Consider the following 72,089-nt stretch of genomic DNA (forward strand, 5'->3'; position numbering starts at 1 on the left):
TTCCTACCTGACCCTTCTCAGTTGTTGCTTTGATTTCTAAACCATCAATAACCCTTGCCTTTTTGTTTCACATTGTGTCTCTGTCAACCATCTCACCTGGTGACAGAGATGAGGGTCTTTGTTAGCACACCATCCTACAAACCCTGGCATGCTAGCACCAGACTTATTCATAGCAGGCCCAGTTTCATCCATTCAAATGTAGCTTAAGCCCTATGAATGAGCCCTGCTAACTCCTGCCCAATATCATTTTCCCCCCTCTGGGACAGGTGCATCCCATTTGTTGCCAGCAGGCCTGGTGACTTGTAGAGCAACCCATGATCAAGGATTCCATAGCCTTGCCACAAATAAACTTGTTGCCTCTTCCTGTTGATTCCCTCATCTGTCGCTGCCATTGAAGGGATGGAGGAGAACACAACTTGTGCTCCTGATCCTTTTACCAGTTGCCCCAAGGCCCTGAAATCTCTCTTGATCGATTTTGGGCTTCTTGTTGTCACTTTGTCACTACCCCCTCAAAAGACCAAGAATGGGTAGTAATCTGAAGGTCTCACCAGGGTGGGAAGTTTACCGATGACGTCTTTTATCTGGGCCCCAGGGAGGCAGCAGACTTCCCTATGAAGTGGGTCTGGTCTGCATATTGGGCCCTCTGCACCCCTCAGGAGGGAGTCACCCAAAACAATGACCTATTTTTCTTTTTGGGGTCAGTGTTGATGGTTGGTCTAGGGTAAGTTGGCCTCTGTGGCACTCCTGGCCTTTGAGAGTGATCTTCCTCATTAACTGCCAGTTCACCCTGCAGGGCCCCATACCTGTTCCACAAGGGCAGTGAAGGTGGTCTGGTTCTTAAAGGAACATGTTTACTCTGTTTTGTTGGGCAGGGACCTGTTCCCATTGTCCCTGCTCCAGTAAGTTGGTGCGAGAGGTCTGGGAGGCTTGATGAGAGGATATGGAATCCTCTGCTCCATTAATAAGGCTTATCTCCAATGCCATTTTTGTGGAGCACAGGTTGTGATAACATTGATCTAATTCCCTCTCACTCTAATACTCCTCAATCTGCCCACCTCCTCCCCGAGTTCCATCACTTCATCTTGCAGCTGTGCCACCCAGCAGAGCAGGTCATCAACCTGCTCACACCAGACATAGGAGGAGTCAGAGCTATCCCATTACCAGTGAAAGGCTGTAGCATTCCTGACAGCCTATGACCTGGATAACTGCCTCCCTCTGAGTGCCCACATTCATTTTGGTGGCCTGCAGAGAGATTAGCTTCTTCTCTCAGCACCGCACTACCTTCATTGCACCACTAGAGCTCATCACCGTTAGGGTGAGGCTCTGAGTCTCAAACCCACGGCCTCAGCATTGCTTGGGGTTGTCTGTATAACTGCGTGCTAACCGGCTGCGCCATTCAAGCCTCACCCTAATGGTGATGAGCTCCAGGGGTGCAACGAAGGTAGTGCAGTGCTGAGAGAAGAAGCTAATCTCTCTGCAGGCATGCTCAGGACTGAGCTGAGCCTGTGTCTCAGGCCTCACCTTTTATTGGCCCCCTGATCCTGCTCGTGCGCAGTTAGGTCCCGCCTTAATCAGGCACAGGTGGGCTTAACACAAGCTCATGTCCACTCCCTGGCAATTAGTGGCACCTGGTTGCCTCATTTCACTACATTAGTGGGTGCTGGGAGCAGGGTCTTCATCTACTGGGTAGATACCATTGCACCTGGCAGAGCACTGCCCACACACTGGCTGCAATAACTGCTGTGCTAACTTACATGCTAACCGCCCTTGCCACTCCCTGTTTTCTCAGACCCTGTTTGCTCATGCTCCTCCCCACACGGTCTTCCACACACCCTGCTCACTGCGCTCCTGAGCACTCTCTGTGCCTGCTACTCTTGTGAAGGCTGGCCTCTCAGTCTCACACATGAGAGATGCCGACTCTTGTAGAAGTCAGGTCTCTGTGCTCTCCCTCAGGCTTCACTGTCTCTGAGAACCCCCCTGTCCAACTCAATATGGAGCACAGGCACAGAACTTAGCTGCTGCTGTTGCCATTGCCTTGTTCCTCGTGGTCTCTAGGCCTAGACTTTTCAGAAATTCAGGGTCCTGACTATGTTCCTTGACTGATTTGTGACCCTCAGTACTGTGAATTCTACCAGCACATGGTCAGTGCAGCCCAGGCTGCCTCCAATCTTGAGGTTCCTGATGAGCTTGCCTGCACTGGTGACCAATAGATCCATTATTGCATCCCCTTGGGTAGGGGTGTCTATTTCTTGTCTCAAGAACTTATCGTTGAGGCACTCCAGGAGCCTCCTGGATTGCCTACGGCTTTCTGTATTACTTTTCCAGCAAATGTCAGGATGGCTGAAGTCCCCCAAAAGAATGAGAGCCTGTGAGCATGATGCCTCCTGTAGCTGGAATAGGAATGCTTCACCAATAGTTTCCTCTTGATCAGGAGGCCTGCAGTAGACTCCAACCACAAGGTTCTCCTTGTTGCTTGCTACCCATAAGCTTTTGACTTGCTCATGTCTGTACTTTATAGACATCTGCTTACATTCAATCCATTTCTTAACATAGAGGGCAACACCTCCACCCATCCTTCCCCTCCTGTCCTTTCTGAAAGCTTGTATCTATTGATAGCCACACTACAGTTGTAGGGTTTGTCCCACCAGGTTTCAGCAATGGCCACTATGTCGTAGCCTTCCAGCAGAATAGTAGCTTCCAACTCCTCCTGTGTGTTGCCCATGTTGCATGCATTTGAGTAGAAGCACTTCAGCTGGGCAATAAACCATGTCCCCTTTCCAGAGAAACATTCTTTAATTCCCTTAAGGTGTTTCCCTGTTGCCTGCTACTGGCTCAGAAGCCCCTGTCCCATCTCTGTGAGACTTTGACTGCTGTGTCCCCATCATGCTTCAGGGTAACAGGCTGAAGGCCCTTACTAGCCCCCCAATCCCACCAACCCTAGTGTGTCATCCCACAGCTTGTCACATGAAAGCCTGATGATATTAGCCCCCTCCCCCTTCACATCTAGTTGAAAGCCATGTCGATTAGCTCCAAAGTCTCCTGAGTGAAGACCCTCTTCCCCCTTCAAAAAAAGTGTCTCCTGTTTGGTGTCAACAACCCTGGTGCTGATGTCACGGTCCGTAACTATTAATATTTTATATTTTATTTGCGAGGAAATATTATCCACGGCACATGCACGTACTACAAATTACAAAGTAACCAGGTTTATGGTTTGAACGAATTAAAACATTTTATTTAAGGGAAAAATGACACCACTTTTGAAAGAAGTCATGGGAAGGAGTTAATAGTGGGAGAGAAACAGGGAAAACAGGTTTTTAAACAAATTAAACACCCCAGGGAAAAGGGCTATTAAGGAAAGAAAGAGAACTATTAAAGGTTTTTTTATTCACCCACCCAGGACCTGTCCTCTGTCTCTCTGAAGTCACTGATGCTCTGCTGCTCCTTGGTGCTGTTGGCTTTGGTCAGCTTCCCTTCGCCTCTCTCGCTTCTGATTTTCCCCTTTTTCCTCTGACTTTTTATATAGTAAAAAGTTCCTTCTTTTCATCAATTATTGCCAGAAGTTGCAAATTGGTAAATGCAGGTCTTCCCTTTGTATTCAGGTTTCCTGTAATTCTTGTATTTGCTACCAATTTGCATTAGCTGTCTGGCAGCTTATTAGCATTTTATCTTTACAGACCTGACAAAGGAGGGGAGGTCTGTTGAGATTTTGATGATGGAAATAAGTTTGATACATTTTAAACAATGTAAACAGAAACTGGGTAGCCAGGCTTTTCTTGATTTCAGTTTGACACATTTTAACAGAGTAAACTAAGCTGGGGAGCCAGAGGACTGCTGAATCATGAGGCAATTTTTTTTTCTATTTTCAATGTATCCACATTACAGCTTTGTATGCCATACCATTGTTGAAGAACAAAAATTTGTGATGGTGACACCAGCCACAGAGCCATGTATTAATGGTCTTGATACGGTTGTTCATGCCAATGTCACTGGAAGAAAAGATGACCTGTGTGCCAGAATCTCTCACCACTTGTCCCAAGGCCCTAAAGTGTCTTTTAATTGCTCTAGGACTACCAGTCATTACTTCCTCTCTTCTGCATGGAAGATCAGTAATGGAGAATAGTCTGAGGACCACAACCAGGCTAGGGATTTTCCTAATGATGTCCCTTACCTGGGCTCCAGGTAGACAGCATACCTCTCTATGAGAATCATAGAATAGAATCATAGAATAGAATCATAGAATAGAATTATAGAATCATCTGGGTTGGAAAGGACCTCTGAGATCATCAAGTCCAACCCTTAAGGGTCTGCCTGACATAGTGCTCTTCTGGTCCACTCAGAAGAGAGTCACCTATGTGCACCAATCTCACAATTAGGCTTTTGTTATATACACTGAAGTTTTACATAGTCATTAGATTTTGCAATATGCCTATACATATGCATGACCTACTCCCACTTCATATTAACATTAGTCCCAAGAGGTCATTTTCATAATCTCCTCCATCCTGCGCTTGCGTAGTTTCTCCTGGTGGTGGTCATGGGGGTTGTGGGGATGAAGTAAAAATGAAGCAAAGGTCTTTCTCTGCGTAAACTTTTCATCTCTTCTTCTCTGGTCATGCGCATTTCTTCGGTCTTCAGCCAAGCCAACAACATGTTCTGTTTCTTATCTCAAGGTTGCTATAGTTATCAGTTTAGCACATATATTTCCCTTATAAGGTGATGACTACCTAAACAATTTCTTAGCTTCTATTAAACAAGCATTTTGTGTTAGCTTCTATCAGGTCAATGTGACCCCTAGACAATTACTAGCAGGCATTTTATATTAACCCTTACATCACATGCATTGTGCAATAATCAATGTACACAATCAGTAACTCTGAACAAGTTGTCCTAAATGGTCTGCAAAGCACAGGAATGTGTTGGTTACACCTCTACACAAGAATATTCTTCTTTTCTGTGTTTTACATTTATAAAATTATATAGAGCTCATCCAGTGACCTAGGTCTTTCCAGACTGTTTGGTCTAATAAATAGCTATTTATCAATGATAGAATATTCAAATGCAGAAAGTGTTCCACGTTCCAAATCCTGCACATGAAGCAGTATACTTCATATTCATAAGGACCAATAGACTCATGTAATTACAAATGTTGGAATAATTATAAAAACAGAAATATGATTTGATCAATGTTTTTGGGAAATATTATGTAATGTAGTGCACTGTCTTATGCCAAGGAAAACTTGGAATAAAGCAACAAGTTAAATTTCGTTAACAGATGTGAACTGTTTACATTGAGACAAATATTTAAAGAATAGGAACTTTTGCCAACAATCATCTCTAAGTTTACACAAAGTTTGTAAAGATGTTTGCTTATAGGTTAGTTTCCAGTAGTATTACTGAAGAACAAGATACAATTTCTAAATACTGTAACATACATGTTAGATATCTGTTTACTAGATATTTAACTAAATTGGCAAATTTTTATTTCAGATTATTCAAAAGATGTTGATTCCTTATCAGATGAAATAGCACAATAGCAATGAAAATAACAGTGATTGTTCCTCTCCTTCTCAGATGTAAGATTCTGTTTCCTTAAATGCTAATAGTAGCCAAGATATTTCTCTCTGTTCTCCAAACACATGCTGCTGTTTTATCCAAGATCAGTTTTGTAAAATACTTGTCGTGATCCGCTTATTATTTTATATATTGATTATGAGGATAAATCAGCCACTACCCAGAGATGACGCTTGAATTACAAAATAACCAGACTGTTGTATTTAAAGTTAGTTACAAGGGTTTATTTCTAAAAACAGGGAAAGCCGGTTTACTGGTAACAAGGCCTTTGTATAAAGTAATCACCTTAACTCGAGGGTCGTTAAGAGTAAAAAAGGGAGAAACAAAAGAGAGAAATTATCACCATACGCGCGGGGCCTGGCCTCGGGCTGGGCGCTACTCCTGGTTCTCCACCGTTCGAGCCGCTGCTCTGTCTTTACGTAGATGGAAGCCGAGGTACCAAGAGGGGGGGAGCGTCTGGACGAAGAAGCCCCTGCTTTTCCTTCTTTCCTAGGGTTTTTTATACCTCAAAAAGAAAGAGGGTTCCCTTCATTGAAGATGGCCCTGATACATACAAATCTCCAGGCTTCCTGGGATGAGTCATTTCTTATCTTTGTTTCCTGGAGTCCTGCTAGGTTTGGGCGACCTGATAAATAACCTTATCTCTAGGTGTCTGTTAGGCATACATTAAGGTAAACATATGGTAATTACAAGCCGGATGAACGAAAAAGGAAAAAAAAATGATTCAAGAGACATATTTTATATTTTCGGTTCCACGTGTATACCACAATACTGTATACCACTGAGCAAATAGATAAATATTACTTAATCTTTCATATCACATGTCCATTCCTTTAATTCATTAATTATTCCTTTATAATTCATGAAATAATTTAAACTGTAATGTTTTAAAAGTATGTTAAATAACGGAATAGTTATTTTTAAAACAAACAAACCCAAAAAAACAAACCCCCACCAAACCTGAAACCAACAAAAAAAAGGAAGACAATATTCAGAGACCTTTTTTAGTATATAAGACGATTCTCATCTATTCTATTAATATGGTATAATAATTTCATCCTTAATAATTTTCTGCCTCTGCAAAATGCTTTCAGTACACCATTTTAAAATCTGTGGTTTTATTTGCATTATGTTGGAGATCAAATTGATAACTAATTTAATTATAAAAAGCTTATAAATAATGGACTAACAGGTTGCTTCTCTTATTGTGGTTGGAGTTAAAAGGTGCCTATTTTTCTTAATTTGCCAAGAGAAACACGACATTTGTCCAAAATTTTCATGGAACTTGCAAGAATTTGATTTTTAAAAATGAGTCATTGTCGCTTTTAACTTTTTCACATTTTTTTAAACTGTCTGTAATAATTCCTGTTGAATTTAATTAAAGTTCTGAAATCAAAATATCATCATGTAATTGATGACACAAACCAGAGTTGCCAAAATGAGCCCTTTGTATAATATATATTTGAATGGTAAGAAAGCAAATAATAAACTTGGGTTTACATTGGTCTTTGCTCTGTATTGTTTATACATTATGGCCATGTTGCATGTTAATGAATAATTATTCTAAAACAGTTCTCAAAGGAATATGTTGGTTCCTTTTGGAATTTCTTTTAAGAGATATCCTGTTTTTTCCAGGCAAGAAAATAAAAATTTTAATAATCTTTTGCCAAATTGAACATTACAGTAGAAGTAAAAATAAATGCGCAAGACAAGGTTACAAATTTGTCTGAATATGAATTAAGCATTGAAGAAAGATTAGGCATGATAAGAAAATGTGTTGATCTAAGCACTCCTTTGGAGGAGTCCCACAAATCAGACCAAATAAACATGAATATCAATAAACTGGTTAGTGGAAAGGCAGTATCAGTTCCTGTGGAAAGGTTACAAACACATGAAACAGTTTCAGTAAAGGGCTTTTTGAATAACAATATGAAAGATGAAAGCAAGTACTTGTAAAATGGAAATAAATATCCTATAAATAGAGTAAATTGACATCCTGAGTAAATATGAACTAGTGATGAGCAATACACTTGATAATGATTCATTTGCTGAACTGTCTGTTTTAAGGAGCACTGAAGATTTGTCCCCACAGAGAAGTGGTCCTGTGATGAAATCTTACAGCATCACCAATATGGACACTGGTCTGAAAATCTACAGTACTGTCAATAAGAATGGATCTCAACATCCAAATTCAGTGGTAAAATTAGCATCTGGTAGTGCAGATAGAAAAAACATACTCCAAAGTAAATCTGCCACTCTTCTGTATGATCTGCCTTTGCAGGTGTTATGATCTGAGCTGTTATTTTATATTTTGATTGTGAGGAAAAATCAGCCACTACTCATAGATGTCACACAAATTTACAAAAATAAAAGGCTTTATGATTTAAGCAAATTACAAAGAATTATTTCAGGGAAAGGAGACAATAACACCACCTTTAAAAGAAAAAAAACAAGTTTACATGAGGAGAGATTTTACATAGTCACTCTGGGGAGAGAGTTGTTAAGAAAAGAAAAGAAAAAACAAGAGAGCGATTAAGTTTTATTACCGTCTGCCGGCCCTGGTCTCTGGTTGGGGGGGGGGGGGGCGGTGGCGTAGGATCCGCCGTTCCTGCGTGGCTGCTGTTCTGCTTTTTTTTTCCTGCTGGTGCTGTCCAGTAGCTGAAGCCGAAGTGGTGAGAGAAGAAGGGGGGGAGGGGTGGGGAGAGAGTTCCAGCGTCTTCTCCTTTTCTCTTTGAGTTTTTATACAGCAAAAAGGGTTCTGTCTTTTCATAAATCACTGGCACACACTGGCAAAGATTTGCCATCCCGACTACTTCGCTTTACATAATTGTAACCCTTCAGCTCTTGTTACCTTACTAAATTTATTATCTTTGTCTTGACAGCATACCAGGAGACCTTCTGATTAGCATTCTTATCTTTAGGTACCTGTCAGGCATGAGACAAAACAGAAGCTAGTTAAGTTTGGGGTAAAAATCTATTAATTGAGAATATGTTTGATATATTTTTAAAATAGTAGAAAAAATACTGATTCGAGAGACATATTTCATATTTTCAAAGTTTACATCAGCAGGTTTTTCCCAGGCTGTCATTTTCATCTGATTTAGTATCTTCTACAAAAACTGTGTTCAATTTTGACTCAAATCACAATCCTGAAGGTGTTAATCCACTGAAAGGATCAGTGACAAGTGGTGCATATATATGTTCTATACTCCCCAGTATAATATTCAGTACAGCAGCAGTGTGACAATGAAAGATACCTTGTGGTCCCAGAAACAAAACACCCAAGTAGAACAAGGCAGCTTACCTCCTTCATGTCTGCTTAGGTCTGACAGCACAGAAAGCCCCACCCATATAAAGCATTTTGCCAATATTAATTTATGCAGCCATAACAGTGTCCGAGCCAGTGCTGTGTATAACACTTATGAACAGATGACTGGAAGACACATAAATGTGTGGGCTATGCCACCAAGTGATAGACTGCTCTTGGGAGCAACCAGACACACTCTTCAAAAGCAGAGCAGTATATCCTCTACAGATTCTATAAATGTCAGGGATACTGGACCTTCAAGGCAAGCCTGGGTTCCTGAAGAGGACTATTTAACATACAGAGACTTGCATTCAGTGGGAAGAGCTCCATCAATAATGTCTGGGCAAGAGAGACCTCCTTCTGCCAGGACATATAGCATTGATGGTCCAAATATATCCCAATCACAGAATCCTTGTCCATCAATGAATGAAATACCAGAAAGAACTATGTCAGTTAGTGACTTTAATTACTCATGGACTAGCCCTTCAAAGAGATCAAACCCAAAGTTTAACTCTGACCACTGTTTATTAGACCCTCCAGTAAGAAATTAAGTCCTTCTCGACTGGAGGGAACAGGTCCTGTGACATATTGAGGATAAAAAGCTAAAAAAGGTAAAAAAAAAATTTAAAATTTTTCTACCTTTCTCTTGTCTGGATATGATATAAGTTAAATATTATGTGTTTTGAACTGCTTTTTATTACAAGTGAAAATGTACTTCTGATACTGCCTTAAAAAGGATAAACATGTTTGTGCTAGATATGTGAGAAACAGTGAAATGATGAACTGTGAACTTTTTGCCCCAAAGAAAAAAAAGTCTCTCTTGCTTTTAAATCATACTTGACAGTTTAGTCCAAATACTTTAGAATACATTAAATAATGTCATATTGACAGCAAGGCCAGGTTTCTTAGGCCAGTTAATTTTTATTGTTGTTGTGTTATCCTGAAAGTGGGGTCCCTCATCTGGTGTGCAAGAAGCTTATCCATGCACAGATGAGATATTTGCTTTAATATCCAGTTCAGATTAGTATGTATAGTCAACAGTCAAAAACCTAAATGTATTTATTCATGGAAGAGCTGTTGCAGTATCTTAGTCAAATGATATACATTTTGAACTTTTTTTTACTTGGAAAAATTAGAAACTTAAAGAACCCAAAAAACAACAATTTAGGATTTGCTGGATTTTGATACTTCGTGATATATCTTTTACTATTATTATATTTTTATGCCTCTTTGTCACTGTTTAAGTTAGATTTCTTTCCTTTCTCAGGTGGCACATGGGGGATTTTCCTTTTCTTTTGTGCAGTCTTTTTATTTAGTTTTGCTTATGGTAGCAAGACAGTAATTTCGACTGCTTTCTTTCTATTACCCTTGCCAATATTGCAAAATTCATGTTTGCAAGGTAATGAAGCTCAAAACCAAACCACTATCACTTCTTTCCTTGACCTCACATTATCTGTTTCATTGCCGAGCGTGGCACAGGGTTGGACTCTTAAGGTTTCCAAGGATTATAATTCCTGAATTAATGCATTGTGGATGTTGACAGCTTTGCAATTACAGTAAAATCTTGTCAAACAGTCAAATCTCTAATTTTTTATTCGTACTGTTTCAGTAATGGGGGGGGAATGAAACAAAATAACTGATAATTTGATGGGTTTCCATCCAAGTGTGTATCTTGACTGCCAGCTTCTTTTCCTACAATGTATTTTATATATTGCAAATTTAATGAAAGCCTAGAAATTTTGATAAGCTGTGCACCTTTGTTGTTTTTCAATACAGGAATATATGAATTATTTTATTTACATGTAATTCCATGTGTGAACTGCTGTTTGCATGCTGATTTACAGTAAACAAAGGAAAATAAGGGTCACTGAATTGGTTTTATACAACACACGGGCAGTGTTCTTGCATGTTTGTGTACGTCTTGTGGTTTATACATTCTGCACTAAACTGTTAAATCTGTCCCCTCTATTCAGGGCATGCTGTCTAGGTCTTTTAATTGCAATTATGATGCAGTTAGCAGCTTTCACTATGACAGCTTGTCAAGGTTTAACACTGGCCTGGCAATTAAACCGAATGACAGATGCTCTCTAATAATCCCCCTCCCCTCCCAGATAAAGGAAGCAGAGAGAATAAGGGAGAGACACTTATGGGTTGGAAACTAAACTACACAACTTTAATGAAACAGTAATGATAAAAAGGAAAAAATTACTAAATATATACAAATATACAGAAAAAAATCGATAATTGATACCCCCTTTCCCCCAATAACTCTCACATCACCACCAAGGCTGCAGGGCAGCCCTGGGAAAGTCTAGGCTGGACTCCTGGAGTCAGCAGCAGTTGGGAGCTGGAGGCAGGAACACACAGATTCAGGCTGGCATGGATCAGGACCACAGGCAGACGAACGGACGGAATCCTCCCAGGATGCTGAAGCAGACTGGGACCGGTGAAGAACGGGAAGCAGGAAGGGGTTTGACCCTGGTGATCCCTCAAATTTATACTGAGTATGACATGTATGGGATGGAATATTCTGATCAGTTTTGGCCATCTATCTTGTCCGGTCCTCCCCAAATGAGGGCTGCAGGTGGGACCTCTTTACTCTCTTTCTGGAGGGCAAAATGTTCCTCAGAACTGAGCAGTGTCCTTGGTTCTGCATAACAGTCTCTAGATGTAACTATAAATATCAAGCGTTATCAGTCCTAGAATCTGGAAGGGTGGTTGGCAGAACAAGGTGTAGCGGGAGGAGCCATTCTTGCTCCTGAAGCTCGACGAGCTGCTGGTCTCTTCCAGGACTCCAGCCACCACACAGCGCTTCCAGGGTAGAAGTGTAGCGGGAAGAGCCCTTCTTGCTCCAGAGGCTCGATGAGCTGCTGGCCTCTCCATGCCTCACACCAGAGGGAGCTGAGCTTTCCTCTGTGGGTGTGTGTCCCACCTTTATTGGTCCCCTGATCTTGCTCATGCCCAATAGGGGCCTGTCCTAATCAGGCACAGGTGGACTCACACCCACTCACTGGCAATTCGAGGCACCTGGTTTATCTTATTTCTCTACAACAAGGACATATGCACATGAGCAAAGTTACAAACAAGTTAGCAAGGTTCAGGGTGCAAACTCCCTGAGCTGCAGCTGCATGATCAAAGTAGAAGGAATTCAGCAGTTTCTCATGGTCACGGTGTCCTTGTACATGCCATTGCGGTTAGCAAAGCAGGATATAGAAGCAGCTTTATCAGTAGATAACATTTAATTAGAGCACCAATCATGAGCTTAGCTTTTGTAATATGTATGAGCTAATTAAAAAGAGTATATTAACCTGATCTTGGGATACAATAAACTGAAGCTTGGTGATTCTTACATTAAGTGTCTCCATTCTTCCCTTGTCGCAACACTAGAAGCAGACACTGTCTGAGAAACTTGCTGTTAATTTCAGCAAGTGCAGCTACTTACAAGAGACTCAGCTGAAAGCAAAAGTACAAGACAGAAAATTACTTTTATCCTGGCCCAAACCAGGACACTGGCAAAGGAAGAGGTAAGGATAAAATATAACTTCAGTATATGACATCTGTCTGTCAGTGACAGTGAATTGTTATATTGCTTTTGTTTAATATTGTTTCTCTGTAGATGGTGACAGAAATCATATAGGAATTTATCTCCAGTAGTGTTATCTCAGTGTGGTTCTACTACAGAAATCACATGTTTCTTCTAATTTTGAGATCTTTTTCATAAAATCATAGAATTATAGAATGGTTTGGATTGGAAGGGACCTTAAAGATCATCTAGTTCCAACCCTCTTGCATGGGTAGGGACACCTCCTACTAGACCAGGTTGCTCTTTTTCCATTTAATATGAAGAGTTTTTCAAGAGAAATGCAGTAGTTTCTTAACAGAATGTACCAGAAACATATGCTTACATCTTTATTCTGAGATAGAAATTTTTTTTTGAGTACATTTATTGATCACCAACTAATTATTGATGTAGTAACTGAAAAAAATACAAAGTAGTGTAGTGAAATGAGGCAACCAGGTGCCACTAATTGCCAGGTAGTGGGCGTGAGCTTGTGTCAAGCCCACCTGTGCCTAATTAGGGTGGGCCCCCACTGCGCGTGAGCAGGACCAGGGGGCCAATAAAAGGTGAGTCCTGAAGCACAGGCTCAGCTCAGTCCTTGAGCTCACAATCTTGCTTTAAGTGCTGCTTTCAGCACTGCACTACCTTTATTTCTCCACTAGAGCTCATTGCCGTCAGGGTGAGGCTTTTGAGGAGTCTCAAACCCGTGGCCTACCAGCAAAGTAGCAATACAAATTGGAGTACTTTGCATCTATTTGTTGCTATCCAGAATGGTTCAAAAATCTGCGAAAGTATAAGTGTGAAGACCTAAACAAAAACCAGTATAGAAAAAAAGTGTAATCATATGATACGTGCCTGATAATCATCAGTTTTATTTAAGGTAGACAGATGTGGGTAAGAAATTCATATGCAATTTAATGGCACTTTAATTGTGGGCAACTTACTTTATATTCTTGGACACAAAATGTTTCCTCTGTATTGTTTTTTGAGAAAGTACAGAGAGCTATGTTTTCATTCTGTGTTAGAATGAGAACGTCCACTTTTTGTGTAAAATAATTTTTCTTGTCAATTTTTCTGGCAAGAGAAAGGGGAAACAGTGTTGGCTATGTAGAACTTATATAAAAGTAGGAACTAATTTTAGTTTTCAAAATTCAGATAGAAGTAGCAAAGAATTAGGAAGACCAAGTTATTGTATTTGAACATGTATATTTGCTGAGGACGTTAAATTCATTTACACAATATCAAAAGATATCTGAATTTAAAGCCTACATGGCTTTGATTATAATCATAGTGGTATTGGAGTAAAACTTGTGTACAATGATACAAGATTCTGATGTATTGGAATCTTGTTCTGAATTAATATTATAATCAAAAATACTTATTTAATTGTGATAAATGGGGGCGGTTGAGGTTTTTTTCTTTTTAAAAGCTTTTGTTCAGCTAAATTCCTTAATAATAATTTCATTATGGCAGCTTGGTTGCAAATTTTCAGCTAGTTCTTCTAACTTTGGTTTTAGATTTGGTTTTAGATTCTAGTGAGAATTGACAAGGATCCAGAACTTGGATGTAGTATATCAGGAGGAGCTGGTTGTAGAAGGAATCGATTCAAACCTGAAGCTGATGTATTTTATACTAATGCATCCTAAATAATATAGATTTTTTTTTCTGTTTTTTTACCAAATTAAAAATATTTATAGCCCCCAAACCCAAGACACTAAATTCCAGGGCTTGATGGGAGAAAATGGAAGACAAATTATTAGAGAAAAATAAGATGGTAGGAAACCACTGTGTTTCTTGCACTGTTCTAGATAGCACTCAACAGATTTGAGATAGTGAATTATGGAGTTTACAATCAGAAAGCCCCTTAAAAGACAAAATGTTTTATCATACAGCCTTATTTCTGGTAGTTGATAATTCATCTTGACATGTACATCTACCAAATTAAAGGCAGATCAGAACTTGCCCTTCAATATTCTTTTAAAGGCAATTTGGATTTAACATGAGAAAAGGAAGGCCATTGCAAAAGCCAGTACATCTGTAGAATAATATCACATTCTCTTCTACTTAGGATGGAAAACTGATATGTTTTGCATTACATATGCTTGATGCTATCACAATATTTATGAAATAAGTTGTTAAAATTTTTTCCCACCTCTGTTTTTTAAGGGTGTATTTGTAACCAGAGTGCAACCAGAAGGACCAGCATCTAAGTTGTTGCAGCCTGGAGATGAAATAATTCAGGTGTTGTAGTAATCTAATCGACCAGACTGTGTAATATACCAGTTCATTTTTAGTTTTCACCTTTTTGAAGAGCAGAATGCTTAATTTTTATATATATTGCCAGTATCTTTTCCAGAAGCATTTTTATATTCTGGGATGATGCTTTTAGTTTTCTTTCATCTAATATTAGAATACGTGAGCATTTTCATTAGGCTTTACTGTCACAAATTCATCAAAGTTGGAAGGGACCTCTAGAGATCATCTAGTCCAACTCTTCCACTAAAGCAGGATCACCTAGAGCACATTACACAGGACTATATCCAGGCAGGTTTTGAATATATCCAGAGAAGGGGACTCCACAACCTCCCTGGGCAGCCTGTTCCAGTGCCTTGTCACCCTCATAATAAAAAGGGGTTTTTGATATTTAAATGAAACTTCCTCTCCAGACCTTATCTCTTACCTCCAGGGTCTGGTTTTCAAGAGGGTTGGCTTTCACAGTGAAGACTGAAGCAAAGAAGGCATTCAATAACTCTGCCTTCCCTGTGTCTGTGGCCACTAGGACACCAGTCTCACTCATCAGTGGGCCTACATTTCCCCTATTCTTCCTTTTTTAATTGATGTACTGGAAGAAACCCTTCTTGTCCTTCATACTCCTCTCCAGCTTTAGTTCCAAGTGGGCCTTAGCTTCCTTGTTGCATCCGTACATTCTTTATGTTCCTATATTCCTCCAAAGTGGCCAGTGTTGTTTTCCATATTCCATAGATTTCCTTCTTCTCTTGAATTTTTTCAAGAAGACCCTTACTCATCCACACAGGGCTCCTACCTCCTCTGCTTGATTTCTTCCTCATAGGGATGCACCAGTGTTGAGCCTGGAGCAAGTAGTGTTTGAAAGTTGCCCAGCTCTCATGGGCATCCATACCTTCCAGAGCCCTGACCCATGGTATTCCACCAAGTAAATCTTTGAAGAGGCTTAACTTTGCATTCCTGAAGTCCAGGATTGTAATTTTACTTAATTCTCTACTTTCACACAAAATAGTAAACTCCATCATTTTGTGTTCACTACAGCCAAGGCTGCTCCCAACCTTCACATCCCCAACAAGACCCTCTTTGTTTGTTAATAAAAGATCCAGCAGCACACCTCCCCTTCTAGGTTCCTGTGTGAGTCTGACCTCACTGATTTGCAATTGACTCAAAGGAACAATTTTAAAATTAATAGCCCTGGCTAGGGTGGAGGACCTAGCTGGCCAGAGCTGATCAGGGGGTGACACCTGGGGATGTGATAAGACCTACTGGGTGGAGACTACTCCCCTTTTCTGAGCACCAGTTTTCAATGCTGGGTGGTCCCTCCAGGCATGACTAAGCCACCTTGATTTTACTAGCGTACCTGGCTAAAGTGGCTGGAACAGAGCAGGGAATAGTGCCTGGAAGAAAACTGATGACTGGGTGGAGACTACTCCCCTTTCCTGAGGGCCAATCTTCAATGCTGGGACGCCCCTGGAGGCACAATTATGTACCTGGCTAAAGTGGGTGGAAGAGGAGGAATGGCACCTGGAAGAAGATGAGAATTGATGACTGGGTGGGGGACTACACCCTTCTGGCTCCCCTCCAGGCACCCTGTCTTCCAACAAACCTGGCTGAATGACAGCTGCCCCTTTGGAACAAAAGGTACTCAGGGGTATATATAGCTGTCCATGCTGTGGCTGTTGTTGTCTCTTGACCCACCACCATTTTTGCATCAGACTCTGTCCAGAATCAGAGTGCCATCCTGAAGAAACTTGCTGGACAGCTGGACCCCTGGTGGTGACTCTTTCTCTCTCATTCTTCCCACTTTCTTACCTTTTTTCTTTTCCCCACTTTTCTCTCTCATTCTTTCTTACCACTTTCTTACTACTTTTTCTCTCTCTTTCTTATATCTTCTTTTCCTCTCTCCCTCTTTTGCTTGGCTCTATATTTTTGCCTGCTTGCACCCGACCTTTCTATGGTTGGACTTTGTGTCGTGGATCCAAAACAAAAGTAAATTTTAATGTTACCTCGGACCGTAACAGTTCCTCAACCACCTGTGTCAGAAACTTGTCATCAATGCTCTGCAGGAACCTCCTGGAATATGTGTGCCTGGATGTGTTGCCTTTCCAGCAAATATCTGGGTGACTGAAATCCCCCGTGAATATTATCATTCAGTTATTTAGCTTGTCATTATTCACATACGCTTTTCTGAATAATGTGTTGTCTGAACACCAGCAGTTGACCCTCACAACCACTCTCCCCAGATACAACTCTTACATCCCCCTCCATCCTGCAGTTCTTGCCAGTCTTTGTTGGTTAGCCTTGGCTTGAGGCAGGAGTAACCCAAACTCTTTCCCCCAACACATTCCTCACATGCACTACAGGGACTTAATTCCCTTCTATGGTGCATAGAAGTTCTGACTGAGCAGGGCCAGCTCGATTGACAGATCCCTTAGTCTTGACTAACCAGGTCACTTTCGTTAAGTGTTCATGCCAATCTTTACATGTCCCTGCACCCATTGCTTTGAGTGCAGTCTTTAATAGTCTATTACATTGCTTGACTTTGCCAGTGGCTAGTTCATGATAAGGAATGTGATGTATCCATTCTATACCATGATCCTTAGCCCAGGTATCTATGAGGTTATTCCAAAAATGGGTCCCATTATCTGACTATATTCTTTCTGGCATTCCACATCACCACAATATTTGCTTTTCAAGGTCCAAGATAGTGTTTTGGGTGGTGGCATGGGGCATAGCGTATGTTTTCTGTCCACCTAGTGGTGGATTCCACCACAGTGAGCACATGGCATTTGACTTGGTGTGTTCTCTGAAGTGAGATACAGTCAATCTGCCAGGCCTCTCCATATTTATATTTCAGCCAATACCCTCCATACCACTGAGGTTTTACCATTTGGCTTATTTCACTGTGGTACATATCTCACACTCATGGATGACTTCTGCAATAGTATCCATGGGCAAGTCCACCGCTCATTACAAGCCCATTTATATGTCGCATCTCATCCTTAATCGCCTGAAGTATCATGGGCCCATTGAGCTAAGAATAATTCACCCCTTGTGTTGTCAGTCCAGGTCCACTTGAGATACTTTCACCTTAACAGCCTGATCCACCTGCTCTTTGTTTTGATGTTCCTCATTGGCCCAATTTTTTGGTATGTGGACATCTATGTGGCATACCTTTACAACGAGCTTGTCTAATCCAGCAGCAATATCTCACCACAATGGGGCATGTCATGGTTTAGGCCCAGCCAACAACAAAGAACCACACCACACAGACCCAACACAGGGCAGCACAGATGGGCTTGGCTCTGTGCATCCAGTTGTTTTCTTTGCATTGTTTTAACCATAGATTAACAAGATATTTGAATAGTGGTGTAGCCATCCTTAAAGTTGCAGAGCTTGTTAAAATTATTACTTATTCACCACATTAATAATTTGAGAATGCTTATAGAGTCAACTGCTGCATTTCTGTTTTCTCAAAAAAAACCAAAACACCCACAAAACTCCCTTCACTATTATTTCAATTAAACCACAGCCTTGTGTGAACTTTCTAAAACAAAGCTAAATAAACACACAGGATAATTCTTCCAGTGAAAGAACAAAACAGCATGCACACAAGAAAAACAAAAAACAAAAAGAAAAACCCAAACTCTAAGATCAAGTTGTTCCAACTAAAGATAGCTTGTTTATGATCATGGCAAATAGTTCTGTTCTTGTTCTTCCTCTATGGGGCAAGAGAAAGCTGGCTTTAAGTCCTAGTTCTCTTACTGATGTAGACAACAAGAAGCATGTTAAACCTTTGAAAAGGTTTTTTTGTTACATATTTATACATATCTATTTGTTACATGTTTATAGATATTTATACATATTTATTTATACATAGTTAAACATATTTATATTGTTTATTTGTTACATATTTATAGAGTGGAATATATGTGAAAGGATTACTTCAGTTTTAATGGTTTATTCCTGTATTTATAGAATTTCATTTGTCTGCATGACATTTATAATGAAGTTTTCTTTTGGCATGCTAATGCTCTGCTTGAGTTTTGCTTTTTCTTTAATGAGGAATTCATAGTTTGAAAAATAGCTTTAAAAGTTGCATTTGCATGCTTAGTCAATTAAACACTGCTTCATTTCTCATAACTAAAATTTTTTTTTTGTCTGTAACAGCATGTACTTTATAATCCCAGTAACAATGTAACAACAGTCCTACTATATTGTTGCTTAGACAACATCTGCAGTTTTTGACTGAATATAATTTCTCCCCAAATTACTTTGCTATGCTTGATTTTGAAAAATTCTCTGTAAAACATGTTAGACATGCATATTATACTGCATAGGAAACATGACAGAGAAAAGAGAGACCTGACAGGAGTCCGCAGCTCCCGCATGTGAAGCAGAGAGAGTGACAAGGCCAAGGGCGTGCTAGAGAAACCGCAAGACATTTAAACACGGCAAAACCGGAAGCGGCACTCAGACCGCAAACGACAAGGCAGCGGCATTTGTTGTTTTTTGGAACACTGCCAGCAGGGTTTGTGGGCAAGTGCATGTGAGTGGAACGGCGGCTCAATCTACCTGGAGCGGGGGTTAGGGATGTCATCCGGAAGCTACCTAGCCTGGTGCAGTCCTTGGACTACTGACCCTTACTAATCTTTCATGTGGGAGGAGAGGAAGTAATAACTGTCAATCCTAGAGTGATTAGAAGAGACTTCAGGGCTTTGAGAAGTCTACTGAAAGATTCTAGTGCACAGGTCATCTTCTGTTCTTCCAGTCACAGGCAACAACACTGGAATGAATAACGGTATCCAGACCATTGATACATGGCTCTGTTGCTGGTGTTACCGCCACAAATTTGGGTTCTTTGACAACAGTATGGCCTACACAGCACCAAGGTTGCTGACACCTAATAGGAGACACCTTTCTCAAAGGGGAAGAGGGTCTTTGCCCAGGAGATTGATGGACTAATTGATAGGGCTTTAAAGAAGATGTGAAGGGGGAAGGGGATAATATCAGTAGGCTTTTAAATAACAAGCCATGGGATGACACACCTATTTCAAAGAAGGAAAAAGATCCTTGCTCAGGAGCCAGGAACACTCATAGGAAGGCCTTTAAACTAAACTCCAAGGGTGGTGGGGATAAAGCTGGGCTTACTGGAGAGGATCCTGGGAGTAGCACGTCAGTACCAACTGGACAGCTTGGTGAGGCATGCTTTAAAATGTAGGACCTGGATGGAGGGATCCAAAATGGCAATGATCACCCCACCATCACCGCTACAACCGATTTGAGATTAAACCAGGCCAACTAGAGTAGTGTAAAATGTGCCTCAGCTGTGTCCTCAAATGAGAAGCAAAAGATCAGCATACTGAAGTGTATGGATACAAATGCATGTGTTCTGGGAAACAGGAAGAACTGGAGCTCTGTGCCCAGTCATATAGTTATATCATAGGAATACCTGAAACATGGGGGATGACTCACACGACTGGAGAATCACGATAGAAGGCTATAGGCTGTTCTGTGAAGACAGGCAGGGGATAAGAAGTGGAGGAGTTACACTCTATGTTAAGGAAAACCTTGAATATAGAGAAGTCAACTATGGTAATTGTGGTAGCCCTATTGAATGCCTATGGGTGAAAATCAGAGGGATTGTCTCCAAGGGTGACCTTACAGTAGGCATCTGTTACCGATCCCCAAACCAAGATGATAAGACCAATGAAGCGATACTTGGTTTGATAGTCAAGCTTCAGGTCAACAAAACCTGGTCCTTATGGGAGAATTTAAGTACCCAGACATTTGCTGGAAGAACAACACTGCAGCTCACCTGACATCAATCAAGTTTCTGGAATGTGTAGAAGACTGTTGGATATGAAACCAGGAATAGGGTACAGCTGGACTTACTACTCACTAACCAAGGAACTAGTGAGTGCTGGGAGTTTTTCAAGAATACTCCCCTAGTTAGCCAAAATCAGTTCATGCCTATTAAAGGCAAGGGAAGTAGGCAGAGAAAGTAATCCCCATGGCTTAACTGCAAACTTCTGGGTCTGCTCAGAACCAAAAGGGAAATGTACCAGAGATTGAAAAATGGAACATTAATGGTTGAAAATTACAAGGGCATTACCAGGGTATGCAGAGAAGCAGTTAGGAAAGCAAAGGCTCAGCTTGAGCTAAATTTGGCCAGAGATGTCAAAAACTTCAAGAAAGGGTTCTTCAGATATATTAACAGCAAGCAGAAACAGAGTAATAATATTGGCCTGCTATTAAATAGGAGAGGTGAACTAGTCACCAACGATGCTGAAAAGGTAGAGGTTCTCAACACCTTCTTCACCTCTGTTACCAGTGCTGTTAGGTCCCAGGCCATAGGAACAAAAGGTCAAGTTGAAGCAGACATTGACCCACTATCAGTGAAGGAAGAGTTGGTGTATCAACTATAACAGGAGGGTGACCTGTTGGGAAACTGTTTGGAAGAAAACAGACGTGAGCAATCCTGACTATTTAGCTTTAGCTAGAGTGAGCTAAGGGCCTTGAAGCCCAGCTGCAAGGTTACTGAAAGATGAGCTATGGGAAAAAGATAAGGGAGCTGGCAGCAGAAAAGAAGAATAACAGGATAATGATATAGCCAGCAGAAGTTCTGTGAGAACAGGACTTGTGGCCAAGATATAGCCACCTGCAAGATATCGTTATATAAACAAGGGCTCTATATAAAGCGAGTGTGAATTGTTAATAGATGACTTCACTTTAACAATATTGGTGACTTAAGCCTCTGCAGATTTTTTACATTTGGCACCCAAACAGGGACCCTCTCGCTGTTGCTTCCCAGGAGCGATGAAGATAGCTGGGATAAGAGGGTAGCAAGAAAGCCGACCGAAGCAACGGTGCGGCAGGAGCGGAGAAGCCAGTTGAAAGGAGACTGCTGCCCCGGCGGTCTGTGTAGCTGGTGCCCAGCTACGGAATGAAAGAGGTACCTCGGAATTGAAGAATCTCGCCAGGAAAAAGGTGAGCGGCTGGGGAGGAGATGGGGTCTACATTCTCTAAAGAAGAAGAGGCAGTAGTTAAGCTCCTCCAATGTATCCTCTCTAAGAGAGGTTTATCATATGAAGGCAGGACCTTACGAGAATTACTGAAATGGGCACGAGATAGAGACTTGATCCCTTCGATGGGTACCATTTTTGAGTTATCTACTTGGGAAGCCATAGGTAATGCCATATGGGATAAAATTAGCAATGGAGATAAGGAGACAGGACACTTAGCGACACTCTGGAAATTGATTAGAGAAACCTTAAAAGAGATGAAAAGTGAAAGAGTGGCAGCCGCTTCTGCCTTTGCTGCATTGACTCCAGAAAAGACCAGTAAAAGTAAAAGTACTAGGACTGGTTGCTCAGTCGCTGCGGCTCCTGTTAGCGAAATGCCGTTGGCGCCTCCAATGAATCCTTTTGCCAGTAGCCCACTGACGCCCTTACCAGGGTTTTTTGGCACCACAACAACGCGCAAACAGCTGGAACATGCGGGTGCAGGAGAAAGCACATCTAAAGAACGCGACTTGCGTCCCCCTCCGAGTGAGAATGAGTTAAGAGAACTTCATTTAAATAATGAGTCTGGTATCTTAAGTGAAGCTTAAGTGAAGCGTTCTAATGGATCAGAAGCCCTACAGAGCGCAGAATATCCACCATTGTCGGGTACTCCTCTTATCAGCCCAGAACGAGAAGGATCTGTTTAAACATTGTTAAACAGCCTTATTCAAAAACTGGGGGATCTTACAGTTAAACCAGCAGAAGAGCGTTCGGGTTCAGAATCTTCGGTCCTGGTACCGCTTGACTCTCCACAGACTCCTCCGTGTGCGGAAGCAATTATTCTACCTAATTTGCAGAATCCAGTTCCTGAGCCTCCAGGAGAATCAGGATCTGGACAAAGATGGAGAGGAGTCATACACGATGCAATAATAGAGGGGCGGTTTGTACCTAATTTGTCAGCGTTCCCTGTGTCGGTGCAAGCAGATGGGACACAGAAATGGGAACCTTTTGATTGGAAAATATTAGGAAAAGCTAGAGCAGCAATAAATCAAAATGCCATTAGGTCTCCCATAACACAACAAATGTTGAAATACATTTTTACAGATGATTTGTTGATACTTCAAGATATAGCTCAAATAACTGAGATTTTGCTTTCCCCCTCTCAATTATTATTGTTTTCTAGGGAATGGCAGAGATTATCATAGAATCATAGAATTGGCTGGGTTGGAAGGGACCTCAGAGATCATCGAGTCTGCTTCATGAAGCAGTCATGAACCATCTCAGCCACGGCAACAGAACGACCCTTTTTATGGTATTCAGGTGCAAATGCTAATGGGTCAAGGTCCTTTTGCTGATGGTATTTTGCAAACCCAATTTGCACCACAGGTGTTGCATTTAACTCAAAGACTTGCTTTGCAGGCACTGACATCAATTCAAGAACTAGGTCGATCGCATGCCTTTGCTGATGTTAAACAGGGTTTAAATGAGTCTTTTCCTGATTTTGTTGAAAAGCTGTTCAGGGCAATCCAAGATCATCCTGATTTGGATGAGGATTCCAAAAAGCGTATGTTTAAAGTTTTAGCTTTTGATAATGCGAATGACAAAACAAGACAAATTGACAAATTTTAGGATTGTTGCCTCAAACATCTGAGGTTGCAGATATGATTGAGCTCGTGGAGTGCACTTGGCAGTCAGAAAAAGCCGCCTATATGGCTGCTACATTAAAAGGTATGGTGCCAACAGCACCAAAAGGCAAGTCGTCGAAAGATTAAAAATGTTTTAAGAATGGTAAAGCGGGTCATTCTGAAGTGCAATGCAGAGTTGCAGGACCCAAACGGAAATGGTGTTCGAATTGCAATAGGAATAATCACAATGCATCTGAGTGCCAGCAATTGGGAAACCGGCTGCTGAGCGCGAACTACCCGTGCGCCAAGACACAAATTCAGGGAGCATGGTCCGCTGGTCCGGGAACTCAGGGACCCCAGGGGCCCTGGACACCGTTAGCTCCGCCACTCATGGGAGCGTCGGCGTTGACGTGGAAACCGCAGTAGATGTAGCATTGTTAAACATTGACGTACATTTAGTGGAATCGAATATTCAGGGTCCCTTGGGGCATAATTTGTGTGCTTTACTTTTAGGACGGTCATCTACATCTAGACAGGGTATTTTTGTAGTCCCTGGTGTGATCGGTGCTGACTATCCTGGATTAGTAAAAATCATAGTTTATACTATTACTCCACTGGTATCCATTCCAAAAGGCAGTAGAATAGCGCAATTAGTACCATTTGTGTCACAGGTACTGTGTAAAGGTGAAAGGGACAGAGGAAGTGGAGGCTTTGGCTCCACTGGAGCACCACAAGTTTATTTTGCTATGGATATTATGAAAGGAAAACCTGAGGTAGAGGTACTTATTAGATCTAAATGGAATGAGACTATTAAATTGAAAATGATTGATACAGGAGCAGATGTTACAATAATTTCTCAGCAGCATTGGTCCTTACCATGGCCCACCATACCATCTCCAGCAGGGATTATGGGAGTAGGAGGAACGCAAACGACTAGAGTTAGTAAAGATCCAGTTGCTTTATAATTTACTGATGGGTCACAAGCGTCAGTTCGACCCTATGTCATGCATGTACCTATTATGTTAATAGGGAGAGACGTCCTCAGTCAATTGAATAGTAGACTTGTAACACAGCCTTTTTAGTAGCGGCCACTGAGGGGCAGCCGATCCTAAAAATCAAGTGGTCTACCAACGATCCTGTCTGGATAGATCAGTGGCTGCTAACTAATGAACGGCTGCAGCATGTAAAGGAATTGGTACAAGAACCACTCATGGCTGGGCATATTGTACCGTCTACATCGCCATGGAATACGCCTGTATTTAAAATTCCGAAAAAAATCTGGAAAGTGGCATTTATTGCATGATTTGCGTGCCATCAATGTGGTCATGGAGGCTATGGGAACGTTACAGCCAGGACTACCATCTCCAGTAATGTTACCAGAAAATGGGGATCAATTGGTAATAGATTTAAAAGATTGTTTCTTTACAATTCCTTTGCATCCAGAAGATGCTGAGCGATTTGCCTTTTCAGTTCCTTCTGTTAATAAGGCTGAGCCAGCACAAAGATATCATTGGGTCATATTACTGCAGGGAATGAAGAACTCCCCAACAATGTGTCAATTTTATGTTGCTTGGGCCCTGCAGTCTTTATGATCACAGTTTCCTGAGTTGATTATCTATCATTATATGGATGACATTTTGATTGCAGGGAGGACACTCAATTACAATGATGTTTTAGCTCAGGTGACGAAGATTGTAGAACAACGTGGTTTAAAAATTGCTCCAGAAAAGGTACAAAAACATGAGCCTTGGAAATAGCTGGGATGGACAATCACGGGGAGTGCAGTGCGACCGCAGAAGGTTGCCCTTAAAACAGAAATTACTACACTAAGTGATGTACAGAAACTCGTGGGTGATACCAATAGGTGAGGTCACTTTGCGGGATTACTAATGATGATTTACAGCCTTTGATTGATCTTTTGGGTACCACATCTAATGTAACCAATAGAAGAGAGTTACAACCAATACATCAAAAGGCATTGACTGTTATTCAGGAGAAAATTTTGACGTGTCATGTATCTCGCTTTGTAGAAGAGTTGCCGATAACGTTAATGATAAAAAATTCGGGTCAAGATCGAGTTCATCCTTTTGGGTTATTAGTTCAATGGAATGACAAGAAAAAACAAGATTTAAGAATTTTAGAATGGATCTTTTTGTCAAGGTGCTTATGCAAAATGATTACGAGGGTTGCAGTCTTATCTCAAATTGTTATAAAGGGCAGAGCGCGATGTCAAGACATCGCTGGAGTAGACCCAGGTCAGATCATTTTGCCCCTTATGCAGGACTATTTGATTTGGTTGTTGCGAACTTCAACAGACCTACAAATAGCCTTAGCACAGTTTGGCAGGGAAATAACGAATTCTTACCCCTCGTATCACTTGTTACCACTTTTGTCCGACATGCAGTGGGAGTCATGTAGTTTTTTGTCTGACAATTCAGTGGACGGCATAACGGTCTTTACGGATGCCGGGAAAAAATCCCATAAGGCTGTTGTTACCTGGGAGGAGACGCCTGGGCAATGGATAGAACATTTAATTCAAAGGAAGTCATTTGACTCTCTGCAAACCCTTGAACTTACCGCTGTTGTTTGGGTTTTTGAAACATGGAATAACACTGCTGTTAATATAGTCTCTGATTCACTTTATGTAGTAGGTATTGTCTTGAGGATGTATCATGCAATTTTGAAGGAAATTTTGAATAAGCATTTGTATTTGTTATTGCAGAAGCTATTGAGACTCTTAGCAGAAAGAGAACATTCTTACTTTACTACTCATATCCGGAGTCATCTTAGTGACCGAGGGTTGGCTATCAGTAATAACCGAGCTGACCATTTGGTTGCACTGGCATGGACTGGTCCTTCTTATGATGTTTTTTTCACAAGCTCGACAGTCTCATGCCTTTTTCCATCAATCTGCTAAAATGTTAGTGAGGCAATTTCACTTACCTCTGGGGGATGCCCAGGGAATTGTGAAATCTTGTCCTGATTGCCAAAAGGTTGATCTTGCTATTTGAATGGGAGTCAATCCTAAAGGTTTAAAATCTTTGGAACTGTGGCAAATGGATGTCACTCATGTACAACAGTTTGGACGCTTAAAATATGTGCATGTAGTTATAGATACTTTTTCTATGGCTGTTTGGGCCTCTGCTCAGACTGGTGAGGCAACGAAACATGTTATCAGACATCTATATGTATCCTTTGCTGTTCTAGGAGTACCTCAGTCCATCAAGATGGATAATGGCCCTGCTTATTCTTCTGCTTGCTTTCGACAGTTCTGTGGACAATGGGGCATCCGACATGTTACTGGTATCCCTCATAACCCTACAGATCAGGCAATAGTGGAACATTGCCATTCAGTATTAAGTGCTCTCCTTGAGAAACAAAAACGGGGGGAGGGAGTCCTCCGCAGGACCGGTTAAGTAAGGCTGTATATGTCATGAATTATTTCCGCCTTACAGGAGATTGTACAGAGCCTCCGATATTAATACATCAAAAGGCTTTAGCAGACTCTGAAGCTTCAGAACCTTCCCAAAAAATTTTGGTGGAATTCAAGAATTTGAACACTGGAGAATGGGAAGGGCCAGCAGAGGTGAAATTAACTGGTCGAGGTTATATGTGTTTACTTACAGGTACTGGAGTGCATTGGGTACCAGCCAGATGGGTTCGTCCATGGAAACAAATGCCTTCAAATGCGGACTCACAGTGATGCTGTTTATGATATGAGTTTTGGTTTGGGAGATTGTACCACTTCATTTTATTTTAGGCTAACTTCACCAGATTTTAGTAGCAATGTCATTTCGTTTTTGAATCTTCTAGTGGTTGTTGTTAATTTTTCTCATATATTGGTGAGGAGTAAGACAAAAAAACCACAGTTATGAGAATGAGTATGCCTTTTCGGAGGCCGAGAGCTACTGCGGAGAGTGGGAGCTGCTCCTCGTACAGAGAGCACCCCCACTCCTGCCTCTGCAGCCACTTCTCGCCCCCCCCGCACACAAGGGCACAACTCAGATACGGCTGGTGAGCATCGCGAGTGTATCTGTTACAGCTGCAGCTGCTGTCTCTGCCCCCACAGACACTGCTGCTGCTCAGAAAATGAGCCCTGCTGCAGACACCACAGCAGAGAAGAATTTTTGTAAGATAAGCCTCCCCAACCCCCTTGGCTCTGCGCGCCAGTGGACACCAGACCTTCCTCATACTAAAAAGGTATTTAAGTCCTTCCACTTCAGTGTGAAATGTGCTTTTCGTATTGTATTGTATTGTATTGATAACAGGCTTTTGTTATTGTTGTAATTCATGTGATTGTTTATATATTGATTATGGGATCTGTGGTATACACGTGGAATTGAAAATATAAAATATGTCTCTTGAATCACCTTTTTTTTTTTTTCTCTCTTTCCTTCATCCAGCTTGCAATTACCATATGTTTACCTCAATGTATGCCTGACAGACACCTAGAAGATAAGATTACTTATCAGGTCGCCCCAAACTAGCAGGACACCAGAAAACTAAAGATAAGGATGACTCATCCCAGGAAGCCTGGAGATTTGTATGTATCAGGGACTTATTCAATGAAGAGACCCCTCTTTCTTTTGGGGTATAAAAAACCCTAGGAAAAAAGGGAAATGCGGCTTCTTTGTCCAGACGCCCCCCTCCTCTCGGCACCTTGGCTTCCAGCTATGGAAAGACACAGCAGAGTGTAGTGAAATGAGGCAACCAGGTGCCAATAAAAGGTGAGTCCTGAAGCACAGGCTCAGCTCAGTCCTGGAACTCACAATCTCGGCATGCTTGGCTTTAAGTGCTGCTTTCAGAACTGCACTACCTTTATTGTTCCACTAGAGCTCATCGCCGTCAGGGTGAGGCTTGAGTGGCGCAGCCGGCTAAGCACGTAACAACACAACCCGAGCAATGCTGACAGCCGCGGGTTCGAGACTCCTCACATTTTATTGGCCCCCTGGTCCTGCTCATGCGCAGTGGGGTCCCGCCCTAATCAGGCACAGGTGGGCTTAACACAAGCTCACGCCCACTACCTGGCAATTAGTGGCACCTGGTTGCCTCATTTCACTACAGCAGAGGCTCGAAGGACAGAGAACCAGGAGGAACTCCAGCCCCAGGCCAGGCCCCGCGTGGATGGTGATAACTTCTCTTTGTTCTCTCCTCTTTACTCTAACGACCCTCACGTTAAGGTGATTAATTTATGCAAAGGCATTTTTGCCAGTAAACTGGCTTTCCCTGTTTTTAAAATAAACCCTTGTAACTCATTTTTAAATCAAACAGTCTTGTTATTTTTGTAAATTCACGTGTCGTCTATAGGTAGTGGCTGATTTATCCTCATAATCAATATATAAAATAATAAGCGGATCACGACAGGATCCCTCGTCTATATGTTGATTGTGCTGTTCTGTTGCACTGCTAAGCAGATGAAAACTTCTGGTATTTTAACACAGATGCTAAAAGATGTTGATAGTGTCAGACATACAGTTTTACAATATCATGCTGCCACTGACTTTTTATTGTTAGCTTTTAGGTTATGTTTGTGAAGACTTTGGAATGTATTGCATGAATTTATCTGATCATTCAGAGTCAATTCACAACCAAAAGCGATTGATTAAGATAACATGAAAAAATTAACTGTTGCATATACTGGGTTAAATGAATGGTTAAATCGCTTAAGGATATGGGGATAGCTTAGAGATTTAATTAGACAAGGTTTATCAATTATATTTGTTATTATTGGTTTTGATTATTAGTATGTTATTATTGCTTTTGCATTATTAGTATGTTGTTTATGGCAATGTACATTAGCATGTTATCTTGCGTGATGAAGTAAGTCAGGATTGCTCAAAAACAAAAAGGGGGATATGTTGGGAAACTGATTGGAAATCCTGACTATTTAGCTTTAGCTAGAGTGAGCTAAGGGCCTTGAAGCCCAGCTGCAAGGTTACTGAAAGATGAGCTATGGGAAAAAGATAAGGGAGCTGGCAGCAGAAAAGAAGAATAACAGGATAATAATGTAGCCAGCAGAAGTTCTGTGAGAACAGGACTTGTGGCCAAGATAGAGCCACCTGTAAGATATCGTTATATAAACAAGGGCTCTATATAAAGCGAGTGTGAATTGTTAATAAACGACTTCACTTTAACCATATTGGTGACTACGTGTTGTCCTTAAGTCTCCACGGATTTTCTACACTGACCCATACAAATTGGTGGGTCCAGATGCCATCCACCCCAGGGTGCTGAAAGATCTGGATGATGATATTGCACAGCTGCTTTCCGTAATCTTTGGGAGGTTGTGGAGATTTGGAGACATCCCTGCAGACTGGAGGAAGGATAATGTCACACCCATCTTTAAGAAGGGTTCCAAGGAAGACCCAGGCAGCTAGAGACCTATTGTACTCACTTCAATCCATGGGAAAGTCATGGAGCAAATCCTTCTGGGGACTATCACAAGTCAATTGAAACATGTGATTCGGAAAAGCCAGCATGGATTTGTCAAGGGCAAATCATGTCTAACAAACCTGATTGCCTTCTATGGAAAAGTAACCTGCTCAGTTGATGCAGGACAAGCAGTGGACATCGACTACCTGGACTTTTTCAAGGCTTTGATACGATACCCTACAACCTCCTCCTGGAGAAACTGACTCAGCATGGCCTGGAAAAGTGGTGTGTGTGGTAGCTGGGAAACTGGCTGACAGACTGTACCCAGAGGGTGATAGTAAATAGTTTCTCCTCCACTTGGCAACCAGTCATAAGTGGAGTTCCCCAGAGATCGATATTGGGCCCCATGCTGTTTAACATCTTCATAAGCGACCTGGATGATGGGATCAGGTGCACCCTGATGAAGTTTTCACAAAATTCCGGTCTCTAAACTGAGATTCGATTGGTGGACCACTTGTTGCATAAGAAAATGGCTGGATGGTTGCACCCAACAAGTTATGATCAACAGCTCAGTGTCCAAATGGAGATTTGTGACAAGTGGCATTCCTCAAGGGTCAGTACTTGGACCAGTGCACATCTTTGTTTGCGACATGGACAGTGGAATTGAATTCACACTGTCAGCAAGTTTGCTGATGACACCAAACTATGTGGTGAAGACAACACACTGGAGGGAAGGGATGCCATCCAGAGGGACCTAGACAGGCTTGAGAAGTAGGCTCATGCAAACTGCATGAAGTTCAACAAGGCCAAGTACAAGGTTCTGCACCAGCCTCAAGGCAATCCCATGCACAAATGAAGATTGGGAAGAGAAGGGATTGAAGACAGCCCTGAAGAGAAGGACTTGGGGGTGGTGGTGGACCAGAAGCTTAACATGAGAAGCTTAACACATCAATGTGTGCTTGCAACCCAGAAAGCCAAGCGTGTCCTGCGTTGCATCAAAAGAAGCATAGACAGCTGGTCAAGGGAGGTGATTCTTCCATTCTATTTTGCTGTCGTGAGACCCCATCTGGAGTACTGTGTCCAGTTCTGGAGTCTGCGACATAAGAAGGGAATAGAGCTCCTTGAGCATGTCCAGAGGAGAGCCCCTAAAATGATCAGCAGGCTAGAATACCTCTCCTATGAAGACAGGCTAATGAAGTTGGGGTTGTTCAGCCTGGAAAAGAGGAGGCTCCAAGGTGATCTTTTAGTGACTTTATAATATCTGAAGGGGGCTTACAAGAAAGCTGGGGTAGGGCTTTTTTAACGGGTGTGTAGTGAGAGGAAAAGGGAAAATGGTTTAAAACTTGTAGAGGGGAGATTTAGGTTAGACATTAGAAAGAAATTTTCCTGTGAAGGTAGTGAGATGATAGAACAGGTTGCCCAAGGCAGTTGTGGCTGCCCATCCCTGAAAGTGTTCATGGCCAAGATGGATGTGGCATTGAGCAATCTGATCTAGTTGAAGGTGTCCCTGCCCATGCCAGAGGGGTTGGAACTAGATCTTTAAGGTCCCTTCTAGCCCTAGCCATTCTTTGATTCTATGACTCTATGATGTTTGCTGATGACACCAAGATGAGTGGAGAGGTTGACACTGCAGAAGGGAGAACCACCCTCCAGGATGACTTAGACAGACTGAAGAGGTGGGCTGACAGGAACTTTATGAAGTTCAATGTGGGGAAGTGCAGGGTCTTGAACCAGGGACCACATAATCTGGGAGTGGCAGAACAGGCTGGGATCTACCTGTCTGGGGAGCATCTCTGTGGAAAGGGACTTCAGGGTCCCGGTGGACAACATGCTCAACATGAGCGAACAGCAGCAGCAAACAAAGACAACAGGGTGCCTGGCTGCATCAAAAAGGGCATCACTATCAGAGACAAAGAAGTCATCATCCTGCTCTCATTGGCATTTGTCAGTGTCACAGTTAAACGCTGTCCGGGCAATTAAACTGAACAGCAGATGCTTTCTATTAATCCCATTCCCTTCCCTGATAAACAAAGGAGAGAGAATAAGGGAGAGAGACTTATGGGTTGGAAACTAAACTGCACAGCTTTAAGGAAAAATGATAAAAAGGAAAAATTACTAAATATATACAAATATAAAAGAAAAGTGATACCACATTCCTACCCCCTTCCCCCAAGACCTCTCACATCACAACTAACTAACAAGGTGGCTTTGCCAAGTGCTTGTCCCAGTTTTTAAAGGTTCCACCACCCATTTCCTTTGCGGTAGTTTTTTACAGTCCATTGTACCTTTCAATTTTCCCTGAGGCTGGTGCATGATAAAGGATGTGGTATATCCACTCAATACCATGTACTTTGGCCCAGTTATTTATAAGACTATTTTTTGAAATGAGTTCCATTATCTGACTCAATTCTTTCTGGTGTACCATGTCTCCACAAGACTTGTTTTTCTAGACCCAGGATGGTGTTCCGGACTGTGGCATGAGGCACAAGTTATGTTTCCAGACATCCTGTACTTGGTTCCAGCACTGTAAGCACATAGCGCTTACCCTGGTGGGTTTGAGGCAGTGTGATATAGTCGATTTGCCAGGCCTCCCCATACCTATATTTTGACCATCTCCCTTCATACTACAGAGGTTTCAACCTTTCAGCTTGCTTAATTACGGCACCCCTCAGTCATGAGCCCATTGATACGTTCCATCCTTGTCTTGATGACCTGAAGTGTTGTGGGCCCATCTAGCTAAAATGAGTTCACCTTTAAGGTCCCAGTCCATATCTATTTGGAACACTTGAGCAGCCTCATCTGATCATTGATTGTTTCAATGTTCCTCAGTAGCTCGATATGAAGGTACGTGGGCATCCACATGACACACTTTTACATCAAGTTTCTCCAATCGAGCAGCAATGTCTTTCCACAGTTCAGCAATCCAGATAGGTTTACCTCTACATTGCCAGTTGGTTTGCTTCCACTGCTTTAACCAGCCCCATAAGGCATTTGTGTAGTGAGACAGGACCAGGTGCCCTGAGTTATTGATGAGTGGGTGTGGGTTCACCTGTGTCTGGCCTCCCTCCTGAGCATGTGCAGGAGCAGGGGGCCAATAAGAGAGCAGCTGACAGCCACGGAGAGGCCTCTCACTCTTCAGTGAGGATGGAGAAGCCCATAGCTTGAGGAGCCCCAGGAGCAGGCAAGAAGGGGTAGATCCCGAGGCCTCAGGAACAGCCCTAGGACATCGTCCAGGAATGGGCTAAACCCTGAGGCCTCAGGATCAACCCTAGGAGCAAGAAGGGCTCCTCCCGCTACATCTGGTGGAGAATGCGGGCAGTCTGCAGAAAATCTAGCTGGCACAGAAACTGCAAGAACATTCTCCCTGTAAGGTATGATCAACAAGCTCTCTGGACAGGAAACCCCAGAGCAGAGGGGAAAATCCCATGAGGAAGGGTTAAATCCCGAGGCCCATAAGGAAAGAAACCCTGGAACAGAGGGCAAGTGCCTGGGACAATTTGCAGAGACTTTGTGAAGAGTGCTCAGGCAACTTGCAGAGACTTTGCCAGAAAGGGGCTGACATCGAGCGAATATATGGGTATGCTTAATTCCCCTTAAAGAAAGAAGGTTGAAAGAAAGAAGGTTGAGAATTCTCCCCAAAATATGTGTAAGGGTTGAGAATTCTCCCTAAAAATATATGTAAATTGTGTGATGTTTAATTCCCCTTAAAGAAATGTTTAAAGGTGATGTTTAATTCTCCTTAAAGATGTAAATGTTTAAAGATGTATGTTTAATGTTTAAAGGTTTAATGTTTAAAGATGTAAATGTAAATGTCTATGTAAATGTCTGTGTAAAAAAAAAAAAAAAAAAAAAAAAAAAGAAGGGGGAAATGTAGTGAGACAGGACCAGGTGCCCTGAGTTATTGATGAGTGGGTGTGGGTTCACCTGTGTCTGGCCTCCCTCCTGAGCATGTGCAGGAGCAGGGGGCCAATAAGAGAGCAGCTGACAGCCACGGAGAGGCCTCTCACTCTTCAGTGAGGATGGAGAAGCCCATAGCTAGAGGAGCCCTAGGAGCAGGCAAGAAGGGGTAGATCCCGAGGCCTCAGGAACAGCCCTAGGACGTCGTCCAGGAATGGGCTAAACCCCGAGGCCTCAGGATCAGCCCTAGGAGCAAGAAGGGCTCCTCCCGCTACACATTTGCTACCATCCGAGTCAGTATAGAGATAAAGCCTCGGCTACTTTTCTTGTTCAGCAATGTCCAAAGCCAATTGGATAGCTTTTACCTCTGCAAATTGACTTGATTCACCATCTCCTTCATCTGTTTTTGCAACTAGTTGTGTAGGATTCCATACAGCAGCTTTCCACCTCCAGTGGCTTCCTACCAGACGACAGGATCCATCAGTGAAAAGAGCATATTGTTTCTCATTCTCTGGTAGTTGGTCGTATGGTGGGGCTTCTTCATCCTGTTTTAACACTTTTTCTGGTGGCATTCCAAAGTGTGTGCCTTCTGGCCAGTCTGTTACCACTTCTACAATTCCTGGACGATTGAGTCTTTCTATCCTAGCTCTCTGTGAGAGTAGGGCTACTCCATGTAGCATCGGTAGCATGATGAAGGGAAGATTCTCTACCTGTGTACATGTACACTGTGGTGGTCAATGGCAACCTTGGCTGCAGTGATCATGAGATGGTAGAGTTCAGGATCCTGTGTGGAAGGAACAGAATACCCAGTAGGACCAGAACCCTGGACTTCCACAGGGCAAACTTTGGCCTCCTCAATCAACTGTTAAGAGAAATCCCATGGGACAGGGCGTTAAGAGATAAAGGGGCTCAAGATAGCTGGTCAATATTTAAGGACCACTATTTGCAAGCACAGGATCAGAGCGTCCCTATGGTTAGGAAATCTAGTAAGGGAGCTAGGAGACCAGCATGGTTAAAAAAGGAACTGCTGGGAAAACTTAAGTGGAAAAGGAAAATCTACAGATCATGGAAGGGGGGGCTGGTCACTTGGGAGGAATATAGGACTGTTGTCAGAGGATGTAGGGAGGCAATTAGGAAAGCTAAGGCCTCCTTGGAACTTAACCTTGCAAGTCAGGTTAAGGATAATAGAAAGGGCTTTTTCAAATACATAGCTAGCAAAACTAACACTAGAGGCAATATTTGCCCATTAAGGAATGAGCTGGGAGCCCTGGTGACAGAGGATATAAAGAAGGCAGAGGTGCTGAACGCCTTCTTTGCCTCTGTCTTTACTCCTGCAGGGTTTCCGCATGAGCCCCAGATTCATTTAGCCCCAGAAGTAGTCAAGATAGACGAGGAGTTTGACATGGTAGATGAGGATTGGGTTAGGGATCAGCTGAGTAATCTGGACATCCATAAGTCGATGGGTCCAGATGGAATGCATCCAAGGGTGCTGAGGGAGCTGGTGGAGGTCATTGCTAGGCCACTCTCCATCATCTTCAGTAAGTCATGGGTAACAGGAGAGGTGCCTGAGGACTGGAGGATAGCAAATGTCACTCCAGTCTACAAGAAGGGCAAGAAGGAGGACCCAAGTAACTATAGACCGGTCAGCCTCACCTCCATCCCTGGAAAGGTGATGGAACAACTTGTTCTTGTCACTATCTCCAGGCATATCAAGGACATGGGGGTCATCAAGAGCAGTCAGCATGGTTTTATCAAGGGTAAATCATGTTTGACTAACCTCATAGCCTTCTATGAGGAAATTACTAGGTGGATAGATGATGGAAGAGCGGTAGATGTGGTTTATCTTGATTTCAGTAAAGCATTTGACACCGTCTCTCACAGCATCCTTGTAGATAAGTTGATCAAGTATGGGTTTGGTGATCAGGTAGTGAGGTGGATCAGGAACTGGTTGAAAGGAAGGAGTCAGAGAGTTGTAGTCAATGGGGCAGAATCTGGTTGGAGGTGTGTGACTAGTGGAGTCCCTCAGGGGTTGGTACTGGGACCGGTGTTGTTCAATATCTTCAACGACTTGGATGAGGGTATAGAATATACCCTCAGCAACTTTGCTGATGACACTAAGCTGGGAGGAGTGGCTGACACACCAGAAGGCTGTGCTGCCATTCAGAGAGACTTAGGCTGGAGAGTTGGGCAGAGAGAAACATGATGAAATTCAACAAGGGGAAGTGTAGAGTTTTGCATTTGGGGAAGAACAACCCGATGTCCCAGTATAGGTTGGGGGCTGACCTGCTGGAGAGCAGTGTAGGTGAAAGAGACCTGGGGGTCCTGGTAGACAAGAGGATGACCATGAGCCAGCAATGTGCCCTTGTGGCCAAGAAGGCCAATGGCATCCTGGGGTGCATTAGAAAGGGTGTGGTTAGTAGGTCAAGAGAGGTTCTCCTCCCCCTCTATTCTGCATTGGTGAGGCCGCACCTGGAGTATTGTGTCCAGTTCTGGGCCCCTCAGTTCAAGAAGGACAGGGAAGTGCTTGAAAGAGTCCACCGCAGAGCAACTAAGATGATTAAGGGAGTGGAACATCTCCCTTATGAGGAAAGGCTGAGGGAGCTGGGTCTCTTTAGTTTGGAGAAAAGGAGACTGAGGGGTGACCTCATCAATGTTTTCAAATATGTAAGGGGTGAGTGTCAGGGAGATGGAGTTAGGCTTTTCTCAGTGGTGACCAGTGATAGGACAAGGGGTAATGGATGTAAATTGGAGCATAGGAGGTTCAAGTTGAATATTCGAAAAAATTTTTTTACTGTAAGGGTGACAGAGCCCTGGAACAGGCTGCCCAGGGGGGTCGTGGAGTCTCCTTCACTGGAGACATTCAAAACCCGCCTGGACACGTTCCTATGCGAAGTGCTCTAGGTGGCCCTGCTCTGGCAGGGGGGGTTGGACTAGATGATCTTTCGAGGTCCCTTCCAACCTCAAGGATTCTATGATTCTATGATTCTATGAAAACCCAGTACAGGTAATTGTGGCACCAGGAGGAGCTGTGCTTCAGTACCAATCACTTCTGAAGCAGCTCTAACTCCTTCGTATGCGGCCAGTATCTCTTTTCCAGTAGCTGTGTAGTTAGCTTTGGAGCCTCTGTAGTTATGGCCCCCAAATCCTAGAGGTTGACCTCGAGTCTCTCCTGGATCTTTCTGCCAGAGGCTCCATGTAGGACCATTGTTCCCAGCTGTGGTGTAGAGCACATTTTTAATGTCTGGCCCTGTTCGAATTGGTCCAAGGGCCATTGTCTGCACAATCTCCTGTTTAATACTTTCAAAAGCAGCTTGTTGTTCTGCGCGCCATTTAAAGTCTTTCTTCTTTCAGGTGACCTTGTAGAGAGGTTTCACAATTTGATTGTAAGCAGGAAGGGTGAGTGAGTCTTGCTGATCTATTGAAGGGTGAGCGAGTCCTGCTGATCACTCCTTGGCTCTCTAGTTGCCCAATCAGCTTGTAAATGGGGATCACAGCATCTCTGTTGATGCGATATTGTCATTGATGCACTATTGAAGTAGCAATTGGCACCTGCTTTGTTTAAATTTTCATCAACCCCACCGCAAAGGATTTATCTGAAAGGCCAAGCAAAGTGCACAGCCATTCTGTATTATCAGTCTTTATAGGTGCAATACCAAAGGACCACTGGTACCTTTTTGGGTCCCTGAAGTCACCTCCCTTGAGGTAGTCTATGCCAAGGATGCACGGAGCATCTGGACCAGTCACTATAGGGTGTTTATGCCACTTTACTCCAGTGAGGCTCACATCAGCCTTCACAATACTCAGTTCTTTAATGTATCCCCATTACTCACACCTGATGTACAGGGATTTGAGTTACTTGCATATTCAGATTGGGTAACTCTACACTGGAGACCTGAGAAGTCTTCTTTTTAGAAGGACCTCCTTTTGTATTCACTTTACTCAGCAACTCACATACTCGGTCCTGTAGGACAGCAGTAGGTTTCTGATCCCACTTTTTCATGTCCTCTCCACACTCACTCAGGAGTGCCCATAGGATTCCTCTTACTGAATTCTGTTTCTCCCAATTCAGTCTCATAGGTGGGCATCTCCTCTTAATGTCTGCAATGCAGTGTCCTCCTCTTATCTGAGATAAAAAGGGTAAACGCAGTTTCTCATCTGTTCCCTTTACAGTTGAGACCCAGGCCCAATGAGGGGCCTTGACAGCATCTTCATACTCTCATGCTGTTTTAATCACATTACCCAAAATTCCTTCAAATTCTCCAGGAACCCATAACATTAGTGATAGTGTATGGTTAAAAGGTGGTGGTGCAGCATGCCCAAACCTTTGCAACATAGGCTTAGAGCATGGCATGTGATAAGGATCTTCATTGTCATCATCAGTATAGACCACATCTCATACAGCCAATTCTTCCAGATACCTGATAGCTTTTTCAAGTGTGCGTGCTTTGATCTGTGGACAGTATATTTCCTCTTTATAGGGATATCTCTCCTTTACAGCTGACAAGAGTCATATCCATAAGATATGGACTCTTATGGACTATCCATAAGATATGACTTTTCCCCAAATGCCCGATCAATACCTGCATCTTTGGCCAGGGATCCCAACTGCCTGTCTTCTTTCTGAGTTAATGTTATGGTATCAGCCCCATCATTCCAGCATCAGAGTAACCAAGTGAGGAGTGGTTCATCTGCAAAATGGCTGAAGTCTTTTTTCAGAGTACGCAAGTCCCTAATGGAATAGGACTGAGTGTATTCCTCTGAATCTGAGTCCTCCTTAGCTGACTCTGCTTTAGAGTCTGCTTTGGCTGCTCTACGAGGAGAGGCAGTATCCTCTATTTCCTCTGTTACCTGGTCGTCTTGTTCAGACTTTGAAGGGCTAAGGCTAATTTCTGATTTCCATTGTTTTCCTTTTCTCCTGGTCACAGGGTCGAAGAGTATCTGTGTGGGCTGAAGGCGAGAGGCTGTAGTGTCTGCAGCAGTAGCAGCAGCAGGGCTCACTTTCTGAACAGCAGCAGTGTCTGTAGGGGTACAGGCAGCAGCTGCAGCTGTAGCAGATACTCTGGCAATGCTCGCCGGACGTATCTGAGTTGTGCCCTTGCGTGAGGGGGGCAAGCAGTGGCTGCAAAGGCAGAAATAGCAGTGCTCTCTTTACTTGGTGTGCTCATTCCCCTAATTGTAGTTGTCTTACCCCTCACCAATATATGATAATATATGATGATACATCTTCACATATGAGAAAAATTGACAGCAAGTAGAAGAATCAAAACTATAATAAGCATAATGCCATTTTGTTTAGAATCTGAACTCAGCCCAAGATGAAACAGAGTGGTGTAATTCCTCAAATTAAAAGTGAAAATGTAATTGCCAAGAAAGTTTTTAATCCTTGTATGAAACACCACTGTACCATGTACTGCCCTGTATATTAGTATTGTGGGCCATATCACAACTACTTTTTTCAAGCAGCGCTTATGAAAACTATTACATACCCTAAATACCACAGGTATGGTGTGATCAGCTTAATTTATATCCCTGTGAAAGTTCCAAAGGAAACAGTTTGATTCCTGCTCAGCAGAGCCTTCTGGGTACCCTCCCACTGAAGTTGGAATTCAAGATAGTCATGTAAATGAGTCAAAATTTGAACTGGGCTCGAGCTAATTAGCTCAAGGCCCAGTTGGGCACCAATAAATCTGTCACAGTTTAACGCTGGCCCGGCAATTAAACCCAAAAACAGATGCTGTCTATTAAAACCCCTCCCCTTCCTGATAAAGTAAGGAGAGAGAAATCCCCTCATCTAAATCATCTATGAAAATATTAAACAGAACTGTGCTCAGCTCTGATCTCTGGGGGACACCACTAGTGAGAGGCCACCAATTGGATGCAGCACTGTTCACCACCACTCTCTGGGCCCAGCCCTCCAGCCAGTTCCTAACCCAGCAGAGTGCCCCTGTCTAAGCCGTGGGCTGACAGCTTTTTCAGGAGAATGCTATGGGAGACAGTGTAAAAGACTTTGCTGAAGTCCAGGTAGACCACATCCACAGCCTTTTCCTCATCCACCAGGTGGCTCACCTGATCATAAAAGGAGCTCAGGTTGGTCAGACAGGACCTGCCCTTCCTAAACCCGTGCTGAGTCTGATCCCTTGTCCATCCTGTAGGTGCTGTGTGATTGCCCCCAGGATGATCTGCTCCATAACCTTGCCAGGCACCGAGGTCAGGCTGACAGGCCTGGAGTTTCCTGGGTCCTCCTTTCATCCCTTTTTGTGGATTGGCGTGACATTGGCCAACTTCCAATCATCTGGGACCTTCCCTGGGAGCCAGAACTGTTGGTAAATGATAGAGAATGGCTTGGTGAACTCTTCCAACAGCTTCCTCATCACCCTGGGGTGGATCCTGTCTGATCCCATAGACTTGTGAGGATCCAAGTGGCTCGGCAGGTCACTAACAGTTCCCTCCAGGATTACAGGGAGGCTATTCAACTTCTTATTATTTCTCTCTACAAGCCCCAGAAACCGCTGTCCTCAGGACAACCTGTCTTACTGTTGAAAATTGAGGTAAAGAAAGTGTTAAATACCTCAGCCTTTTCCTCATCTTTGGTAACTATGTTTCTCCCCATGTCCAACAAAGAATGGAGGTTTCCCTTCCTCTCCTTTTGCCATTGATATATCTGTTGAAAGACTTTTTGTTATCCTTAATGGAAGTGGCAAGATTAACTTCAAATAATTCCTTTGTCTCTCTCATTTTCTTTCTACATGACCTAACTATATTCCTAAACTCTTCCTGAGTAGCCAGCCCTTTTTTCCATAGTCTGTAAGCTCTCTTTTTAACCCGAATTTCCTTCATTATCTCCCTGTTCAGCCAGACCAGTCATCTTCCCCTCCAGCTTGCCTTACGGCACACTGGGACAGCCTGCTCCTGTGCATTCAGGACTTACTCCTTGAGGTATGCCCATCCCTCCTGGACCCCTTTGTTATCAAGGGCTGTTTCCCAGGGTACACTCTGAATCAGTCTTCTGAATAGGCCAAAATCTGCCCTCTGGAAGTCCAGCGTAGAGGTCTTATTGGCGACCCTCCTTGTATCCCTGAATATTGAAAACTTTATTAGTTCATGGTCGCTAAGTCCCAGGCGTCCACCGACCACCACATGTCCCACCAGCTCCTCTCTGTTTGTGAAAAGAAGGTCAAGCGAGTGACCCATACCTAGTAGGCTCATTTACCAGCTGGAGCAGGAAATGATCCTCTATATGCTCTAGGAATCTCCTAGACTGCCTCTTCTCTTCTATGTAAGTTCTCAGGAGACATCTGGCAGGTTAAAGTCACCCACAAGAACAAGGGCTGGTGATTTTGAGACATCTGCCAGCTGCTTGTAGAATAATTCATCGCTCTCATCATCCTGGTTGGGTGGTCTAGAACAGTCTCCCACCACGATGTCAGCCTTTTTGTACTTCCCCCTGATTTTGACCCACAGGCACTCAACCTTATTGTTCCTTACCTAGAGATCTACAGAGTCAAGAGACTCTAACATATAGAGTCACCCCTCCACCTCTCCTACCATGTCTATCCCTTCTGAAGAGCTTGTAGCCATTCATGGCAGCACTGCATTCATGCGAGTCATCCCACCACATTTCCGTGATGGCGGCTACATCATAGCTTTCCTGCTGCACAGTGGCTTCCAGCTCCTCTTGTTTGTTTCCCATATTGCATGCATTGTTGTACATGCACTTCAGCTGGACTGTTGATTTCACTCTTAACCCAGGCTTTCTACCCTTGGGCTCATCTCTGGAGAGCCCGGTTTCAATCCCCTCCCCCTTCAAACGTAGTTTAAAGCCCTCCTGATCAGCCCCACCAACTTACAGGCTATAGTCATTTTTCCCCTGCTAGATAGATGAAGACCATCTGATTTGAGGGCACGAGGTACCATGGAATTTTCCCCATAGTCAAAGAACCCAAAACCCTGCTGTTGACACCAGTCCCTAAGCCATGAATGACAGATGCTCTCTATTAATCCCCCTCCCTGATAAAGAAAGGAGAGAGAATAAGGGAGAGAGACTTATGGGTTGGAAACTAAACTACACAACTTTAATGAAACAGTAATGATAAATAGGAAAAAAATTACTAAATATATACAAATATACAGGAAAATTGATACCACGTTCCTCTTCCCTTTCCCCCAATAACTATCACATCCCCACCAAGGCTGCAGGGCAGCCCTGGGAAAGTCCAGGCTGGACTCCTGAGGTCAGAACCAGTTGGGAGCTGGAGGCAGGAACACACAGATATGGGCTGGCATGGATCAGGACCACAGGCAGATCAGAGGATGGAATCTTCCCAGGATTCCGATGCAAACAGGAACAGGCAAAGAAGGGGAAGAAGGGAAGGGCTTTGACCCTCGTGATCCCTCAAATGATACCAAATATGACGTGTATGGGATGGAATACTATGTTTGGTCAATTTTGGTCATTTATCTTGTCCACCTCTCCCTAAAGGAGGGTTGCAGGTGTGACCTCTTTACTCCTTTTCTCTTTCCGGAGCCCAAGATGTTCCCCAGAACTGAGCAATGGCCTTGGTTCTGCATACCTGTCTCTATCCGTAACTATAAACATTGAGTGTTATCAGTCCTAGAAGCAGACACTGACTGAGAAACTTGCTGTTAATTTCAGCAAGTACAGCTACTTATGAGATATTTAGCTGAAAGCAAAATTACAAGGCAGAAAACCAACTCTATGCTGGCCTAAACCAGGACAGGGATTTATCCAGGAAGGTATTAGAAAACTTCCAAGGAAAAAGACCACATAATGTCTCGGAGCAACTTTGTCCACTTCTAGGCATGGCAGGGAGACAGGAATTTTCCTTACATCCAGTCTAAATTGTGTTTCACAAAGGTGTAGACTGGTGGGGGTGTGGAATTAAAGTGTTGCAATATAATTATTTTAGTTGTCTAACAAGTATTCTAAGCTCTTTTCTACTTCCTATTACTACTGTCTCGACTCCCAAGCTATAGTAGCAGGCCTTGTGATAAGTTGGATCAGTTCCTACCAGATTGCCTGTTTTAATTGTCTGGATTTAATTGCTGAATGATAACATGCTATTTGTCTTGTGAATTCAGTTCCTCAAATGAAAGGTGAAAGTGCCCCTAGATAAGGTTACAACCAAAGCATCGGAAGAAATTATAGTGTTAGAAAGGGGAGTCAAGTCCTATTAAAATGGCTTTTGATGCCATGAATTTTTTTTTTTTTTTTGGTAAAAGCTTCAATATTTTTATTTATCACAAATGCCATTTCTAGTATTTAAAAGTATCGTTTGTACTGCATTTTCTGGTTTTGCTGTGGCTGTATTAAGTCTGATTAAAATGTCCAATGTTAATGGCTTAAAGTTCATCTTTCTCTTTTGGTTATTTGAATTACATCCAATATCTTTGGGGTAAAATTCTTCCAAGGCTAACATAATAGTTGAATTACTTGCAGCATAGAGGAACATGTTTAACTCACATCAACAATGAAATCTGCAGTGGTTTAATGTGTGCATTCATATAAAATTTGATAATTTTAAACTTAGTTGAAACTTAAACTAACATGAAATATGCGACCGTAATTTTAAATTATAAGATTTTTGTTAAAAACACTGACTCAGTGTATCAACAATAAAACTTTTTATTGAGAGAAATACAAGTAAAGCAGCATGCTGCAGTGCGCTGGGCGGCGGGGAGTCACAGCTTTACCCACGGCTCGCAAGTTCAATAATGTAAAACCAGTTCTTTTATACTTTTTGTAGCCCCCTTCCCCTTAGTCTCTTATCAGTTTATCATTGGTTTTCGTTTCGCGGGCTCTCCCAGCATTGGTTCTTGTTTCGCGGGCTTCATTCTGTTGCTGAGAGAATTTTTTGCGGGCTTTTGCGGTCGGCCCCCCCTTCTTATTTTTCTGACTTTTCTTCCTTATAAGTACGCTTAAACATACACTTTAAAATAACAGGATATAACATGCTATTTCAACAAACAGCCTAAGCAAACATTATTAAATTGAACATTCCGGAGAAAGATACACTCAATAAAACAATAAATTACAATTTTAAACCTTTTTTTTTCACAATTTTCTTTTTAGGCTAATGGATACAGCTTCATCAATATCAGTCATGGACAAGAAGTATCTTTGTTAAAGTCTTTTCAGAATGTAGTGGAACTCATCATTGTATGAGAAATTTCTTCATAAATATTGTGGACTGAGAGGAAAAGCCAGCAGTATCCATTGAAAGACTTATGGGAAATAATATTTTGCTTTTTTTATATACACAAAAGGAACTTGAAAAGAATTCTGATCAAAAATTTTACAGGAAATTAAATCCTGAACTTGTGGTTAAAGGGGGAAAAACACTGTATAGAATGTTCAAGAAATAATTTTGAAAATTCATATGGTGAATAAACTTGGTTTTAAGCATTATAGCAATCTAAGGATCACTTGCCCAAGAAAAACAAAAAACTGTCATTGTTTTGTACGGATGGTAGGTTTATTTTTTGATAATTCATCCACATTACTAAACTTTGTAAAAGGCTTTGAGAAGTCTTGGTTGTAGCCAATGGACAGATGGCAGGACTGACTGTCCTGTAGCATGTTATTGCCTTTATTTTTATTCACAAGATATTAACGTGTTATGCTGAAACCACTTCCGTAGACGTGGATAGGAGACATGAAACATTGGCTTTGCTATGTACACATTGTATAGATGAATGGGTAGATGGCTCTGCTGGTTGGACAGAATAAAGGTGTCACGGCTTAACACTGGCCCGGCAATTAAACCGAATAACAGACGCTCTCTATTAATCTGTCTCTCCTTGATAGAGAAAGGAGAGAGAATAAGGGAGAGAGACTTATGGGTTGGAAACTAAACTACACAACTTTAATAAAACAGTAGTGATAAATAGGTAAAATTACTAAATATATACAAATATACAGGAAAATGGAAACCACATTCCTCCCTCCTTTCCCCCAATAACTCTCACGTCACCACCGAGGCTGTAGGGCAGCCCTGGGAAAGTCCAGGCTGGACTCCTGGAGTCGGCAGCAGTTGGGAACCGGAGGCAGGAACACACAGATATGGGCTGGCACGGATCAGGAGCACAGGCAGACGAATGGACAGGATCCTTCCAGGATGCCGGGTGAAGGAAGGGAAGCAGGAAAAGATCTGGCTCGGCCCACGTGATGCCTCAAATTTATACTGAGTGTGACGTATATGGGATGGAATACTCTGTTTGGTCAATTCTGGCATCTATCTTGTCCATTCCTCCCTAAAGGAGGGTTCAGGTGGGGCCTCTGTGTCCTTGGCTCTGCATACCAGTCTCTAGCAGTAACTATAAACATCAAGTGTTATCAGTCCTAGAAGCACATACACTGTCTGAGAAACTTGCTGTTAATTTCAGCAAATGCAACTACTTACAAGGGACTTAGCTAAAAGCAAAAGTACAGAAACAGAAAATCACCTTTATCCTGGCCCAAACCAGGACATTCCACCCCTTATTCCATACCATTTGCGTCATACTCTAATCATTACTAACTCTTATCCTTAAACACATCTATACACAAATTATTACTATCTCTCAGTGCTAAAATTCACTAAGTAATTCAGTCTACAATTGCAGATGTTCATCTATTGTAGCAGATTCTCAAAAGAAGGACCAGTCTTCACAGTTCATGTCCATGGTCCACAAGTTACAGGTTGCAGATGGTAATTTCAAGGAAGTTACTGGATGCCAGACGATGAACCTAGTTCTGGTTTCATCACCACAAAACCATCCTGAAAAACACTCATAGAACACTGTTAGTTTATGCAACAGTTCACATAACAGTAGTTATGGTGGGATACAAGTTCATGACTCCCAAAGAGTCTATGCATTACTGATTAAATTAAACAAGCAGAAATTAGGAATTCTCACCTAGTGTTAGATTCCCTTGTGGTACACATTGTACTTCTCCATCTTTCATCATCACCCACCAAGTGTGTCCAGGCCCTTGAGCGAAAGCAACCCCACGAATGGGTTTACCTTTGCCCGAGGCAGGATAAATCCAAACTGTTTTCCCTAGCAGATTCTTCTCATGCACCACAGGCACTTTGTCCCCATCTACTGTGTGTAGAAGATCTGACTGAGCAGGACCAGCTCGATTGATGGAACCCCTGGTATTAACTAACCAGGTGGCTTTTGCTAAGTGCTTGTCCCAATTTTTGAAAGTTCCACCACCCATTGCTTTTAAGGTAGTTTTTAACAGACCATTGTACCTTTCAATTTTACCTGAGGCTGGTGCATGATAGGGAATATGGTATATCCACTCAATACCATGTTCTTTGGCCCAATTATTTATGAGATTATTTTTGAAATGAGTTCCATTATCTGACTCAATTCTCTCTGGTGTACCATGTCTCCACAAGACTTGTTTCTCTAGGCCCAGGATAGTGTTCCGGGCTGTGGCATGAGGCACAGGATATGTTTCCAGCCATCCTGTACTTGCCTCCACCATTGTAAGCACATAGCGCTTACCCTGGCGAGTTTGAGGCAATGTGATGTAGTCGACTTGCCAGGCCTCCCCATACCTATATTTTGACCATCTCCCTTCATACCATAGAGGTTTCAACCTTTTAGCTTGCTTAATTGCAGCACATATGTCACAATCGTGGATAACCTGCGAAATAGAGTCCAAAGATAAATCCACCCCTCGGTCACGAGCCCATCGATATGTTCCATCCCTGCCTTGATGACCTGAAGCATTGTGGGCCCATTTGGCCAAAAACAGTTCACCTTTATGGTCCCAGTCCAGATCTATTTGGAACACTTGAGCAGCCTCATCTGCTCGTTGGTTGTTTCGATGTTCCTCGGTAGCTCGATATGAAGGTACGTGGGCATCTACGTGACGCACTTTTACATCAAGTTTCTCTAACCTAGTAGCAATATCTTTCCAGAGTTCAGCAGCCCAGATAGGTTTATCTCTACGTTGCCAGTTGTTTTGCTTCCACTGCTTTAACCAACCCCATAAGGCATTTGCTACCATCCATGAGTCAGTATAGAGATAAAGTCTCGGCCACTTTTCTTGTTCAGCAATGTCCAAAGCCAATTGGATGGCTTTTACTTCTGCAAATTGACTTGATTCACCATCTCCTTCATCTGTTTTTGCAACTAGTCGTGTAGGATTCCATACGGCAGCTTTCCACCTTCGATGGTCTCCTACCAGACGACAGGATCCATCAGTGAAAAGAGCATATTGTTTCTCGTTCTCTGGGAGCTGGTCGTATGGTGGGGCTTCTTCAGCCCGTTTTACCACTTTTCCTGGTGGCATTCCAAAGTGTTTGCCCTCTGGCCAATGTGTTATTGCTTCTACAATTCCTGGACGATTAAGTCTTCCTATCCTAGCTCTCTGTGAGATTAAAGCAATCCATTTACTCCAGGTAGCATCGGTAGCATGATGGGAAGATTCTCTACCTGTGTACATAAAACCTAGTACAGGTAATCGTGGCACTAGGAGGAGCTGTGCTTCAGTACCAATCACTTCTGAAGCAGCTCTAACTCCTTCGTATGCGGCCAATATCTCTTTTTCGGCAGCTGTGTAGTTGGCTTCGGAGCCTTTGTAGTTTCGACCCCAAAATCCTAGAGGTCGGCCTCGAGTCTCTCCTGGAGCTTTTTGCCAGAGGCTCCATGTAGGACCATCACCTCCATCTCCGGTGTAAAGAATATTTTTGATGTCTGGCCCTGTTCGAATTGGTCCAGGGGCCATTGCCTGTACAATCTCCTGTTTAATATTCTCAAAAGCAGCTTGTTGTTCTGAGCCCCATTTAAAGTCTTTCTTCTTCCGGGTAACCTCATAGAGAGGTTTCACAATCTGATTATATAAGGGAATATGCATTCTCCAGAAACCAACAGTTCCTAAAAAGGACTGAGTTTCCTTTTTGGTAGTTGGTGGGGCCATAGCAGTTATTTTGTTAATCACGTCCATTGGGATGTGGCGACGTCCATCTTGCCACTTAACTCCCAGAAACTGTATCTCTTGTGCAGGTCCCTTGACCTTGTTCCTTTTAATAGCAAAACCAGCCTCTAGGAGGATTTCAATTATCTTCTTACCTTTCTCGTAGACTTCCTTTGCTGAGTCACCCCATACAATGATGTCATCGATGTACTGTAGATGTTCTGGAGCTCCACCCTTTTCCAAGGTATCATGGATCAGTCCATGGCAGATGGTAGGACTGTGTTTCCACCCCTGGGGCAGTCGATTCCAAGTGTACTGGACACCTCTCCAGGTGAAGGCAAACTGTGCCCTGCATTCTGGTGCTATAGGAATAGCAAAAAATGCATTAGCAATATCAATAGTAGCATACCACCTGGCTGCCTTTGACTCCAGCTCATACTGAAGTTCTAGTATGTCCGGCACAGCAGCACTTAGTGGTGGTGTAACCTCATTCAGGGCACGATAGTCCACTGTCAGCCTCCACTCTCCATTTGGCTTTTTCACTGGCCATACAGGACTGTTGAAGGGTGAATGAGTCTTGCTGATCACTCCTTGGCTCTCTAATTGCCGGATCAGCTTGTGAATGGGGACCACAGCATCTCTGTTGACACGATATTGTCTACGATGCACTACTGAAGTAGCAGTTGGCAGACGCTGGTTTGTAGTCCTCAGCAATCCCACTACAAAGGATTTATCTGAAAGGCCAAACAAAGTATGCAGCCATTCTGCATTCTCAGTCTTAATAGCTGCAGTACCGAAGGACCAGCGGTACCCTTTCGGGTCCTCGAAATCACCTCCCTTGAGGTAGTCTATGCCAAGGATGCACGGAGCATCTGGACCAGTCACTATTGGGTGTTTATGCCACTTTATTCCAGTGAGGCTCACATCAGCCTTCACAATAGTCAGTTCTTTAGATCCCCCCGTCACTCCAGAAATAGTGACGGAGTCTGTGCCTTTCTGATTCGATGGCATTAGGGTGCACTGTGCACCAGTGTCCACCAAGGCTTTATACTTTTGTGGCTCTAATGTGCCAGGCCATCGAATCCACACAATCCAATAGATTCGGTTGTCCCTCTCCTCCACCTGGCTGGAGGCAGGGCACCTCTAAGCTTGAGCACATACAGCATTGTCAGTATGTGCATTACTGGAGTTTGCATCCCCAGTACTCACACCTGATGTGCATGGATCTTGAGTCACCAGCATTTTTGGGTTGGGTAACTCCACACTGGACACTTGAGCAGCCATCTTTTTAGAAGGACCTCCTTTTGCCTTTGGCTTACTTATCAACTCAATCACTCGGTCCTGTAGGGCAGCAGTAGGTTTCTTGTCCCACTTTTTCATGTCCTCCCCACACTCACACAGGATTACCCATAGGGTCCCTCTTGCTGATTTCTGTTTCTCTCGATTCTGTCTCATAGGAGGGCGTCTCCTCTTAATGGCTGCAATGCGGCGTCCTCCGTCTGTCTGAGGAGAAGGGGGTGAATGCCATTCCTCAGATGCTCTCTTAATAGCTGAGACCCAGGCCCGACAAGGGGCTATGACAGCATCTTCACACTCTCGTACAGTTTTAATCACATCACCCACAGTTGTATCTGTCTCTGCAGGAACCCATAGCATTACTGATAGTGTATGATTAAAAGGTGGTGGTGCAGCATGCACAAACCTTTGCATCATAGGTTTAGGGCATGGTACGTGATAGGGATCTTCAATGTCATCATTATTATAGATCAGATCTCGCACAGCCAATTCTTCGAGATACCTGATAGCTTTTCCAAGGTTGCGTGCTTTGATCTGTGGGCAGTCTATTTCCTCTTTATAGGGATATCTCTCCTTTACAGCTGACAAGAGTCGTTTCCACAGGCTGGTAGTTCCAGCCTTTTCCCCAAATGCCCGATCAATACCTGCATCTTTGGCCAGGGATCCCAACTGCCTGGCTTCCTTCTGAGTTAATGTTATGGTAGCAGCCCCCTCATTCCAGCATCGGAGTAACCAAGAGAGAAGTGGTTCACCTGGAAAACGGCTGAAATCTTTTCTCAGAGTACGCAAGTCTCTCATGGAATAGAGCTGAGCAGATTCTGAGTCTGAGTCCTCATCTGACTCTGGACTAGCTGCTCTACCTGGTCTGGGAGGAGAGCCATTATCCTCTATTTCCTCTATCACCTGGTCATCTTGTTCAGACTTGGAAGGGTTACGGCTCGTTTCTGATTTCCCTTGTTTTCCTTTTCTCCTAGTTACAGGGTTAACAAGTAACTGTGTGGGCTGAGGGGGAGAGGCTGAGGCATCTGCAGCAGTGGCAGCAGCAGGGCTTGTTTTCTGAGCAGCAGCAGTGTCTGTGGGAGTAGACACAGCAACTGGAGCTGAAGCAGAAACACTGGCGATGCTGGCCGGCCTTATCTGAGTTGTGCCCTTGCGTGAGGGGGGGCGAGAAGCGGCTGGGGAGGCAGGAGTGGGGGTGCTCTCTGTACGAGGAGCAGCTCTCACTCTCCGAACAGCAACTCTCGGCCTCCGAAAAGGCATACTCAATCTCATTACTGTGGTTTTTGTGTTACTCCTCACCAATATATGAGAGAAATTAACAACACCCACTAAAAGATTGAGAGATGAAATGCTACTGTTACTAAAATCAGGTGGAGTCAGCCCAAAATACGATGGAATGGTATAATTTTCCAAATTAAAACTGGGAGTGTAATTACCAACCAAGTTTTTTATCTCTGTATGAAACACTACTGCACCATGCACCATGATATACACCAGTATTGAGGACAATATTGCAATGATGGTTCTTAAGCAGCTCTTACGAAAGACAAACCACAAAGTAACAGCAATTCCAGCTGCAAAAAGACAGATTGCATACCCTAAATACCAAAGATATGGCACGATTGGTTTAATCTCCAACCCTGTGAAATTTCCAAAGAACAAGGTCTGATTCCAGCTCAGGAAAGCCATTCTTTCACTGGAGTTGGAATTCAAACTGTTCAGGCAATTTAGTCAAAATTTAAACTGGACTCGAGCCAATTAGCTCGAGCCCCACGTCGGGCGCCAATAAATCTGTCACGGCTTAACACTGGCCCGGCAATTAAACCGAATAACAGACGCTCTCTATTAATCTGTCTCTCCTTGATAGAGAAAGGAGAGAGAATAAGGGAGAGAGACTTATGGGTTGGAAACTAAACTACACAACTTTAATAAAACAGTAGTGATAAATAGGTAAAATTACTAAATATATACAAATATACAGGAAAATGGAAACCACATTCCTCCCTCCTTTCCCCCAATAACTCTCACGTCACCACCAAGGCTGTAGGGCAGCCCTGGGAAAGTCCAGGCTGGACTCCTGGAGTCGGCAGCAGTTGGGAACCGGAGGCAGGAACACACAGATATGGGCTGGCACGGATCAGGAGCACAGGCAGACGAATGGACAGGATCCTTCCAGGATGCCGGGTGAAGGAAGGGAAGCAGGAAAAGATCTGGCTCGGCCCACGTGATGCCTCAAATTTATACTGAGTGTGACGTATATGGGATGGAATACTCTGTTTGGTCAATTCTGGCATCTATCTTGTCCATTCCTCCCTAAAGGAGGGTTCAGGTGGGGCCTCTGTGTCCTTGGCTCTGCATACCAGTCTCTAGCAGTAACTATAAACATCAAGTGTTATCAGTCCTAGAAGCACATACACTGTCTGAGAAACTTGCTGTTAATTTCAGCAAATGCAACTACTTACAAGGGACTTAGCTAAAAGCAAAAGTACAGAAACAGAAAATCACCTTTATCCTGGCCCAAACCAGGACAAAAGGTCAGGTGGAACAACTATCTGCTTTCTAAATCTGGAATCAAGAAAGAAGGAAAAATGTTTAGTTCTGGAGTGTATGTCTACCAATACAAAATGCAATAAAAGTTTACAGTGTTGTTTTAGGAAGACTGTAACTAAAAGTTTTTTTATATTCTACAGGATTTGTTCTTAATGTAGTCATTGAATATTCATTTGCCACATGTGATTTCTCTTTAGTTGGGTTTTCTTGCATACAGAAATTTTTCATCTGTACTGTGGAAATGTGCCCAGAGGCTTTTCTCTACCATAGAAGTCCCCAATTTTGTGCAAATGGTGATATTTACCATTATTAGAAGTAATCCATTTTATCCTTATAGATTTAAAAAATTAAACTGAAATAGTGAGATTTTAAGGTTGTTTCTTTAAAAGATATTTAAACACAAAGAAAATGAAGGAAAGGTTATAAAAGTTTAGACATGGAGCTTCAAGTCATGGTTTAGTTGTCATGGCGCTGTTGGGTTGACAGTTGGACTTGATAATCTTAGAGGTCTTTCCCAACCTTAACCATTCTATGAAAGTCATCTCAATTTTGTTTGGGCTTTGTATTGCCTTGGTAATAAAAAAAAGAAACCATATGTATGGAGCTAGGTAAGCAAAGCAAGTTTGTGAAACTTGGAACAGCGATGAAGAATTGCTGTGGTGAGATGGAGAGCAAAGGGAGAGTGTACTTATAACCCACTAGTTTGTAATGATTTTTCTTAAAGGGCGGTTCCTACAAGTAACATTAAATGTGAACTACACACTTCAGAGTTATTAAAGGATTTCTAACTATATTAATGCAATAGTGATTTACCACAGGATGTCTTTATTCCTTATTTATGTATAGAATATTAAATTATGCTTATCTTAATTTTGTTTACCAGAAAAATTAACTTTTCTCCTTTGTAATCAAATAGAGACTGCATAATCTGCAGTGATAAAAATACATTTGTTATAGACCAGGGAAAACTGTTTTTAATCAGGTCTAATGATTCCAGTTCATTTTTATTTACATATAAATTGGTAGTTTGAAATGGGTATAAATTACTTTTTTTACCTATGTGTACAAAAGTAAATGCTTTCAATAAAACTAACAAAACCACCAGTCTCCTGCAGTTTTGGGATGGTGAGCTGGAAGAGAGAGGAATTATACATAGCTAGTGATAATAAACAGGCAGTACTTAAGTGAACTCCACTATTATTGCACTTCTTTCAAAGTTGTTAACTGTTTATAGTTCTAATAATTTTAATTTAAACCCTTTAGCAACTCTTGGTATATTTTAACTCTTTTTAGTTGATTTTTGGTAATATTTAAATAGGACATTTTTTTAATATAAGCAGAAATGTGCTGTATTTTCATAAAATTCACTTATTTTCTGTGTGCTGTTAATCTGCAAAGAAAAGAATAAGAAACATAGCAATATAATAGCAGGCATCAGCGTTCCTCTTCTAAGATATGTTTTGTTGTTGTTTAGCTTCTATTTTTTTAAACTGAAAATGCAAAATGTACACACTGCCTTTTAAAGAGAATGCATACAGAGAAGTCCTAAATTAACTTTGTCTTCTAAATAACATGCATCTTTGGGAAGGGAAAAAGTCCAAAAAGCAGAACTGATTTTGGACTGACTTTGTATACATTTTGCAGTACATTTAAATATATCCTGGAGGATTTATACTGTATTGTATTTTGCTTTAATGTTAAAAGAGGTGATCAAACATGTAGAATTGGGTCCCTTCTTCAGTACTGAGCAACTTCAAGGCCCTCTGGGCTACCTTCTTCAAGATTTGGCCACCTGAGAGGTCCCCCATGTAGTGTAGGTAAGCATGAGCCACTAGCAGCACTGGCTCATGCTCTGCCATATGATGGATTCTGTCCATCTTAATTTTCAGGTTTGCATATCACAGGAAAATTCTACCAAAAACAATTTGGTTCTGGTAGAACTGTAGGAGTAGAGATTTGTAGCAAGATGAACCTCTTTTAGGGAACAGCGCTTCAAGGTCCAACCAGGTGTTCCATCAGAGACTCACAAGCAATTCTCCAAGCCTATGGCTCTCGGAGTTGACTAGCCCGGATAGGTGCTGTTGCTCCAAGAGCAACTGGCCTCTCTGCTGGCTATCTCAGGACTGAGCCCCGCCTGTGTCTTAGGCCTCACCTTTTATTGGCCCCCGGTCCTGCTCATGTGCAGTGGGGGCCCACCCTAATTGGGCACAGGTGGGCTTGACACAAGCTCATGCTCACTCCCTGGCAAGTAGTGGTACCTGGTTGTCTCATTTCACTACATTTCCCCCCTCTTTTTTTTTTTTTTTGTGAAGAACTATTGTGACAGTTGTAATAAGTACATAATAAACACAAATACAACAAAAATGACAATTCCTCTCTTTTTTTTTTTTTTTTAAGTTTTTAAGTTTTTTTGGGTTTTTTGTTTTGGGTTTTTTTTGTTTTTATTTTCTTTGTTTATTGCCTTTTTTTTTTTTGTTAGAAGAACACAAACAACAAGCAAGAAAAATTATACGATGTCCAAACATGCAAATTTGGCAAGGTTATTCAGTTTGACGTGCTGGATGATGCACCGTTGTCCGTTTGGGGTCTGGTGGCGGGAGGGTGTGTCCATTTACTGGGTACCCAAAGAGGTCCGGAGTCTGTGGAGACACAGCTATATCCTCTTCCGGTAAACAGTAGCAGCTTGGGCCCTACCCACTGACCTGTAGCTGGATCCTTGTAGTTGATTTGGACTTCCGGCATGCGGTTGACTTTCTGGGACGAGTAGTGGAGCAACACAGGGGGTTGCTGGGAATCGCGGCTTAGACTAAGAAAATTTAGTGTAAAAAGCACTTTGCTAAGCCGCATCTGTGGGTCCATGTCTTTGCTGTCCTTTTGTTTTTGTAGATATGTCTTCAGGGTGCGATTAGCTCTTTCCACTATCGCCTGGCCTGTAGACGAATGAGGGATTCCTGTAATGTGTTTCACTCCCCAAGTAGCAAGAAACTGCTTGACTTTTCCGCCTGTATAAGCAGGCGCATTGTCGGTTTTTACTACTTGAGGGACCCCCATAACAGCAAAGCAATTGGTCAGGTGACGGACCACATGTAAAGCCTTCTCCGCTGTCCGAGCTGTCGCCCAGAGCATGCCCAAAAAGGTGTCTATCGTTACATGGACGTATTTGTGTCATCCGAATTCTGGGATGTGGGTGACATCCATCTGCCAGATCTCTCCCGCCTGCAGCCCACGTGGATTGACTCCCACTCCTAGGGCAGGGCCAAATTGTGCGCACCGAGGGCATGCTTTAACAATCCCTTTTGCATCTTCCCATGGAATTGCAAACATGCACTTCAACGCCCTGGCATTTTGATGGAATAAGGAATGGCTGTTTTGAGCCTTCGCGAACTGACTTATGGGACCCTGCATTCCTAGGCTGACCAGGGAGTCAGCCCTTGCATTTCCTTCTCCTCCAATCATGCTATCTTCTTGGTATATTGGTCCATAAATTCCCATCGGTATCCGGTAAACCTGTGTTGTCGTCAGCGTGACATATATTGCTGAGGGCACATCGATGCCCAGGCTTCCCCTTGTGGCTGGGGCGGGGAGGTGGTGTAAAGCGCTGGCCCGGCTACTTGTGTCATGGCGTGGGGGCCTTGCGCGCTGCGCCTTCCATTTTTTGCAGACCTGCATGCCAGGTTGTTGTGGTTGTCTCTCTGGCATCAGTCACACCACACTGTAGCTGAGCAGGCTCTTGCGGAGTGGCCTGTGGCTCCACATCGGAAACAGACAGGGGTGGATTTTCTTGATCGATTTCTCCTTCTGTATCGATTTTCCCTTCTGTCTAGTTTTTGCGCCACTGCCGCGAGGAGCTTTCGGGTGGGTTCCAGTGCGGTGGCAAAGGCACTGGCCATGCCTTGGTTTTGTTGTGTTTGGGTGGCCCTGGAAGCCACCTCTAGCATCTCCGAGACATCAGCCGTTTTTGGTAAAGTGGAGAACAGCGACTTCGTTCTCGGATTTGCGTTTTCAAACACCAGCAGCTTGAACATGGATTCCTTCTGCTCTGCTCCCAGCTCGGATTGAGCCATGATAGACTGCCAGAGTCTGTCAACAAAATGTTGAAAAGGCTCATTCATCCCTTGCTTAACGGCAGTAAATGTAGGGACTGGAGTAGGCTCTGGAACTGCGTAGAAGGCTCGTCGGGCTAGGTGCGCAGCCGTGTGGTGGAGCACAGTCAGGAACTGCAGCTGGACTTGGACATCTGCATATCATCCCGAGCCCGTGAGCATCTCAGCGGTTATCCCTGACAGTGGATCCCCGGGTGCTCGAGGGCGGTTTGCCTCTGCTTGGGCCAGGCGTTCCCATTCTGTGGCCCAGACAATCTGCTGGGAGGGGGTAAGCAGGTACCTGGCCAGATTGCAGCAGCCGTGGGGGCAATTGGTGCCAGCAGTGAAGAGCCAATCCAGGACGGCCTGACCACTCTCTGATTTTAATCCTCCCTCTCTCAGGGTCTTCTTGGCTTGCTGTAAGGTTTTCCAACTGTGCTGTTCAAATCGAAGTGGCCCATTGTTATCATGCAGAACAGGACAAGCAACAGTGCTGGCCTCCCAATCCCCTTCGAGAATGGCACCGCAGATGAAGCCAGACCATCTTCCGGGTCGGGGTTTATCAGCACCTTTGATGCCTTGGTTGTTCTGTCTTGATAACAACGGGGTTTTAATGTCCTCCTCATCATCATCAGGGAGGGTGGGTGGGTCTCGATATTTATGGAAAGATGAGCGTTGTTCTATGCCCGTCATCCTTTTTTTTAAGGATTTCATGGCCTGATTTGTTTGTTCCAGGAGGGCTTTTCTTTTGTCCTCCAGGCCGATGGGTGCAGCTGGTGGGGAGGCTGCTTCTTTCCCATGCTCTTTTTCTGAGCTGGGAGGTGGCAGTAGGGATGGTTTCAAGCAGCAGCTGGGGCCGCCCATCTCGGGGGCATGGGCTGTTGGCATCTTCACATTCTTTTCGTTTCTTTCGGTGCTCGGAACAGGTGCTTCCTTTTCTTCCTCCGGCCCAATATCCATTAGAAACTCGGCTATGGAATGGTGCAACTTCCCTCTCATGCCCTTGATAGCAAGGCTGTTGTCCCTTAGTCCTAGGAACGCCTTCCGGGTTTTTCCATCCTCAGGAGGAGGGGTGGGTAGCAGAGGTGCTGTGGGGACAACACCGGATCCTGCTTCTGGTGGTGGTGCTCTAGTGTCAAAGCTAGCTTTCGGCAGGAGTGCTGCAATGGCGGTGATGGCAGCTTCCACCTTGGCTTTTATTTCTTTTAGGGCATTGATCACCACTCCCCAGGTACCGTCTAATCTGGTTATGTTTTCGTTCACTTCTTGAGTATGGAGGTCTCCCAATAGGTTACTGACCTCCTGCCAGAGTTCCCACGCAGCCGCAGAGGATGGGGAGGAGGAGAGCTCTTGCTCCTTCGCCAATGTCACCAGCTTCTCATTAATCGGGGTGCTTGCTGACAATCCCATCTTTTCCTTTTTCTTGGTCAATCAGTGGTAGGGAAGGAACGGTAGTGGATCTTCTTACCCGACTCCTTGGGTTTTCTGTTAATGCTAGCTTGCGCCGGATTGGATCCCTTTTTTCTGATTCATCTGAGCACGGGCTAGATCGAGGTCTATGCCCGCATTCTCCACCAGATGTAGCAAGACGAACCTCTCTTAGGGAACGGCGCTTCAAGGTCCAACCAGGTGTTCCAGCAGAGACTCACGAGCAATGCTCTAAGCCTATGGCTCTCAGAGTTGACTAGCCTGGATTGGTGCTGTTGCTCCAAGAGCAACTAGCTTCTCTGCTGGCTAGTCCAGGACTGAGCTGAGCCTCTGCTTCAGGCCTCACCTTTTATTGGCCCCCTGGTCCTGCTCATGTGCAGTGGGGGCCCACCCTAATTAGGCACAGGTGGGCTTAACACAAGCTCATGCCCACTCCCTGGCAATTAGTGGCACTTGGTTGCCTCATTTCACTACAGAGATTTATAGCAAAAAGTTTAGTACTTTTTAATGGAAAGGGAATAGAGTAGTTGGAAGGGACATACAACAATCATCTAATACAACTGGATGACTGGGTCTATGACAACTGACTGCCACCAACTCTCCACCACCAACTCTCTGCTGGATGCCTCTACACCACCCAACTTTCCTCTAGGACAACTCTACACGGATTGGCAGATGGTGCACAGAGCTGCACAAGTCCCTCCTGCTGCCTGGATCTTCGCCTCAGCTTGGTGCTGCACTGCTCTGCTGATCCTTCAGTGAGGCAGCTGGCTGCTCCTCAGCTTCCCAAGCAAAACCCTCTTATAGTTCTCCCCATCCACTTTCTGTCCCGTCTGCACATTAGCTGGCCATACTTATGCTGGCTAAAATTTTAATGTCTCTATTTCAAAACAGCAAGGACTGTATGACAAAACATGGGTCTCTCTTGCCAGGCAGCATTCAGGTGTCTGGCTGCCCCCATCCTGTCTTCCTTGCCTGTGTGCCTCCTCCTTCTCCCCCTAATGTAATATGTATGGCAGATGGCAGGCAGGGTAGGAACGAGCTCACTGGTGGTCCCCTCATCACCTCCCCCATGGCACTGTGCAGAATCCTCGCTGGTGTTCAAGGGCTTTTGGGGGAGGACCATTGGCCTGACAGCACGTAAGAGTGCCATGGCTCCATCTGCCAATCTGCGCAGAATTGTCCTGGCAGAGGGTCAGTGGTGTAGAAGCATCTGGAGGAGAGTTGGTAAAGGGGGAGAGTTGGTGGTGCACAGTTGTCTATTTCTGGCCTGACCACTTCAGTGCTGATCAAGTTAAGGCCTATCATTAAGGGCACTGTCAAGGGGCCTCAAACAAACCTATTCTAGTGTTTGACCACCCTCTCTGTAAACAAATGCTTCCTAATGTCCAGTTTAAACCTCCCCTGGCACAGCTTTGAACCATTCCCACATATTCTGTCAGTGGATACCAGGGAGCACCTCCTTCTCTACTTCGCTTCCTCTGGAAGCTGCAGAGAGCAATGAAGTCACCCCTCAGCCTCCTTTTCTCTAAACTAGACAAACCCAGAGTCCTTAGCTGCTCTTCATAAGACATTCCTTCCAGCCTTTTCACCTGCTTTGTTGTCATGTTCTGGACGCATTTAAGGACCTTCACATCCTTCTTAAAGTGTGGAGTCCAGAACTGCATACAGTACTCAAGGTGAGGCCACATCAGTGCTGAATACAGTGGGATCATCACCTCTTGACCAGCTGGTTATGGTGTGTTTCACAGAATCACAGAGTTGGAAGGGACCTCCAGAGATAATCCAGTCCAACTCTCCCACTAACACAGGATCACCTAGAGCACATTGCACAGGACTGCATCGAGGCAGGTTTTGAACACCTCCAGAGAAGGGGACTCCACAACCTCCGTGGGCAGCCTGTTCCAGTGCCTTGTCACCCTCATAATAAAAATTTTTTTCTCATATTTAAATGGAACTTCATGTGTTCCAGATTGTGCCCATTGCCCCATGTCCTATCACTGGGAACTACTGAAAAGAGTCCAGCTCCATCTTCCTTGCACTCACCCTTTAGATACTTGTAGGCATTTATAAGGTCTCCCCTCAGCCTTCTCTTCTCCAGGCTAAAGACTCCCAGCTCTCTCAGTCTTTCCTCATAAGAGACATGCTCCAATCCCCAAATCATCTTCATTACCCTTCTCTGGACTATCTCCAGTAGTTCCCTGAGGCACCCCAGGACGTGGTTTGCCCTCCTGGCTGTCAGGGCACACTGCTGACTCCTATTGAGCCTCCTGTTAACCATCATCCCCCAGATCCCTTTATGCAGGGCTACTCTCCAGACACTCCTCTCCCAATTTATACTTCTGCCTGTGGAGGGCTGCCTCAATAATTTGAGAGACCTGGGAGTTAGCAAAAAAGCAGGATCCCACAATACAAAGCAAGGCCGACCAGAGATAGCGTCAAGGCAAGGCCTGCTGCCAGAAAAATAAAGATGAGGCAAGGCTCATCACCAGAAAAGTTAGTAAGGAATTTGGAGGACACCAGCTCTGAACAAAGGGATTATGTATTCTATCAACTCTTGCTTTTTCCAGGATGTTCTATTGTGGGAAAGTGCTGTAAACATCTGTAGCTGGCAAGACCATGGTCTTTTTTTATTGTATCTTGCTTTTCATAGAATCATAGAATCATAGAATCATAGAATCATAGAATTGGCTGGGTTGGAAGGGACCTCAGAGATCATCGAGTCCAACCCTTGAACCACCGTTGCGGTTGCTAGACTATGGCACTGAGTGACACATCCAGTCTCTTTTTAAATACCTCCAGGGACGGAGAATCCACTACTTCCCTGGGCAGCCCATTCCAATGCCGGATCACTCTCTCCGTAAAGAAATTCTTTCTAATATCTAACCTAAACTTCCCCTGGCACAACTTAAGACCATGCCCTCTTGTCTTGTTGAAAGTCGTTTGGCAAAAGAGACCAACGTCCACCCGGTTACAACCTCCTTTCAGGTAGTTGTAGACAGCGATGAGGTCTCCCCTGAGCCGCCTCTTCTTTAGGCTGAACAGCCCCAGCTCTCTCAGCCTCTCCTCATAGGGTCTGTGCTCGAGTCCCTTCACCAGCCTGGTTGCCCTCCTTTAGACCTGCTCCAGGACCTAGATATCCTTCCTGAACTGAGGGGCCCAGAACTGGTCACAGGACTCGAGGTGTGGCCTCACCAGGGCTGAGTACAGGGGCAGAATCACTTCCTTGGACCTGCTGGCGACGCTGTTCCGGATACAGGCCAGGATGCCATTGGCCTTCTTGGCCACCTGGGCACACTGCTGGCTCATGTTCAGCTTCCTGTCGATCCAGACTCCCAGGTCCCTTTCTGCCTGGCTGCTCTCCAGCCACTCTGTCCCCAGCCTGTAGCGCTGCATGGGGTTGTTGTGGCCAAAGTGCAGGACCCGGCACTTGGCCGTGTTAAACCTCATCCCATTGGAATCAGCCCAACTCTCCAGTCTGTCCAGGTCCCTCTGCAGAGCCCTCCTGCCTTCCAGTTGATCGACACTTCCCCCCAGCTTAGTGTCGTCTGCGAATTTGCTGATGATGGACTCAATCCCCTCATCTAGATCATCAATGAAGATATTGAACAGAACCGGGCCCAACACTGATCCCTGGGGGACACCACTAGTGACCGGCCGCCAACTGGATGCAGCCCCGTTCAGCACCACTCTCTGGGCCTGGCCCTCCAGCCAGTTCTTAACCCAGCACAGGGTGCTCCTGTCCAAGCCACGGGCTGATAGTTTTTTCAGGAGGATGCTGTGGGAGACGGTGTCAAAGGCCTTGCTGAAGTCCAGGTAGACCACATCCACAGCCTTCCCCTCATCCACCAGTCGGGTCACCTGATCATAAAAGGAGATCAGGTTGATCAGGCATGACCTGCCCTTCCTAAACCCGTGCTGGCTGGGTCTGATCCCTTGCCCATCCTGCAGGTGCTGTGTGATTGCACTGAGGATGATCTGTTCCATGACCCTGCCAGGCACTGAGGTCAGGCTGACGGGCCTGTAGTTTCCTGGGTCCTCTTTCCGGCCCTTTTTGTGGATTGGCAAGACATTCGCCAACTTCCAATCATCTGGGATGTCCCCAGTGAGCCAGGACTGTTGGTAGATGATAGAGAGAGGCTTGGCAAGCTCTTCTGCCAGCTCCTTCATTACCCTTGGGTGGATCCCATCTGGTCCCATAGACTTGTGGGGATCCAAGCATCTTAGTAGGTCACTGACTGTGTCCTTCAGGATTACAGGGGGGCTGTTTAGATTCATGTCACTTTCTATGAGCTCCAGAAGCCATCCGTCTTCAGGGTAACCTGTCTTTCTGCTGAAAACTGAGGTAAAGAAGGTGTTAAATACCTCAGCCTTTTCTTCATCTTTGACAACTATATTCCCACCCGTGTCCAGTAAAGGATGGATGTTTTCCTTGCCCCTTCTTTTGCTGCTGATGTATCTGTAGAAGGACTTTTTGTTATCCTTCACAGAGGTGGCGAGATTCCGTTCACATTGTGCCTTTGTCTCTATGATTTTCTTTCGACATGACTTAACAATATTTCTAAATTCCTCCTCAGTAGTTAGCCCTTTTTTCCATAATTGGTAGGCCCTCCTCTTAACCCTAATTTCTTTCAGAGTCTCCCAATTCAGCCAGGCCGGTCGTCTTCCCCTCCAGCTTGCCTTACGGCACACTGGGACAGCCTGCTCCTGTGCATTCAGGACTTGCTCCTTGAGGTATGCCCATCCCTCCTGGACCCCTTTGTTATCAAGGGCTGTTTCCCAGGATACACTCTGAATCAGTCTTCTGAATAGGCCAAAATCTGCCCTCCGGAAGTCCAGCGTAGAGGTCTTATTGACGACCTGAGGCAGTACAGCCTCGGACTGTCAGCACCGAACAATTGCTGATAGAACAATTTCAACATAAGCTTTGGGCTATGTGCAAGGACAGTGCTGCTTAAAGCATATTTTGTAACCACAAGGAACAGTACGTTAGGACATTCAAAGGTTAAGGAGTAAGCAAGACGATTAGATTAAGGGACTCGGCACGATTACAACATCCACGAAGAAGCTCGAATGTGTGAAAGATAAGCTTTGTTAGTTAATTGTTGCTAAAGTTTTTGTAGCCAATCAAGTTAAAACGTGTGTAACGAGATGTAGAAATCACCAATCAGCAATATGTATACGTGGCATTAGCTCTTAGATTAGTGTATAAATATCACCTTCTGGTTCAATAAAGTTGGACATTTGTTTGCATCAAACAGGTCTCCGTCTCGCACTGCGACAACGACCCTCCTTGTATCCCTGAATATTGAAAACTTTATTATTTCATGGTCGCTAAGTCCCAGGTGTCCACCGACCACCACATCTCCCACCAGCTCCTCTCTGTTTGTGAAAAGAAGGTCAAGCGAGGCTCCATCCCTGGTGGGCTCATTTACTAGTTGGAGCAGGAAATTATCCTCTATACACTCCAGGAATCTCCTAGACTGCTTCCTCTCTGTGGTGTGGAGATCCCAGCAGATGTCTGGTAGATTAAAGTCGCCCACAAGAACAAGGGATGACGATTTAGAGACATCCGCCAGATGCCTGTAGAATAATTCATCATCCTCATCGTCTTGATTGGGTGGTCTGTAACAGACTCCCATCACGATATCAGCCTTGTTGACCTTCCCCTTGATTCTGATCCACAGGCACTCCACCTTATTATTACAGACTTCAATTTCTACACTGTCAAGAGACTCCCTAACATATAGGGCTACCCCTCCACCTCTCCTACCCTGCCTGTCCCTTCTGAAGAGCCTATAGCCATCCATGGTAGCACTCCAGTCATGGGAGTCATCCCACCACGTTTCCGTGATAGCTACTACATCATAACTTTCCTGATGCACTATGGCTTCCAGCTCCTCTTGTTTGTTGCCCATGCTGCGTGCATTGGTGTACATGCACTTTAGCTGGGCTGCTGGTTTGTCTCGTACCTTGGGTAGACCACCCTTAGGCTCCTTTCTGGAGAGCCCAGTTTCAACCCCAGCCCCCTTCAAACCTAGTTTAAAGCCCTCCTTATCAGCCTCTCCAACTTATATGCTAGAGTCCTTTTCCCCTTGTTAGTTAGGTGAAGCCCATCTGTTTTGAGTACACTAGGTAGTCTGGAAGTTGTCCCGTGGTCGAAAAACCCAAAGTTCCGCCGGTGGCACCAATCCCTTAGCCACCTATTGATCAGATTAGTTTTTCTAGTTCTCTCCTCATTCAGGTCTTCTATTGCTGGAACCGAGGCGAACACCACCTGTGCTCCTGACCCATCAACTAAATGACCCAGTGCCTTGAAGTCCTTTTTAATCACCTTTTTACTTCGTCCAGCAATGTCATCACTGCCAGCCTGGACTACCAACAGTGGATAATAATCTGAGGGCTGAATTAGTTGGGGGAGTCTCCTACTAATATCCCTCACCCGGGCACCAGGAAGGCTTTTAAAACAATCCACCTTATCGTGATGCCATGTTTACTCTGCACTATAAAAGAGCACTGCTGATTAATAAAGTCAGACATATTACCTCCGAATATATGTCTCACCTGGCCTCAAACTTTTTTCTCCTCTCTAATTTTTTCCTCCCCGCATTTGCAAGATCTGCCTGTCATTACTCTGTCCCAAGTGCAGAATCTGGTATTTGTTCTTGTTAACTTTCATGCCATTGATGACTTCCCAGTGCTTCTTTCTATCCATAACCCTCTGCAAGGCCTCTTGTCCCTTGAGGGACTTAACCCCAGTTTTGTATCATCAGAAAACTTGCTAATGGTGCATTCAATTCCTCCATCCACAGCATGGATAAATACATTGAACAGAATTGGCCCTAGAATTGAACCTTGAATGCTGCTGGTGACTGCAGCTGGTCACCAGCCAAATGTAGCTCCATTGACTACAACCCTTTGAGTAATTTTTCCAGGAACAGAGGTTAGACTTATAGGTCAGTTGTTGTCTGGGTCTTCCCTCATGGCCTTCTTGTAGATTGGAATAATGGTTTAACACTGGCCCGGCAATTAAACCAAGTAACAGATGCTCTCTATTAATCTCTCTCTCCTCCCTGATAAAGAAAGAAGAGACAAGAAGGGAGAGAGACATGGGTTGGAAACTAAACTACACAACTTTAATGAAACAGTAATGATAAATAGGAAAAATTACTAAATATATACAAATATACAGGAAAATTGATACCACGTTCCTTCCCCCCTTTTCCCCCAATAACTCTTGCGTCACCACCGAGGCTGCAGGGCAGCCCTGGGAAAGTCCAAGCTGGACTCCTGGAGTTGGCAGCAGTTGGGAGCTTGAGGCAGGAACACACAGATACGGGCTGGCACGGATCAGGACCACAGGCAGACGAACGGACGTAATCCTCCCAGGATGCCGAAGGAAACAGGGAAGGGGTGAAGAAAGGGAAGCAGGAAAGGCAGGAAGGGCAGGAGGCCGGAAGCTGGAAAACCCTTGTGATCCCTCAAATTTATTCCGAGTATGAGGTATATGGGATGGAATACTCTGTTTGGTCAATTCCGGCATCTATCTTGTCTGTCCCTCCCCAAAGGAGGGCTGCAGGTGGGACCTCTTTCTTCCTTCTGGAGGGTAAAATGTTCCTCAGAGCTGAGCAGTGTCCTTGGCTCTGCATACCAGTCTCTAGCAGTAACTATAAACATCGAGCGCTATCATACCCAGAAGCAGACACTGTCTGAGAAACTTGCTGTTAATTTCAGCAAGTGCAACTACTTACAAGAGACTTAGCTGAAAGCAAAAGTACAAGACAGAAAATTACCTTTATCCTGGCCCAAACCAGGACAAGATTGGAATAACATTAGCTAGCTTCCAGTCAGCAGGGATCTCCCTAGACTACTGAGACCTTTGGGAGGTGATTGAGAAGGGTCCAGCCATAATGTCGGCTATCTCCAATACTCTGGTATGGATCCCATGGGCTCTATGGGCTGATGAACATTCAGCTGATACAGTTGGTCCCTTACAATTTTAGTGTCCACAAATGGAAGTCACTGTTCCCACAGTCATGGTCCTCAGTCTCAGAGGACCAGGCAGCCTAATTTCTTTCAGTATTAAAGATTTGAATGCCTCTGCTTTTTCTTCATCCCTTTTTGTTAAGTGACTATTTTCAAAAAGCATTGGGCCTATCTTTTCTTTAGGTCTCTTCTTGCTATTAACATACTGTAAAAATATAAATACTTTGCCAAAGCTTGTCTTCAGTAAATTAGAAAATTTAATATCTAATAAAACATGAAATATTCAGTAAACATTGGAGTTTTCAGTGGATTTAAATGTGTGTGTTCCTTCAGTGTCTGTGTGCAAAGGTAAACACATGTCAAACTAGATGACTTTCCAGAAAGTGGGAAAAAGAGGTCTCTTGAACTAGTCCAGCCAGAATTCAGCAGGAGAGACAAAATTGGCACTTTTCATTTTGAATGCATCTTGAACTACATTTTGAACAGAATAAAATCCATCAGCAGCCTAAGTTTCTCAGCATGGCAATGAGTTGATGCAAATTCTGTTCATTCGTTCTATTCTTAATAGGTCATTAAGAATAGATCAACTGATATAATGAAAAGAAGTTGTCTCCCACATATTTATTATGTAAATATTTTTGTTTTTTGGACTGGAGTTTAAAAAAATGTATATACTTGAAAGCATTCTATGAACACAATATATAGCAATAAGCAAGAGAGAATCAAACTTCTATGATTATTTTGGTTTTGTTTAGAAATATTACCTTGTCAACAGCAATGAAATGCTTTTAGTGATCAGCATTTCTTCAACATCCCAATTTTTATATACAATTAAGCTGTTTCTGAGGTACCACATCGACAATAGATAATAAACTAATGCTCTTTAAAGCTGTATGAAATTGACTAACTTAGAGGAAACTCTCCATAACTGAAAGTAAACATCCAAAAAGAAAACCTCATCTCATGCCACAGGAGGGGATTTTGGAAAAACTGGGTGTCCTGGTCTGAGACAGGATAGAGTTGATTTTCTGTCTTGTAATTTTGCTTTCAGCTAAGTTGCTTGTCAATAGCCTTACTTGTTGAAATTAACAGCAACTTTCTCAGTCAGCGTCTGCTTCTAGGATTGATAGCACTTGATGTTTATAGTTATGGCTAGAGAATGGTATGCAGAACCAAGGACACTGCTTAGTTCTGTGGAATATCATATGCTCCAGAAAGAGAAAGGTAGTAAAGTAGTCACACCTGCAACCCTCCTTTAGGGAGGAGCAGACAAGACAAATGACCAAAATTGAGCAAATGGAGTATTCCATTCCATACACATCATACTTGGTATAAATTTGAGGGTTCACGAGGCTCAAGTCCCTTCACCTTCCTCTTCACCCGACACCCTTGCCTTTGGCCCTTCTTCACCTATTCCTGTTTGCTTCAGCATCCCGGGAGGACTCCATCCATTCGTCTGCCTGTGGTCCTGATCTGTAACAGCCTGAATCTGTGTGTTCCTGCTTCCAGCTACTGATTGCAGAAGCCCAGCCTGGATTTTCCCAGGTCTGGCTGCCCTGCATCCTTGGTGGTGACGTGAGCATTATTGGGGGAAATGGGGGAGGAATGTGGTATCATTTTTCTGTATATTTGTATACATTTAATATTTTTTCCTTTTTTTATCATTACTGTTTCATTAAAGCTGTGTAGTTTAGTTTCTAATCCATAAGTCTCTCTCCCTTATTGTCTCTCCTTTCTTAATCAGGGAGGGGAATTAATAGAGAGCATCTGTTGTTTGGTTAATTGCTGGCCCAGCATTAAACTGACAGATTTATGGCATCCAATGTGAGTAAAGCTAATTAGCTCATGCCCAGGTTCAAATTTGAACTAATTTACCTGAATAAATCTGTCAGCAGTTTTCACAGAGACTGGGAAGGGTTAGATCCCCTTCTGGTTGCCCTAGAGGTATTGCTGGTGCCCATATAGAAGAACAGCAAGGAGTTTAGTCAGAGAGTTGTACAAACTTTGGAAGTCCCTCCACAACATCCTGGATCTGGTCCCCTGGCAAACATGATTAAGGGAGTGGAACATCTCCCTTGAGGAAAGACTGAGGGAGTTGGGTCTCTTCAGCTTGGAGAAGAGAACAATGAGGGATGACCTCATTAATGTTTATAAATATGTAAGGGGCAAGTGCCAGGAGGACGGAGCCAAGCTTTTCTCAGGGGTGACTAACAATAGGATAAGGGGAAATGGTTATAAACTGGAGCATAGGCAGTTCCGTATAAATATTAGGAAGAATTTTTTTCACTGTGAGGGTGACAGAGCACTGGAACAGGCTGTCCAGGGAGGTTGTGAAGTCTCCTTCCCTGGGGACATTCAAACCCACCTGGATGCATTCCTGTGTGACCTGCTGTAGGTGGCCCTGCTCTGGCACGGGGGGGCCGGACTAGATAATCTTTTGCGGTCCCTTCCAACCCCTAACTTTCTATGATTATATGATCAAGCTTCTCCAGTCAGCAGGTCAGGTTGGGAGGTGGATGCCTCTGTGCCCCTCAGCTGGGGGTCACCTACTACATCCCTCACTGCTTCCTCCCGGTGTCTGGCATGGCTCAGGCCAGTCTGTCCAGATGCTCTGCTTGAGAGCATCCCAGGTCTTCCTCAGCTTTGAGGGCAATGAACTGCAGGTGAAGCAGGAGCATTATATGTGGTACTGGAAGGCATCAGTTTCCAGCCTTGCCTTCCACAGATTTCTCCACTTGTGAATCTGCTAGTGACAGACTCTGCCCAGGTCTGCACTGTGGTGGGGGTCCATGGCTCTTGAAGCTGTTGGGTCTCTGTGGAGATCCTGTCTCTTTCTCTGATGCTATGCAGCCTGATGACTTCCATAACTCCTCCACTTGGCAGCAGCTCTCTAACAGCCATGCATTTCCTGCAGGAAAGGTCTGGGTGAGACCCCAGACACTCCCTCTGATCCACCAAGCTCTTAGACAGGGCTCTCCTTAGCATCAGTTAAAAGGATGGAGCTTCACCCTCCTAAAGCAAGGGCAGCTGCAACAAAGGCTCCAAGCACCCTGCATTGAGGGCAGCTGACTATGCTTGCTAAAAGCTGTCTAGAGCTTCCCCAGGTCCACAGCTCTTTGGCTCCCTCAAGTACCCTCAAGTTTCTCAGAGGGCTCCCAGGAGTCCCCCCTCTTCTACCACTTTCTAAGAGCCTCAAATATGACATCATCACTCCTTGCAGTCCAGCCCTTCTCTGTCGCACTCCCTTATTTCCAGCTCTCTGCTTGCTTGTGTTAGATTTTCCTGATATTGTCTGCAAGAACTGGATTTTTATTTCCATAAATATTGTATTGTATTAAAGACAAGCATTAAGTAAAGAAAAAAAGCATCTATTTGGCTTAAAAGGGGAGAAAACATGAAACAAGCATTACAACCTACATATTTTAGACTACATTGGAAATACTCTGCACAAGATTTTGTGCATCTCAAAAGTACGTTGCAATTAGTCCACTTAAGGGAAAAATCTATTGAGTAGATATGGACAAATATTAATGAGCAGCAAGAGATTCAGTTAACATGTAGCTTCTGTATCTTAATGGATGACTGAGGACACTTTCAGCCACTCACATTTATATGAATACCTAATTAAAAGTTTTAGAGATGTAAGAAGATGCAAGAGAACATATATCTCTGGCAAGGGTCCCAAGATGTCCAAGAACAATTCGATGTGAAAGGTCATATTACTGAAATTATGCAGCTTTTCTGCATGGCCCAAACTTTTAAGCATCAGAAGTTACATTTCCAATTACAGTAGTCTGCAACATCTATTTTTGCATCTGCATAACACAAAGGAGAGTATGGCTCTACACTGCATACATTTCATGAGGCATGGCTCAACACTGCTGAACTATTTATGTTTCAGTATTGTCCAAATTAATGGAAAATCTGATGGAATATTCACTCTTGTTTGCCAGATGTGTGAAAATACCAATTTGAGTAAAGTTCATAATACTGTCCTAGTAGAGAAACTGGTAGCAGATGAACCAGATGCGCTACAGAGAATTTCTCATTCAATAGCTGATGTTGATTTGTAAAAGAAACTCTGGGGATAAAAAACAACAAACCAACAATAAGGGGAAAAAGCTTTCTACTGAATTCTAAGTATGCACAAACAAAATACATGATTCAGAAGTATTGTGCCAAGGCTCCTATCATCATAGCATTTTGGCACATTTGATTGATTTTTGTCTGTAACAACTTCCACTCACGATAGAATAATCAACAACTGGTTTTGATTATGGAGAGTGTATTTTTGCTGGGAACGTATGTCATTCTTCAACTGAAAACCATGTCTCCTCTACTGAAAAAGTGAGTTTTTTATTAAATATTGAAATAGATGGTTAGCTGACATAATATCAAGTCCTAGGAAAAAGAAAAGAATCATGTGAAATTTTCTCATTTGATAACTGTAATGTGAAATGACCGATGAGGTTGGACTTGATGCATGCAAGGGTTAGAAACCATACTGTAAAAACCTTGTCCTGGTTTGGGCCAGGATAAAGGTGATTTTTCTGTCTTGTACTTTTGCTTTTAGCTAAGTCTCTTGTAAGTAGTTGCACTTGCTGAAATTAACAGCAAGTTTCTCAGACAGTGTCTGCTTCTAGGACTCATAACACTTGATGTTTATAGTTACTGCTAGAGACTGGTATGTAGAGCCAAGGACACTGCTTAGCTCTGAGGAAAACATTTTACCTTCCAGGAGGATAAAGAGGTCCCACCTGAGCCCTCCTTTGGGGAGGAACAGACAAGATAGATGCCAGAATTGACCAAACAGAGTATTCCATCCCATATACATCACACTCAGTATAAATTGGAGAGATCACGAGGGCCAAGCCAGATTTCTGGATTTCCGGATTTCCTGATTTCCTGCTTCCCTTCCTTCACCCGGCATCCAGGAAGGATCCCGTCCGTTCGTCTGCCTGTGGTCCTGATCCGTGCCAGCCCATATCTGTGTGTTCCTGCCTCCGGTTCCCGACTGCTGCCGACTCCAGGAGTCCAGCCTGGACTTTCCCAGGGCTGCCCTACAGCCTCGGTGGTGACGTGAGAGTTATTGGGGGAAAGGAGGGAGGAATGTGGTTTCCATTTTCCTGTATATTTGTATATATTTAGTAATTTTTCCTATTTATCATTACTGTTTCATTAAAGTTGTGTGGTTTAGTTTCCAACCCATAAGTCTCTCTCCCTTATTCTCTCTCCTTTCTTTATCAAGGAGGAGAGAGAGATTAATAGAGAGCGTCTGTTATCCGGTTTAATTGCTGGGCCAGTGTTAAACCGTGACAAACCTCCAAACAATTTTGTTTCTACTACATTTTAATTTTTAAAAACTATGAAAATACACTTTGTGATTGGAATGATGGAACTGACTGCAATAAGTCTCATCTGGTGTTTTATTTAATTGGAGATTATCCTATTATAGTATTAATCATTATGTGCTTATGTTTTAAGGAATCTTAAGATACCAAAAAGAACTTTCAGCATTAGGACTTACAAAACTTGATTTGTTTTGCAGTAATGTCTATTTTATACCACTTTCAAATAAAGGTTATAAATGGAGTGTTTATTCACACAGAGTTATATTCTGGTATATTCTCTAACTTCAAAACTATAAAAGTTCTAGCCCTTTTATTGTCAGTGTAAGCCTATCTTCTGATGCCATGAAGGAGGCTGGGAATGAGAGCTGTAGATACAAAGGTGGTATGCACAGACAGTGCAACACAACCGATGGAGACAAGCTGTTTGTCATACAAACCGTGGGATAAACATAGTCCCGAGCTATGCTAGATAAGCATGGAACTTCCTGAATATGCAGCCCCCTGATTGTGAGATTGTCTGGAAGGGATTAGTGATATAGATAAGGTGCGATTTCTTTCCTTGGGTAAATCACCATTGTAAAATAGTGGGATAAGAAAAGGTATATAACTGCATGTAAGGATACGAATAAATGGATTTAGTTTGCATCAAACTGTTGTCCCCGTCCTTGCTGCGGCAGAGAGCTACTGGCAAAGTATAATTGTGCCCAGACCTCCTCATCTTGAAACACAGCTGGGCACGCACGATCAGATTTTTTTTTAAAGAAGTGCACAATCTACCATTATTCAAAATTTTCTGTCTCAGATAAAATGAATTTGTTTGATTGATATGAGCAATACAATTTAAGGCAACAGAAGTATTCTTCAGCAAGTGAGAGCAAAGTAAAGCAGCCACTTTAGCTGCAAACATACCTGGATTAGCTTCCTTCATAAAAATATCCCCAAACCAAAAACTCACTACTGTTGTGATTTTCCAATTCTAGGTGATATTATGCAGATGATGATGATACTCTGAACTCCAGTTTATCAAACCAATATGTATGATGACAGCAGTTCAAATATTACACAAAAAACGTAAATTTCTTATCTATTGGTTAGACTGGAAATGTGCGTGTGCACCAGTCAAGCACTAAAATAGAAAGGTCTGTTTCCTCAGTTTCATCACTATATGTTATTTGGCTTTAGAGGAATGAGACTTTGGAGTCAACATTTTAAATGCATTTAAACTTCTTGTCCTGATCCCACAAACTCTGGCTGGAAGGCAGAGGAAGTTCTTCCAAGTGAATTCCAAAATTTTCTATTCAACTCCTTTGAACTATCCTGTTCAGTTGTGTATTTTTAAGATTTAAAAACATTTCCTCTTTATGTAGAGTTATACACCACGACCAACAGTGGAATGATTCTCACAGCAAAGGAAAAAGATGCTTTTTTCCCCCCTCCAGAAATAGCAGAGACCTGAATAGTTCCAATAGCACGTCCTGCCAGAAAAAGAACAAGTAGTGGATCTGTCAGCATATACTTAATTAAATTTAAAAGAAAAAAAAAGCACTGATTTTTAACAATTTATATTTGTAAATAAAATTTTATTTTCCTTCTCCTACACATAGATATTTCCATATACTGATTTTAAAAGAAGATATTTTTTTTAGTTTAATACAAACTTTAAAAACATATAGAGTTTTATACAGCTTAAAAGAGGGTCTTCTAAAAATCCCTTTTGAAGAATACTAATAAGCTGCTGAAACAGGTTTCCCAGGGAAGTTGTGGATGCCCCTGTGGAATAATTGCAATTGCTAGAAGTGATTCTTCATCTAAAGAAATTCTCTAAAATCTAAATATTCTCTAATCATCTAAATATAATTCTCCATCTAAAGAAGGTTTTCCAAT

The 72,089-nt window shown here is 43.4% G+C and overlaps 1 pseudogene; it reads left to right on the forward strand.

The window, feature by feature from the left end:
• Positions 1 to 5,737: 5,737 nt before the first annotated feature.
• Positions 5,738 to 43,777, forward strand: LOC103535218 (annotated as a pseudogene).
• Positions 43,778 to 72,089: the final 28,312 nt, after the last annotated feature.

This window comes from Calypte anna, chromosome W, assembly GCF_003957555.1.
Source record: "Calypte anna isolate BGI_N300 chromosome W, bCalAnn1_v1.p, whole genome shotgun sequence".
NCBI lineage: Eukaryota > Metazoa > Chordata > Aves > Apodiformes > Trochilidae > Calypte > Calypte anna.